This window comes from Triturus cristatus, chromosome 5_1, assembly GCF_964204655.1.
Source record: "Triturus cristatus chromosome 5_1, aTriCri1.1, whole genome shotgun sequence".
NCBI lineage: Eukaryota > Metazoa > Chordata > Amphibia > Caudata > Salamandridae > Triturus > Triturus cristatus.
The window spans coordinates 497,004,397-497,076,485 of NC_140587.1; positions in this window are offsets into that span (position 1 = coordinate 497,004,397).

The window sequence follows — 72,089 nt, forward strand, 5'->3', positions numbered from 1 at the left end:
AGGATCCTGAAAATATATTGAGATATTTCACAACTTTACTGTAAAAAATAGGGTCAATAGAAATTAGACATATTGAAGGGGATCAAAAGTAGAAGAGGTTGTTAATCCCCTGCTGAACAGAAAATGATGAGGCCAGTAAGAAGTATGGAATCCCTAGGGTTTAGCTGGTGTACTTTTTTCCATAATTATAAAGTCATCTGAAGGGTTAGCAGCAATATTATCTACAGCCATTTTAATCTAGTATTATACCTAATTCAAGGAAAAGGATATTTACTAACTGTTAGACCTGACATTCTTTGGAATGGTTTTTCCCTGTCTTTTTTCCTCGGCCTCCTGTATTTTGTGCTGCGTACTGGATTTAGTTTTTGCTGGTCTAGGTGCTTTGGGCACTTTGTCACTGCTGGGCAGTGCTCAAAGTGCAAGTGCTCCCTCTGTAAATTGTGAATATGAATTGGTGTTTTCATGATTGGCTTGTTTGGCTTACTACTAAGTCCCTAGCACAGTGCACTGTGTATGCCCAGGCCCTGTAATTCAAAAGCTGCTAGTGGGCCTTCAGCACTGATTCTGTCACCCACACAAGCAGCTTTTCCAAGGGGTCGCAGACCTGCCACTGCAGTGTTTGCACATACTCTCTAATGCCATGTCGATCTGGCACGTGCACCCACTTGCAAGGCCCTAACCTTCCCTTTTTTTACATGTCAGTCACCCCTAAGGTGGGCTAAAGGTACCAATGTGGGCAGGGTGCAGAGTATGTGAACGGTATGACATGTATTGATGTGTGTGAGATATCCTGAGAGTGAAATACAGTGTATTTAATTTTTCACTATTGAAAGGCTATCTGTCCCATAGGATAGAATGGGAGTTTATTTTTAACATGTTGTAAGTATAACTTCCCATATTAACCAGAGATCAGGGTCAGAGCTTTTAAAGGACCCAGCACCAGACGTCACCAGTAAGTCAGCCTATTATATTGATATTGAACCTCGGTGCAGTAAGATCTGGGATGTGACCCACATGCATCCCAAATTGGTGGTTGGAAACCACCGTTAGCAAACTACACACTGACCCCGCACCCGATAAATGTATTACTACTCTATAGCCAGTATAATGTAACTTATTATAATAGAAACATAACAAGATAACACATTCATTAAGCTTCCCAAAAATGCATGTATCTATGAATGACGTAAGTCTTGATTGTAGCTTTTTTATTCATTCTTTATTGTGAATCAGTTATCTTCTTTTAAAATCATCATACAATTGCTTTGTATAACTTCCCATTGGGACACGATAGAAAGAAAGAGTTTAGTATGCCTGAACTCAGAACATAAAAATGCATCTTTTAGTAAAGATGATTTGTATATTGTGTGTTCACTTTTAGAAGTGGAGAAGTGTGGCTCACTGGTTAGAGTAGGCAGACCTGGAAGCAGAGGTCAGCCCGGGACCAGGGTTCAATTCCCGGCTCAGCTGGGTCTTGAGTCCATAAATTGTCCATGGACTCGATAATTCTCGCTCCAGTGCATACTCGATTCATGGGTTCACACTCTGCGACTCTGGGCAATAGCTTGCTTAATCTCCACAATGGCCCCTCGCGGCGGGATGCCTGGCTTTCACCTTGTGGATGCCCTGCTGGGTTATCTCACAGGGGAATACCAGGACGGGTTCCCTAAGCAAGCGCTTAGAGACCGGTTGGTGATTTGCGCTATATAAATATCTGCACATTTACATTTACATTTACATTTAGTAAGTGGGGGCTTTCTAGCTTATGAAAAGTTAGAACAGAAGTTGCGCACTCAAAATTTCTCCAGGTCAATATTTTAAGCAAAATTACTTGGTGCAAACAAATTAATCCCCCTGAGTAGGGAATTCAAATTGTAGATAATGATAGCACGTTCCTGAATAGGAAAATGTCTTTCGTTTTGCACTCAATCTCAGAGATATGATCTCTTTTGTGAAATTAAACTCGGGTAAATCGGAATTTATTCAAGTGTAACTTGAGTTTATTAACCGTTGTTCAAAGTTAATGAAGTCAAAGAATTGTATTCATTCTTTATCAATGCATCATATATCCAACTGCCCAATGCATTTCGGGCTTTTTTTAAGCCCTTCTTCAGCGGCAGTACTCTGAAAGGATAAGGTATAGGGTTCAGTATATATATACATTTTATAAACACTCAATGGAAAAGAACAATTTTTATCCAAACAATTATACAGTAGATTTTGATTGTAACAAACATGGTCATGTTGAAACAGTATTAAAAGTAATACGTTCGTAATGAGTAAAAAAACACAATACCAGTGTTGGTAATTACCAAAATGGAGGTACACTACACATCAAAGTGATGTGAAAATATCCACTTGTTTTACATGTTAAAACAACATACTGTGATGTGCATTTACCAAGGTCATAGGAAATAGTGAAGCCGAAATGGACCAAGAAAGTTTGGGTGGTAGTGTAAGTAAAAAAATTAAATGAAAAAATGAAAATGCCATATAGGACAAAGTAATGTGGTGTGTTTTTGCCAAAATTGTAGGAAAAAGTAAAAACGAAATGAAAAGAAAAATCTAGATGGTGGTGTGGGTAACAAAAATACATACAGCGTGGGGCCTTTTAAAAGAATACAATCACTATCTGACAAGTAACGGAAGATCAAACTTACAGTTGGTATGGTGATGTATAGGTTCTCCTGAACCCGGGAGAATCAAATTGGAAATGCTCCGGTCAGTGTAATGGATGGTAATCATGTGATATATAGACATGTGATAAGGAAAAGTGCGGGAAAACGAGAACTACAAAGAAAACAGACTTGTAGTTCCAAGAGGTAATCATGTGATATGTAATGAAGAAAAATGCGGGAAAAGGAGAACTACAAAGAAAACAGACTTGTAGTTCCAAAAGGTCAATAAAGTTTAGTGAAACTACCCGTGCAAACAAAATATAAAATAATAAACAATATGTAAAATAATAAACAAAAGTGAGTGCAGTTAAATCTGTAAAGGAATTAGGCCAAAAGTAAAAAGAAAAATGGAATAGACAGCGTGTGACACCGAAGAAACACATGTAATTCGAGTGATTCGAACCAAAAGCGATAGTTAAAAAAATGTAAGATATTATCAAATCCTGGAGCTTGTAAGGAAGCGTCAATGTAATAGTGCAATAGTACATGTGTATAAGATGAAATTAGTAAGTTAAATAAAATAAAATAACTGTAAGGTTCAACATGAACTGTAAAGTTACACAAGGTACTAGGGTATCACAAGTCGGGTGGAAAGTTCAAATCTCCAATTTAAGGTGAATAAAGGAGACCTTAATTACAGAAAACAGCCCAGATCATAACGCTCGTTAAGACCTTTCGGATGTATGGAATTCAGCTTGTGGATCCAAAATGTTTCTCTTTGTAATAGATATTTACTATTGTCACGACCCCTCAGCTGGGGAATCTGTTCAAGAACCAAAAATCGCAGTTGACAGATGTTATGCTGATGCTGGTGAAAATGAGTTGCGATTGGTGATTTCGCCTGTTTGGTACGTATATTGCTTTTGTGTTCATTGATCCGTATACGGATTTTTCTCTCAGTTTTGCCCACATAAACCAAACCACATGGACATTTCAACATGTAAATGAGATTCTGACTATTACATGTGGCTGTAACCTTGAGTTTGATCGTGTTGCCTTGTGAAGGATATTGGATGTTGGTACCTTTGATGATAGAGTTACAGTTACCACAGTTAAGACATGGTAAAGTACCTTTGAAGGAGCTGGTAGTGAGTTCATCAGCTTTAGACAATATTTGTTTGATATTGCGTGATCTTTGGTAAGCAAATCTAGGTGATATTTCAAAAATGTTATTGAAATCCATTTCCATGCTTAACATAGGCCAATACCTGAGGATGGTTTTTTTTATGTTGAAACTTTGTGTGGAAAATTTTGACACAAATGTCATTCGTTGATCAGAAGTTTTTGGTGGTTTGGGTGAAAGAAGCATCTGTCGGGTAGATTTGTTAGACTTCAATATGGCGCTGTCAAGAACTTTGGTAGGATATTTTCGTTGTTCAAATTTGGAAATGCAAGCGGATTTGCTTGATTCAAACAATTCATTGGTACTTGAGATTCTTTTCAATCGTAGTAGTTGTGAGTAGGGCAAATGATTCTTGAGAGATGGTTGGTGGAAACTGTGAAAGTGCAGGAGATTTTCCTATTCAGGAACGTGCTATCATTATCTACAATTTGAATTCCCTACTCAGGGGGATTAATTCGTTTGCACCAAGTAATTTTGCTTAAAATATTGACCTGGAGAAATTTTGAGTGCGCAACTTCTGTTCTAACTTTTCATATGCGTCCCCTTTCCTGAGTGACACGGAAAGCGCACCAACATATAAATGGATGAAGAAGATAATACCTCTGAACGAAGAACACAAACGTTCACGTATACAAATGAAGAAACTCAACGCATTTATGCACTCTTTGAGGATACCACAGGGTCCAGTCACAGTACAACAACTGTTCAATCTAACATCAGACAGTTACTATATACCTCCAAACGAGCTATCAACCAAAAGCTCCATGCGAGCACATTAATACGTTACCACAAGGTACAAAGGATCCCAAGAGGGTTAAGAATAGCCCTTAAATCGACTCTATGTAAAAATAATCCACGGTTTACAGAAAAATGGGAAGCAATACTCAATAAGTGTTCACTGGATCTAATATTATTAATAGTAGAAGAGTTATCCAAACTTCTTGTAGACCTTCAGAAAGAAATTGATGAACTTCGTGAAGAAATTTCTAGTAAAATCTCTGACATTGATTGGAATGCAACACTTGCAGATCTTAACAAACAACTTGACGAATATACTAAAGAGATTAATGAAAGGAAAACACGAAAATTCAAACGTGACAGTACGGATTATAAATTAGGAGAGGTCTACACATGGGCAGAAGCCTATGCTTACAAAAGACAACAACGTCAACACACAGGACAAAGATCGGATATAGACACTACATCTTCCGATGACTCATCTAGTAGAGATAAGACAACCAGAGCACCCCAAACTTCACAACCAAATCTTAGATCAACAGAGACAGGAGACCCACAGCATACAGCCAGTGAAGGCCCAACAACTAGCAGTTCGGGACAATCTCATTTTTTAGAGGCAGGCACAAGGCCACCCGGAGATCCAGGAGGAAAAACATCAACAAAATCAGTGGCCAAGAGCACGCGCAGTCAGAAAACCTCGTGATAAACATCTCTTCTTATAATCTTACACAACTCCAGATTGCTACACTTCAAAAAGGAACCTCCTTTGTTCCCACCTACCATTCCAATCAATTAGAAACTGATATAAGTTTCTTTAAATTCATGCGTCTACTGAGACTTAAACACTACTTTCGAAACATCCTTAACATTCCAGATGTACCACGGAAGAACACCCTAATGGGACTTCGCAATAGGAGCACCTTCACAGCACCCATGAGTCATAAAGTATTGGATGCCTACGAAACAATCGTTAATAAAGAACTCAAAAAAATTGGCTACCATAACAAAAAGGCATACTCTAACATAACCAAAAAGGAACAACAAGCCTTAAAAGAATTAGCAAACAAACCAGAAATTACCATACGTCAAGCCGACAAAGGTGGAGCACTGGTCATTATGGATACCATCTTTTACACTAAAAATGTTAATGATCACGTCAACAATTCAGATACATACATGCCCACCCCAACGGATCCAACCAATGATTTCATGATTGTGCTAAAAACCATCGTTAATACAGCTTTAGAACAGGGTGTCATCAACGACGAAGACAAAACATATCTGATCAAAAGCAACCCATCTACACCCTATATCTATATGCTCCCCAAAATGCACAAAAACGCCACAAGACCGCCATTCAGACCCATTGTGTCTACAGTGAACTCACTACATGAACCCGTAGGGAAATACTTGGATAAACATCTACAAGCTTCTGTTCAGTCGATGACTACCTACATTAAGGACACTACTGATTTTCTCAATATCCTGGAGTCCATTCAAAATTTGATAACCATGGAAACCGTCCTATGTACCATTGATGTAAACTCACTTTACACTTCCATACCCCATGATAAAGGCATTGAGGCAATCGAGTCATTTCTGATGACCACAGACAAACCAGAGAATCTCAAAGTATTTCTGATGGAACTCATGCATTTCACCCTTTATCACAGTTACTTCGAATGGGCAGGAACATTTTACATTCAATGCTCCGGAACTTCCATGGGCAATTGTGCCGCCCCAACATACGCGAACCTCTTTATGCACCGTTTTGAAATAGACAACATACTTTGCAAACACGAGTGGACCCAACATCTTACCCTTTATAAAAGATACATTGATGACATCTTTATCTTATGGAATGGCTCAATTGATCATCTGGAATCATTAATCGAATCACTTAATACAGTTGACCAACGAATTCAATTCACTCATTGTATAAACAAAGAATCGATAACATTCCTGGATACCAAGGTAACATTATACCAAGGAAACCTCACCACTGAGGTTTACACTAAACCTACTGACCGCAATAATCTCCTGCACTTTCACAGTTTCCACCAACCATCTCTCAAGAATCATTTGCCCTACTCACAACTACTACGATTGAAAAGAATCTCAAGTACCAATGAATTGTTTGAATCAAGCAAATCCGCTTGCATTTCCAAATTTGAACAACGAAAATATCCTACCAAAGTTCTTGACAGCGCCATATTGAAGTCTAACAAATCTACCCGACAGATGCTTCTTTCACCCAAACCACCAAAAACTTCTGATCAACGAATGACATTTGTGTCAAAATTTTCCACACAAAGTTTCAACATAAAAAAAACCATCCTCAGGTATTGGCCTATGTTAAGCATGGAAATGGATTTCAATAACATTTTTGAAATATCACCTAGATTTGCTTACCAAAGATCACGCAATATCAAACAAATATTGTCTAAAGCTGATGAACTCACTACCAGCTCCTTCAAAGGTACTTTACCATGTCTTAACTGTGGTAACTGTAACTCTATCATCAAAGGTACCAACATCCAACATCCTTCACAAGGCAACACGATCAAACTCAAGGTTACAGCCACATGTAATAGTCAGAATCTCATTTACATGTTGAAATGTCCATGTGGTTTGGTTTATGTGGGCAAAACTGAGAGAAAAATCCGTATACGGATCAATGAACACAAAAGCAATATACGTACCAAACAGGCGAAATCACCAATCGCAACTCATTTTCACCAGCATCAGCATAACATCTGTCAACTGCGATTTTTGGTTCTTGAACAGATTCCCCAGCTGAGGGGTCGTGACAATAGTAAATATCTATTACAAAGAGAAACATTTTGGATCCACAAGCTGAATTCCATACATCCGAAAGGTCTTAACGAGCGTTATGATCTGGGCTGTTTTCTGTAATTAAGGTCTCCTTTATTCACCTTAAATTGGAGATTTGAACTTTCCACCCGACTTGTGATACCCTAGTACCTTGTGTAACTTTACAGTTCATGTTGAACCTTACAGTTATTTTATTTTATTTAACTTACTAATTTCATCTTATACACATGTACTATTGCACTATTACATTGACGCTTCCTTACAAGCTCCAGGATTTGATAATATCTTACATTTTTTTAACTATCGCTTTTGGTTCGAATCACTCGAATTACATGTGTTTCTTCGGTGTCACACGCTGTCTATTCCATTTTTCTTTTTACTTTTGGCCTAATTCCTTTACAGATTTAACTGCACTCACTTTTGTTTATTATTTTACATATTGTTTATTATTTTATATTTTGTTTGCACGGGTAGTTTCACTAAACTTTATTGACCTTTTGGAACTACAAGTCTGTTTTCTTTGTAGTTCTCCTTTTCCCGCATTTTTCTTCATTACATATCACATGATTACCTCTTGGAACTACAAGTCTGTTTTCTTTGTAGTTCTCGTTTTCCCGCACTTTTCCTTATCACATGTCTATATATCACATGATTACCATCCATTACACTGACCGGAGCATTTCCAATTTGATTCTCCCGGGTTCAGGAGAACCTATACATCACCATACCAACTGTAAGTTTGATCTTCCGTTACTTGTCAGATAGTGATTGTATTCTTTTAAAAGGCCCCACGCTGTATGTATTTTTGTTACCCACACCACCATCTAGATTTTTCTTTTCATTTCGTTTTTACTTTTTCCTAAAATTTTGGCAAAAACACACCACATTACTTTGTCCTATATGGCATTTTCATTTTTTCATTTAATTTTTTTACTTACACTACCACCCAAACTTTCTTGGTCCATTTCGGCTTCACTATTTCCTATGACCTTGGTAAATGCACATCACAGTATGTTGTTTTAACATGTAAAACAAGTGGATATTTTCACATCACTTTGATGTGTAGTGTACCTCCATTTTGGTAATTACCAACACTGGTATTGTGTTTTTTTACTCATTACGAACGTATTACTTTTAATACTGTTTCAACATGACCATGTTTGTTACAATCAAAATCTACTGTATAATTGTTTGGATAAAAATTGTTCTTTTCCATTGAGTGTTGATAAAATGTATATATATACTGAACCCTATACCTTATCCTTTCAGAGTACCGCCCCTGAAGAAGGGCTTAAAAAAAGCCCGAAATGCATTGGGCAGTTGGATATATGATGCATTGATAAAGAATGAATACAATTCTTTGACTTCATTAACTTTGAACAACGGTTAATAAACTCAAGTTACACTTGAATAAATTCCGATTTACCCGAGTTTAATTTCACAAAAGAGATCATATCTCTGAGATTGAGTGCAAAACGAAAGACATTTTCCTATTCAGGAACGGGCTTTCTAGCTTAGCCACCCTGTGTGCCTCTGCTGGTTTGTGGATGGACTGTCTGGCTTTGGAGTGACTGGGGCTGGAGATGTCCATCCACTGAAGATAAATGCAAAAACAACAGTTAATGGACAGAATGCAGAACAATGTCATACATTCACCCCAGTACAGAGATCTGGGCCTAAATCCATTGTTTTTTTGCTCACCATGCCATTCCAGTTTGAACCCAGCCATATGCAAATCAGTCTTTACCCTGTACCTCATGGAAACAGTCCAGCCCGAACTGCCAAGCCAGGTCCTCCCTGGACTTGAAACAAGCATCCTAGGACCGGTTTCGGGGTTTCACCCCTCTTCAGCCAGGATAGCTTGATTCCAGTGGCATGGAGAGCACGGGACTCACGTCTGAGCATACCCGTCCCACTTGGGGTGACAAATGCAAAAACAACAGTTGATGGACAGAATGCAGAACAATGTCATACATTCACCCCAGTACAGAGATCTGGGCCTAAATCCATCATATTTTTGCTCACCATGCCATTCCAGTTTGAACCCAGCTTTATGCAAATCAGTCTTGACCCTGTGCCTCATGGGAACAGTCCTGCCCGAACTGCCAAGCCAGGTCCTCCCTGGACTGGAAACAAGCATCCTAGAACCGATTTTGGGGTTTCACTCTTCCCATGAGGCACAGGGTCAAGACTGATTTGCATATAGCCAGGTCCAAACTGGGGTGGCATGGTGAGCAAAAGAATGATGGATTTAACCCAGATCTCTTGACTGGGGGTGAATGTCTTGATTTGTTCTGCATTCTGTCCATCAATTGTGTGTCTTTTGCTTTCTCGCCCTAAGTGTGTCAGGTATGCTCAGACGTGAGTCCTGGGCTCACTGTGCCACTGGAATCAAGCTATCCTGGCAGAAGAGGGGTGAAATCCCTAAACCGGTCCTAGGATGCGTGTTTCCGGTCCAGGGAGGACCTGGCTTGGCAGTTCGGGCTGAACTGTTCCCATGAGGCACAGGGTCAAGACTGATTTGCATATACCCAGGTCTAAACTGGGGTGGCATGGTGAGCAAAAGAATGATGGATTTAACCCAGATCTCTTGACTGGGGGTGAATGTCTTGATTTGTTCTGCATTCTGTCCATCAATTGTGTGTCTTTTGCTTTCTCACCCTAAGTGCGCCAGGTATGCTCAGACGTGAGTCCTGGGCTCACTGTGCCACTGGAATCAAGCTATCCTGGCTGAAGAGGGGTGAAACCCTGAAACCGGTCCTAGGATGCTTGTTTCCGGTCCAGGGAGGACCTGACTTGGCAGTTCGGGCTGAACTGTTCCCATGAGGCACAGGGTCAAGACTGATTTGCATATAGCCAGGTCTAAACTGTGGTGGCATGGTGAGCAAAAGAATGATGGATTTAACCTAGATCTCTTGACTGGGGGTGAATGTTTTGATTTGTTCTGCATTCCGTCCATCAATTGTGTGTCTTTTGCATCCACTGAAAACAGCCACTGGGGGAGTTGAGGTGTGTCCTGCCTTTCCTCGAAACGTCAGTGCTGGATTGAATCGACCTGGCTGCATCTAGAGTTGGGGAGGCGATATCCTTGCACCTGAATGGGTCTGGTCTGCCTTACACAATGCTGTCTCCACCTCCTGCCAGGAAGCTGGACCAGAGAAGACAGAACTGGTTTTGACTGAGTACACAGCCTCTCTGCCATAGTAGAACAAAGAGAACTTGAGTTTAAATATTGGGATCCAAACCCTAGAACTTTAGAATACTTCTGGATTGAAGAGGAACATATGCCAAGGTGAATAGCTGGGAAAGCTAAAGGAGAAGCACTGCCCCTTTGCTATGTGCTGTCTGGGGTTGGCCTGCATTGGCTGTTTCTGCCAAGGACAGAACAAAATCTTTGCTGTGTATCCTGCTCGAAGAAGAGCTACAAGGGCTTGAAGTAGAGCTTGCCTCCTGTTTTGAAATCTCAGGAAAACAAAGACTGAACCACCCGCTCCACTGAACTACCTTGTTGGGAGTTCCGACCTGCCAAGAGGTGCCTGTTCCTGTGTTACGCCTCTGGAGGCTGTTCCTACTGCTGGGAGCTGGGAAAAGTGAAGCAACTAAAGAAGCAGGACGCATCCACACCCGTTTCCAATGCAACACCACAGTGCGGAAAGAATTCCCAAGCATCGCCATCGTGCCGCTGAAGAAATCGACACAACGCCTGCCAGCAGCTGGAGAAATCGCAGCACATAAGTCTTGTGCACCGATCTCTAAGTCTAAGTTTACCACACCGATTCTGACGCATCACATCCCCTGGAGCAAGGAACCGATGTGCGTAAGGAACTGACCCATTACCTTCCCTGCGGCTGTTTTTGTTTATGATTTTGACCTATCCAAGGTACTTTGTGTTGAAAGTGTCGCATCTATGGTTTGCTATGGACAGAACTGTTTCTTCTTTTTAAAATTCATATCTTGAGAACTGTATGTTGGATTTTTGTTGTTTTGGTCTTGTTTGGTTTAGATAAAGATTACTTATTTTTCTAAACTAGTGTGGTGTCACACTGCCTCTGAGATAAGCCTGTCTGCTTGTGCCAAAATATGAAGGGCTTATTTTAACAGTGTATCCTCCCTTACCCTGACTAGGAACTTGGATAAATGTGCAAACCATTGCCAAATAGAGACCCCCATTTCTAACACTAACTTTTATTTACAAAAAGGTTCACATTTGTCCCATGTGAACCTTTGTCTAAATACAATCGTGCACACTACAGGTAAGATATTTGGTAAATATTTTATAAGCAGGACTTACCATATGAATCTCACTAAAACGCTGATTAACTTCATTTCAGCCAAAATGTTGAACTATGGACAGTGTCTTAGCCATGAAATGATAATTGAAATTGCATCTGGAGAAACAACTACTCTATTTGTTGTATATTGAATTTAGCACAGTGTTCAGAATGGTTAACAAAAATGTATAGGAAAACATAAACGCTGGGGTATTCCATAAACTCTTCTGCACTTGATTATTGAACATTGTACCAATATATGGGTTCAAGTTATGCTGTGGACAATGAATTAATGTGAACAAAAATTAAAACACACACCTGCTTGCATCCAGGTTGTGTTTTAGGCCCTTTATCCTTTTCTCTCTATATAGTTTTAAGAGTTCAGTTATCTCCCAATATTGGATGATTGCACCTTAATTTTATCAATGTATGCATATGATATCACACTAATAGACCAGCACCAATAGGTCTGCAACATAAAACTTCTCCTCTAGGGAATTTCGCTAATGAACCTGGCCTTAACGTTATACTAAGTTCAAGTTTATTAGTTCAAGTTTATTTATTTTGCTTAGTTACTTAAAACCATTGCAACATCATAAAACTACCAATAAAAATCATTATTATTCACCAATAAAACCAATGGTACAGATGGTAAAATGCAGTACAGTGCTTACGTAACTAGTGTAAAAATGTCTGATAGGTGCCTTCAATATACACCAATGGTATATGACAGTAAAATCAAGACTCCAGAAAGTGTGCAGTGCTGTAAAGATGTAATTGGTGTAGAATTAGCTGATAAGACCATCAGTGTACATCATTAGTATATGCCAAAGGAGACCAGGAGTTCACATAGTAAAGTACAGTGAAGTGATATGTGACTGGAGCAGATTCCTAGTAGGTGTAAAACAGAATAGGAATTTTCTCCCATCAGGAGCACTCTTTTTTGAATTGTAGCAGTGTGATTATAAAATGACAGCGTCTAGTTTAAGAGCCAGTTTCTTCTTCATCCGCCTATTGCTAGAATTGCTAATGCAAGCTTGATGCTTTACTCATTTTTTGTTCCGCCAGCATGAGAAATGTGTCCACTCTGCAGTTCAGTTGTGTGACCCCGGATTAAAGCATGCCAGCACTGCTTGCCTCCTAGTGAGAGTTCCTATCTGCTTGAAGGGGGCCTTTAGCAAGTGTATTCTCTCTTGCTGCAGTGCCTTACATGTACAAAATATCTCCTGGGCCTGTGTCCCACAGGCTACAAGTGTTTTGGGTCAGTGCCCTCTGCCATGGTGGAAGATTCTAGGCACATGGGAGAATGCCCAGTAGGTGCTTTAAAGTTTTTATTTTTAATGATTTTGGGTAGCCCTGATTAAAATATTTTTGGGGTTTTATAGGAGTTTAGGGTCATCCAGGCATGGGCTCTGGCCGAGAACAGCACCTTGTCTTCCAACAGTGAAAGTTGTTTTACCAACTTCCAGACCAATTTTATAAAGGTTGTGTGTTGGAGCTGTGTGATCCAGAGGTCAGTGAGCTTGGCCGTTTCAAGAGAGTCTTGTAGGTAGTATTTCGCGGGAGAAGTTTCCCTATGCTGAAGTTCCTGCCATAGAAGTTGGTTTACAGAATTTGAGGCAGAGGACCGGGTCTTCTTCCAGCAGATAATGTAAGTTCCGTGCCTAGCTAGAGATTGTTTTAGTAAGCCGAACTCCAGCCTTATTTGGTCTGGAGAAGTGTAGTTCGGGTGGCTGAACATGGTTCTGTATGCGTTAACTAGAGTACTGTCCATGAGTTTGGCATCTCTTCCCCGCAATGCTGCGCTGTCATAGGTTATTGTGGGGAGTAGTTTGGCCTGTACTACCTTCAGGGGTGGACTCAGCGAAATCCCAATCAATTTTGATGTACGGTTTTTCAATGATATTGCTATAACCAACCCTCCCCTTCTAATTCCTTCTTTCTGGCATGCGAAGGATTAATTCTAATAAAAATAAAGGTGTGTTAGTAAGCATCCAGCAACAAAAACAGTTTTTAAAATGGAAAAATAATGGTCTAAATATTGGTTTAGTTCCATACCAGGTTTTTTTTTTTGGCTTTAGTCTTTTTTAGAGTCTGCATATCCAGAACCAAATTGCAAACACGATGCTAGACCTGATGTAAATCTCCTTTTTTGGAGACCATTGGAAAAGAAGGAAGACTACAAGATTTCTGTTACAAATAATTGGGCTCCCTCTGTTATATTATATGGAATAGAATATCTGACACTGAATAGCACTAAGAATTTGATAGCAATTAAATAGAAACTCTGGCTAAGTTACCTATCACCGGAACCAAATATGTCCACCAAAGCAATTATAATGGATTTGGGAGTTGTTCGGTTGTATTCTGAATTATATCTAAGAATCCAAGTTCAAGCACAATTGTTTGATGCTGAGACCACAACTGTCTATTTGTTAGCTGCTAAATGTTTGAAAATCTCCATATTTGAAATTGAATAATTTCACTCTATATTTTCATTTAAATTTAGGCTATTGATACTATAGCTCGCAATCAGATTGAATTTTATATGAAGGCTACTAGGTAATCAGAAGTTAGAATTTAGATGGAATGGTCCAGGTTGCATAACTGGGGATGACAAAAAAGGTAGACATCTGAATATAAATCTGTTGCTTGCTCTCATGTGGTTGCTTTTAACTGAATGTGATGCCTGGCGTTGGTTTGTCTAACTTGCACTTTCAACTCATCTACTTCAAAATAGGCCTGGGTACAAGGTCCACTGTATGTCACAAAGCTTGGTAAGTCTTTAAATTAATGTTGAATGGTAAGCAGCGGTAAGGGCATAATGATGAACTGGAGCATCAGCGATTTCTAACCATCGAAGAGTGTTTGTCTTTCCTGTTCTGTTCAAGAATCATGGTTTTTCCATTTTCTGGTTAAACTATAAATAGAGCTCCCGGTTTTCCGTTTTAACTGATTTTTACATATAAATACAGACAGAAAACTATTTTTCCTTTGTCTGTATTTATATGTAAAAACTGCAAAATACTAGAAAATGTTGCCGAGCTGCCGTGCTCGAATCCAGAGTTATGTTGCCACACCCCTTCCTGCTGCTGGAAATTCCTTCTAATCCTTACAACCAGGGTCTTTTAGTGACCTACTATCGTGCCCCTGAACCAATCCTGGTCAGATTGAAGAGTCACTGAGTGGACTTTGAGCGGCACTGAGTCGCTGCCCGAGGCTTGCACCCCCATATCAAACAACCCTACATGGCTGAACATTTTATAACAAGGATTTGTGACCTTCTGATCTTCATACGAACACCTTATCAACAGAAGGTCCTGGATAAAATCATTTTATTTAATAAAAAAAGGAAACGTGTCACTCTGACAGGGTTTTTACTCAGCTTTCCAGTCTTGGATTTAGAGTGTGAAAGGCAACAGAAATCACCCACTTTTCAGGACAAGCGCAGACTGGTGGCGACACACACACAGACAAACATACACTCAGATGCACACATACTCACACACACCTCTGCTGAAGATCTGATTATGGGCCACAATGGTGCAAATAATAAATAATTACATAGCACATGGATTCCACCCATATGCCCTATAGTGCTACTCGGGAACCAAACCGATTTTCAGCCAACTCCTTCCAACTGGACATTGGAACAATAAAAGGAAGTTAAAACGGCAAACTACAGTTTTTTGTGTAGTGCTTGCTGCCAGATTCTTAAGGATTCATAGCACTCCGAATGGGATAATGTGCCGAGCTTTGGAAGGGTTAAAAACCGAGTCAGCACAGAGATTGAACGTGGTACCTGTATCTTGCACAATGGTTAATACCATGCGCGCAATGCCCTTTGGGCTCAAAGCCCCCCCTCCCCCCTCCCCGTTGTGTGTGTCAGAGACAGCTTCCCAGGCACACACACAGCTGCACCCGAGTACTTCACTGGTCTTTTGAAAGACCATTTACTTATTAACGAGGCGTTATTGTTCTTTCACCCCTTCTTAGAGCCCCTGCTTCTTCACTCTGCTGATTGCTGGAAGAATTAGCCACCCCCCCAGAAAATTTTATTAGGCCCCCCTCCCCCAAAATTTCACTCTAGTTGTGCCTCTGATTATGACCAGCACTGGGTGACCATATTTCCAGACAGATGCCTCCGTGTGGCCACAGTCAGCATTTGTTGCTGCCTCGGCTCTTCGGAGAATTCACCATCTCCAGGGCTCTGCCTCTCAAGTGAGCTCTGTGCAAGCCCTCCGCCATTTCAACTCGAAAGGTACATGTATTTCCCCTATGTAAAAATTTAATATCTGAGACTCCAAAATAACCAGGGCACACCACCACCCACTCATCGGGGCCCGGCAGATCGGCACTTCCTCTCCAGTACTACCCTATTACGGTAACTAGTCCCCAAAATTCGCACTCCTACATCAGTGCTGTCCGGGCTCTCACCTGCCCCTTCTCCACCTAGGGGCACCAACATCATGCCGTAGCCTCCCCCAACGCCCCTGACCCCTCCTGTCCCAGACCCCATACAGTTGCCCAGCTCTGCCCACTGATGCCTTTAGCCCACCCACCCCCCAGACAGATGTGTTGTCTCTGCCTCGAGTGTCCATCACAATCTCCCACTCCCACCTGGCGCCCTTGGTTGCTCACCCACCCTTTCTGTGTTACCTCCCTGCATGCTCATGACATAATGGTGTGTAATCCCACAGCCTGCAGATCCCAGCAGCTTGAGCTCAAGGCAGGCGCCCTGGATTCCACACATCTCAACCAACCTCCACCACAGGGCTTTAAAAGGAAATACAGAAGCGCTAGCACATGTTTGCTCCTGATAAGTGCTTGTACTCTATCCTAAAGTGTTTTATAGCAGAACTGAGAATCACAGGTACTCTCCTTTTCAAATTACTCAGTACCGGGCCATTGAAAGAGCTGCTAAAGCCACAATAAATCACTAGTTTAAGTGAGCGCATGTGTGCATTGTGAATTTAAATAAATGTGGAAAAATACTAGCTATTGCGTCGTCTTTTGCTTGTGGCAAAAATAAATGTGGATAAATACAGACGGAAATGGCAAAAAAATAAATACCATAAAACCGGGAGCCCTAATTATAATGTACAGAATGACATTGACAGCCAGTTACCTATCCCATTTTTTGCGCTGAAACTGCTGATCCAACTGGCCCTCTTGTCAAAATAGCATGCATAACCTTTTCTAGTTTATTGAGAATTTACTTCTTTTGACAGTTTTGAACAGAAATCTGCCTGTTTAAACAAGAAGGGTATTTTTTGTTGTTCTAGTTGGTTTCGGTATTGGGACAAAGTCAAATTTACTGTAGATCATCATAAAAACCCAAGGTATATCCATATAATTAGAAAATATTGCCATATTCTGCATCAGTTGCAAAGAATGCCTTCGGGATATGCTGAAGTCGGGTATAAGGACGTGCTTATAGTACACAAGTAATGCCATACATAAAACAGGAAGACATTGGAAGGCTCTATCATTTATAGGACACTATAATTTTCTTTATAACACCTTTTTATTGGTTTAAGACATATACAACAGTATTAGTGTAAACATGTGAATAGTGCTGCATAACTATCAGTGGCACCCCCTTTAACAAGTAAGCATGACATGAATTCACATTGAATGTATTAACCCTGTGAATTAGGGCCATCTGGCTAGGCCATCCACCCCCTGAGACCTTATGATGTTTCTCAGGATAGCCATGGGATTTGTAGTTTGAGTTTTTTTGCCGCAGCACAGTAGTACATCCCATGTGTCCAGTCACTGGTGGTGCCTGTGCAGATCTCCAATATTGTGTTCCTCTTAGCAGTAAGGAAGCCCATTGCAACAAGTAGTCTTGTGTCCCTATTTGTCTATCAACCCCAATAAAATCAGTTTTGGTTCTGATACCACTATCCTACACACTACTTGTGATGGTATGCGTACATTTCTCCAGTAGCAGTGTAGAACTGGGCAATTCAATGTTGTGTGGAAGAGGGTACCCAGGGATTGTTGGCATTGTAGGCACCATGGGTCTAAGCCTCTCTTCATCTTATTTAGCCTTGTTGGGATATAGTATATGCGGTGCAAGTATTAGAATTGGATTAGTGGCAGTTTCTGGCCCCTACCCAGCAGTCCTCTTCTAAGAATCCCATATCACATTCCCACCTTTACCGCAATGTCGCCATCAGGTATGGGGTGTTATTCAGTAGGGTATGATATACAAATTGAGATGACTTTCCTGCCCATATGTGATTCTGTGATATGGGTCTCCAGGGGTGTGTATTGGGGAAAGTTTGGGTGGGATCAAGGGAGGTTTCAAATGCATGACGCAATTGTAAAGAACGATAAAATTGTGACCTGTGCATTATATACGTGTCTGTGGTTGTTGGAACGTCCCCATTCAGTTGCCCTCCCATACATCACCTAATTTGGATATGCCAAAGTTATCTAATGCTCGGAAACCCTCCTGTGTAGATATGTTAAACCCAGCTCCTGGACCACAGTGGTGTTTCTGCTGTTGGCACTCCATGCCACTTGGTCCACTGCAATTGCTGATGCCAGCAGATTAGTGATGTTTGAGTTGTAGGTGGAAGGGTTGTGGGTGTGGGTGTGCCGGAACCGTAAAGAGAATTTAGTGTGCTGTTGCATTTGAGAGCACAATGTTCGGCAGCTATTGAGGGTCATTTTGTCCTCCAAACAACCTCTCATTTATTGGTAGAAAGTGGCTAGCCCAGTAGTATAGCCTTATATCTGCAATACCCAGACCCCCATAATAGTGTTTGAGTACCCATTTAATGTAAGAGATACGCTTCAGGCCACCATTTCTGATTATGGAGGGTGGAAGATGGCAGGAGGATTGTTTTATGGGTATTCTGTAATGTGTAAAGAAGTCGAGGAAGAGCTATCATTTTAGACAGTGCTCCTCTGTCATCTGTGTTTAGCGGAAGATTCCCCCAATCGTCCATGTGATATTTAGGCCCCAGGCCCATTGTTGAGTAAGTGCATTTTGCATTCCCAGATATTTCAAGTATTAGGTCATCCATTGTGAAAGCGGGGTGGCCTTTATGTCCTCTTGTGCACCAGCTAGGGGGATGTAGGTAGATTTGGGGCCAGTTCACAGTGAGGTCGGATGTATCTTTGTAAATCTGCAACATAGATAAGATTTGGGGTACAGAGGTCTCAGGGTCGCTGATGTAAATTAGGAGGTCATTGGCATATAACAACACTCTGTGCTATCGACCCTCAGGCAATCGGAATCCACTGAGTTGCACATCTCCCCAAATCCATTCCACCAATGGCTCAATAATGAGGGCAAATAGGAGAGGTGAAAGGGGAAAGCCCTGTCTTGTTCCATTTTCAATATTAATGATGGGGAGAGTTCCTGTTGATAAGACCCTCGTCCATGGCTTGGAATAAAGTAGTTTGACTTAGTGACAAAAGAGGTGGCCAAAGTTCATGCATTCCGGTAGGCAGAACATAAATTGCCAATGGACTGAATCAAAGGCCTTTTCTAAATTAATTGATATAAGGGCTTTGCACCCTATGGCATTGCTAGTTAAGGCTAGTGCATTGTTCAGGCTTTGAAGACAGTGCTGGGTGCTATGCCCTGGCATGAAGCTGTTTTGGTCCGGATGTATTATGGATGTAATTGTCTTTATCAATCAGTTCGTCTGCACTTTGGCAAGGATCTTGGTCTCCATGTTGATAGTGGAGATAGGTCTACATGATTCACACACACCGGTGGTTTCTGTGGTTTCAGGATTACTAAGATTGTGGCTCTCCTTAGAGTGTGTGGGAGAGCCCCTGATCTCAAAGCATCGTTATACATATCAAGCAACAGTGGGATCAGCCGTGATGTGTGCCTCTTAAACATTTCCAATGGGAAACCATTTTGTCCAGGTGTTTTCCCTGTAGGAAGCCCTTTGATAGCTTCCAGTATTACTTTGGCAGTAAGTGATTCTTCTAGGTCTTGCCTATTTGCCTCTGTGAGTTTGGGGATAATTAAGTCTTTAATGATTGTGTTACCTTGTTCCGCCCTAGATGTAGGGCATTTCGCGTAGAGGCCTTTGTAATAATTCACATATTCTCGGGCTATGAGATGACGGGTGGTAACTGTTAAGCCCATGTTCGTAATCAGGCTGGGGACTAGCCAGAGGTCTTGGTCCCTGTTAAATGTCCAGTGTAAGAGTTTTCCTGCCTTGTCCCCTGATTAACACAGCTTGTATCGCATAGTGAGGTGTGCTAGAGTTGCAGTATCCAGTGGTTTCTCACTTGATCATTGGGGATTTCTGCGAGGTCTCCCTCCACCGTGCGTATTTAATATTCTAAGTCAGCAATGTCTCTGTGTTCACAAACTTTGGTCGGGGCTTGGTGGGATATTATTTGTCCCCTCAGAATCATCTTTAGGTCCTCCCAAAGTATGGTGGACGAAACTACCATGTCTTTATTCATAGTGAAATAGTCAGGTAGTTGCTGTCGGAGGAAGTCATTGAATGCAGTGTCTAAGAGCCACCATCAAGACAGCCACCATTGACCCAGCTTCCACTGTCTGGGTAATCTGAGTGTAAGGGTATTGGGGGCATGGCTGTTCAGTGAACATTGCAGGATATGGGAATCAACCAACCCAGCTGTCTCTGCTGAGGGCAGAAGAAAGTAATGTATTCAGGAAGAGGATCTGTGTGAGTGGGAATAGAAAGTGTATTCTTTAGTTTGTGTATGGAGCAAATGACAGGCATCCATCAAAGCCAGTGATGTGGCCCATACTGCCAGGTCGATTGTTTTTAATGCCAAGGGGATGCTATAGTAAAGATGGGGGTCCATTACCGAATTAAAGATGCTACCCAATAATGATGGGCCCGGGGAGGATTATAATAGTGCTGATGTGAGTGCCTGCAGTGTGTTCATCACAACTGTGGTGGGGCATAGCTGGATGCTTTCATCCAATGTGTGGCGTCTATCTCACCTTCAATAATGACAAAGCGGCCTAAGAAATTGCCGTAAGATTTAGTGACTTGCATGGGAAAGTGTTTGTGAAGGAGAATAGCCACCCCACTGAGCATAGTGGCGTAGTTGGCATGATACACCCTGGTATAATCTCCTTGTTGTAGGAAGGGACAATTATTACTAAGTCGATGAGTTTCCTGTAATAGCACCACAGGTGGATCATGTCGTTTAAGGTACTGAAACACTGCACCCCTCTTAATTTTATTGTTAAGATCGTTAACTTTCCATGAGAATGCAGTAATCAGTTTTAGTGTTTCTGTCAATGGGGTTTGGCACAGAATGTGATTGTAGAGGGGCCGAAAAAGCAGTGCAGCATGTAGTAGAAGTGAAAACTAAGCCTAATGAAACACAAATAACAATTCAAATATTTTAACATCCCCAGCTCCCAGCAACAACACCTCACACCCCATACTTCCACCCCAGAAGCATCTGTCCCAGTTGCTCATTAAATAACTTGGTGGTAGGTCATAACTGGACCCCTCGCCTAACCGAGTTGGACCATGAATAAAATAATATAGTGGTGCTTAAAATACATTATAAGTAGAATTTGACTTAATTATTAGGCATTATGAAGATTCTGATGTAACCTGGATTCAGGTGGTGAGGACGAGGGTGGCATGCATTACAACGGATCAAGGGCATCAATGAGATGATATTCTTGGGAGTTTGATGGCATTCATGGCTTGCAATCCCATCTCATTGATCTTGTATGGCCCCTCGGGTTGTCGCCCTATGGAGTCCTCTCTCTGCAAGTGACTCACCTCCCATGATGATGGCAGATTTCTTTCAAGGGGCTGTTGTTCCATTGCCCAAGTTCAGGCTACTTCTGGTGTCTCGAAGAAGAGAGATTTGGATTTATAAATGATGTTAAACTTCACTGGGAAGACAGCATATATTGAACTCCCTGGGCCCTGATGTGTTGTCTGACCTTAATGTGCGACCTCTGTCGTTGTTAGACCAAGTGCATGCGTTCCGGGAAAATTCGAATCTGGCTCTCCTGGAATCAGAGGTCCCCTGCCTCGTACGTCTCCCTGACTATCATGTCCCTGTTCCTGTAGTTCAGGAATTTATCAATCTTCGGATGTACCCTTTCCATAACAAAATAAGCTGACAGCAAAGGTGTGGGCATCCAGGTAGCAATCCAGGTTTCCCAAACGTGTTCAAGTGTGTGGCCCTCCACTCCTTCATGATGGAACCCACTCAAACAAAGCTTGCACCTGCAGGCCTTGCCTTCAGCATCCTCTACACATGCCTCCAGGAGTTTAGACTGAAGGAGTGTCACTAGACCCTTGTTTTAAGTTCTTTCAATGTATCCTCAAATTTAGACATTCAACCCTCCTCCTCATTTGCCCTGTCTGCCATCCCGTGCAGGTCCTGAACTGGGAAAGTTGCCTCAGCCTCGCAAATTGTGGATTCAAGCATCATGCAATAAGCTTGGATGTCTTGCACCATTGCTCCTTCGCCCATCTGGGTAGGGCTAAGGAGAGGGGCGGGGAAAGTAGGGCGGATAACTGGTGTAGGGTCCATGTGACAAAACATCTCCCAGGATTTCAACAGCAGTTTGATATGTTATTTTAACTCCCTGGACTGGGGGCATAAAATGAGATTTATGTCTGATGTTCAGAATTTAAAAAAAAATAATGAGAGTTAAAAGTAACTATATTTAATGCTTCTAAGCATTTAGATATTGACAATGTTTCTGGTTTCAGCAGTATGACTGGCCTACTTTAAAAGAATTATGAAGCTTCTATGAGGGTTAGTAGGTTTAGATTCAGTATTTTTAGGTTTGTTTCAAGGATATCAGAGGTGTGCTTCTTTTCCCCCACTGTTAACTTTTGTTTTAGAACTCCTGACACCATTATAGAAGGTGAGTGTATTAAGTGTATGACGTAATACAAAAAAAATATCATCGTATTTGCTGTTCACACTGTTATGTCGTATGTTGTTAAGTTATTTTATGTTATGTTAAAGAAAACGCACACAATAGGTGTCTTGGCACAGAGAAGTGCAACAAATTAATAGAAAACAGATCACATGAAAATAATTGCTTGAATTCATTTTTCTGAATAGAATGTGTGAACATGTATTTTTTTTTTTATTCTAAAAGAAGATTATTCTGCACGCCAAGGGTCATTATGGAAAAGGCAGAAACTGCCATAAGTAATTTTTTTGAAAGAGGGCTGATTAGGTAAATTGTCACAGGAAGAATGAAGGCCGCAAGAGGGAATTTACTTGCTGAGTTTAGATTTAAAAAAATCTGGGCATCACTGTACAGGCATGTGTGGACTAAACATGGAGGGCCTGATTCACAAAGGTAAACCTAGACCAAAAGTTTAGACCTGAAGTCTAAGTTTAGACCTAATGTCTAACTTTACTACGACTAAAGTTAGACTTTTGGTCTAGGTTTGGACCAAAAGTCTAACTTAGAACAAAAGCCTAACTTTACAACTACTAACGTTAGACTTGTCTAACTTTAGTAGTAGTAAAGTTAGACTTTTGGTCTAAACTTGGACCAAAGTCTAACTTTAGTAGTACTAAATTAACAGTGACATGCATCAAAATGAAAAATTGCGAGTCCTTATTTGCGATTTTTAAGGAATCGCAAATAAAGACTCGCAAAACACGATGCACCAAAAAAATGCGAGAAAATTGCGATTCGCTAAAAATCGCTAATTAAATTGCGATTTCGGCATTTGCGAACTCGCTATTAGCGATTTTGCAATTAGCGAAATCGCAAATACCGAAGTCGCTTTTTGATGCATCCTGATGACATCACAACCAGGAAGTGAGCAGCTCCAGCCTCATTTCCAGTGCACAGTCTCAGGGAGAGGAGGGAGCTGGCTCTGGGAGCTGAACAGGAGTGTGACAGAGACAGTAGAACAACTTTTTCAAACAAATGGAAGCCTCACAAACAGCAGAGGAGAGCCAAACAGGCAGGAAACGCAAAATTAAATTTGCAGAAAAAGAAATTGACACCCTCATTGAGGGAGTAGTCCACAGCCATGATAAGCTGTTTGGAAAGGCATCATTAAAAGTGGCAGAGCAGGAGAAAAGGAAAATCTGGCTCCGGATCCAAAACAGGGTCAATGCTATTGGGGTGACACACCGCACCATTGAAGAACTGAAAAAACGATGGTACGACTTGCGCAGTCGGGCTAAGGTGCGCATTGCTGACCGGCTCAAGGAGGCAAAGAAGACAGGAGGGGGAACACCAACAGACACTAGGAACACTCCCATGGAGGACTTGGTTGAATCCACCATCCAGCCAGAAGCTGTTGTTGGTGTGACCCAGCTGGACACGTCCGGAGCAGCAAACACATCTGAAGGTAAGATGAATGTATGTTACAATTTTTTTAAAATGTAAAGGTAGAACATGACCACAGTACAGCCCAAGTGCAGACTTTGAACATCCACTACACAATGTATTCAGTAGGTGAGGGGCATTATGGGAGATGTAGTCAGGTCAAGCAGTTACAATGTCAAATCTCAGAGTAACAACCCAAAAAAGTTTAATAGACTATAAATTCATAAACAAAGGCAAAAATGTATTACTGTGAAATTTTTATCACAGACATTAAATAATGCAGTTTTGCACTGTTTCACCTCACAGATGCTCAACGTGTAGAAGCTGTGGATAGCGATTCCCCAGACATGCAGGACACCAGCGTAGGTGAACAGATGGACACACCCGTGGTGCAAATAAATCCCTCACGTCCAACAAAGTCACGCAGGGCTACTGTTCCATCCCTAGTCACCATGGAGTGTGATGATGAGGCTGATGCAACACCAGGTGGCAGCCATGGCCAGACAACTTCCATCCCACAACCACAACCACAGGTCCCCAGAACCAATCACAGAGTCCGGCGTAGGAGAGGAAGAGTACTCAGGACACAGCAGGAGGAGCAACCAAGTGATGTCTGGGGTGGTCTTGAGGGACAGATGCTCCGTATGCAGCGCCTGCAGACAAAAAACACACGTTTAGTACAATTACAAATTGGCAAGATGGCTAGCAACATAGCAGTACTGTCTGAAAGTGTGCAGCAACTGAGCAAGGTGATGCATGAGGGAAATGTATCCCAGAAGAGACAGCATCGTCAACTAATGCTGCACCTGAAAATGTTTGCAAAATCAAACAATAGGTTGGCCACGACAACTGCACTGCTGGCACGTAGGTCTGTGACCATACAAACTGAAATGTGCCATTGGAGCGGGGATGTGGCTAAAGCACTGGACCAGGTGACCAATGCAGTTGAATTGCTTAATGCCTCCACAATTGCGGCAAACATGTCCACGCCGGAAGGGGGTAGTGAGGGTGGCTCAAGCCTAAGTAGTTTGGCAATTCCAGTCCGCACTGCAGGAAGACGCAACACACGCAGCAGTACCCCCGCCGCTTCCAACATTACGGATGACAATGCTGGGTCTGACAGGCGTCTGGGTGTTCGTGGGAAAAAGCAAACCACTTATGTCCATTGCACTGGTCAGATTACAAGTGTGCTTGAACACTCATGACATTTTTATTTAATTAAAGAATACTTTGATAGCAATATTCAGTTTCTGTGTCATCATTACTCACCTTAGAAATAATTGTGTGTGATGTCAAATCTTCTCCTACGCCCTTCTGCTGCGCTTGCCCCTTGTGCTGCATGGTGATGTGGCACTTGCTGGTTCCCATCCTCCGATTCGCTGTCAGACACCTCGATTTCCATTCCTCCCTTTGTTGCTATATTGTGCAGCATGGCACTATCTTGCAGCATTGTTCAGGGTTGTACTTCAGTGCTCCACCGGTCTTATGTAGACATCTGAATCGGCTCTTCAGCAGCCCAAATGTGCGCTCTATGATGTTCCTTGTCGAAATATGCGCTGCATTGTACCTCTGTTGATTGGCAGTTGTGGGATTGAGGTAAGGCGTCATGAGGTAATTACGCAAGGCGTATGCGCTGTCACCTACATGTAATGGAGCAAAGAGTCAGTGGCAGCTTGACATTGACATACGTACAATGACAGTGATAAACTATTACACATATTTACCAAGCAGATGTCCCTCTCCAAATTCTCCCCTGACAAGACGGGTGTGTATGCCACTTTGCCTGAAGATATAAGAGTCATGTTCACTCCCTGGAAATTGCGCAACAATGTCAGTGATTATGTTTTTGGCATTGCAAACAACCTGAATATTGAGGGAATGGTAACATTTCCTATTTCTATATAAATATTCCTGTGTTGCAGGGGGACATATTGCCACGTGGGTGCAATCAATACAACCCAAAACATGTGGGAAACGAGATATCTGGTAGAACTCCTGTTTGGTTTTTGCAAGGTCAAGCGCGGTGGTAGGGAACTTGATGTGAGACCCGATCACGGCCATCATGGCATCAAGGAATGCTTTCAATATTCTTGAAAGTGCGCTTTGTGACACACCTCCCGCTACAGCAATGACCCCCTGAAAACTGCCTGACGCCAGGAGGTGTAGGCATCATAGGACCTGCACATGCGTTGGGATGGCATTGGTCCTACGTGTCTGTCGTTGAATAATGGGGTCCAATTCATTGATTAGGTCATGGATCATTGCTGCATTGAGCCTATACTTATCGTATATCTCATCCTCTTGCTGGCCTAGCAAAATTATGCAGACTCTGAAGATGCGCTCATTTATTCGCCTCCGTCTCTGTGCGGCAGCCTGCAGCCTCATCCTCCTCGCCATCAGGGAAATCCCTGCCATTGTGAACAGTGCTGGCTCATTCTGGCTGAGTTTAAATGGGTTTCAGTTGTTTTTCACCTGTCTCTGATTTGCACTCATGATTACCACCTGGTTGTGATCCTTCTTATTTAGCTATCGCAAAATTGCGATTTTCATGGGAATCGCTATTTGCGATTTTTCATGCATCCATTTAGCGATTCTTTGTTTGCGATTCCCTATTTGGGAGATGCTAATACCGATTCGCTATTTGAATCGCAGAATGTTTTGCGATTCCTTATATTTGCGAAAAGTTGGTTTTTCGCAAATATACAGTTGATGCATTTCTACACTGTCTTTTGCAATCGCAAACGGCCAATTTTTGCGATTCGCACCGTTTGCGATCGCAAAAAGGTTTGATGCATGTGCCTGTTAGACTTTTGGTCTAAGTTAGATTTTTGGTCTAAACTTAGATCAAATGTCAAACTTTACTAATAGTAAAGTTAGACTTTTGGTCTAAACTTAGACTTCGGGTCTACACTTAGACTTTTGGTCAAAATTTACATTTGTGAATCAGGTCGGGAGTATTGAAAGAAATTCTACTTTAGATAGACAACTAATGAAGTTTAACTAATGCAGATCTTGTAGAAGTGAAACAAGAGGAGAGTGACACGTCTGGGGACTTGTCTTTGTATTGATTGGAGTCCATGGAGAAGATGCCTTGAAATCACAAAATAGAGGGAGTTGAAGTAATCTATTGAGAGCTAAAGATTGCTGCATCTACAGATTTCCTGATTTCAATGGACTGTAACATCAATATCTGACAAGGTTTGTGCATCAAAACGGATGGAACAACAACAGAGATCTGGTTCTCCATTGTGAGCTTACTATCCAGTATTATTACAGGATGCTTCAGGTATGAGGAGTAGGAAAAGGACCAATGGTATCTGTCCATACTGAACATGCCGATAGTTGAGGATTTTTTGTTCGGGCTGTGAGAATCTCAATTCGTTTGGTGTTCATTTTTAGCCAATTTTGAATCATTGAACTTTCTACAGTGCACAAACACTGATTGGCAGAGACTAATTGACGAGACTGAGGTTCCAAACTGAAATACTAACTGAATGATTTCCGCATATGTATAGAACCTACAACAAAAAGAGCTAATCAGTTTCAGGGCTGGAAACATGAAAGTATTAACTATGAATAGAGAGAGGGTGGAACTATACTGCACCAGGAAGCATGTAAATATTAGCGGATGGAATCTTACAGCACCCCAGTTTTAATAGAGAGAGGATCAGATGAAAAAGTGTTGAGTGAGACTCAGGATGATATGATTTATAGTGTCAAAAGCTGCAGACAAGCCCATCAGAATGAGAACAGAGGTAGAGTTGCATTCATCAGCTTTCCTTAGGCCATCCAGGAGCAACACAAGAGCAGACTTGATGCTTTTGTTCAGAATCCTACCTGGGCATAATTGAGGAGATTATTGGTGTCCAAGAAAGCTGACAGTTGATGATAAACTATACTTTGCACGTGTTTCACAACTGTGGGTAATAAATGAATTGGGCGAAAAGTAGAAGGCGCATCAGGGTCAAGATTAGTTTTTTTTAATGATTTGTCTGACAACACATTATTTTAGTTTAATGCAAACTAGAGATTGACAATTCGACTGATGACATCATAAATAGCCACCATTTCCTGGTGAATGATATGAAGAGGGATGGGGGGACGGCAGTCAGTGGGAACAACTGATTTGAATTTGTAAAATATAAAGAGGATATGCCATCTGCATCTAATTGGCAGAAACAGTTGACCTACCTTTCAGACAAAAACTCATCACTGAACTGATTGTTTGCTGCCAGAAACTTCGTTTGATTAGAAAGACGAATTATGTTGATATGTTGTAGACAAAATATTGTGCCAGAGTATGGGAGAAATGTTGGTAATTATTTTGAATGTTTCTTTTTGTTTATTTATGGCGCTCTCAATTTGGTTCTTATAATAATTTAATCTTGTAGTTTGGAAGGCATTTAAGTAAATATCTGTTTTATACTGGTGTTTATTCTCTATTGAATAATGGATGCACCATCTATGTTCTGCCTGGAGAACTTTTAATTTGACTTTAAGCAGTGACTGCGTAAACCAAGGGAAAATGATTTCTTAAGGTTTCTGATTACTTTCCGTTAGAAGAGCTAGTTTATCGGGTGGCCCTGTAGAGTAGTTGGTACAGCCGGAAGCGTGACAGTCGAGAATAGGAGCTGTACTAGAGTCCACTTTATGCAAACCTCTGTACTTGGCGAGCCTTTTACTGATTATTGGAATATTTTGCCCATTGTTAAATATTTTTTTTTTAATGACGGTCTTTTCTCGGAATGTATGTGAGTGGGAGCATTCGTTGACTGTTCCAAACCTCAATCCGTTATATTTGTTAGAAAAATCCATAGTATTAGTGTCATCTTTGACTTCAGAATAAAGGCGCAGGTCGCCGAACATTACACTGTGTTAATTATTACAAGTATAGGATGAGATTAAAGGAAAAAAATACAAATGGAACTAGTACAAGAGCTGGGAGTGTGTGCAGGGTTTTAGATGAGCATTCTAAAAATAGACAATTGTATCAAAATAAAAGCAATGTCATGAAAATCTCAGCTTCAGCTAAGGATAAAAATTGAACATTCAAGGTTTTATAGTTTTTATTTCTCAAAGACGATTCCGATACTGCTACTACTTTTTCAGCCAGGTATGTGTATATTAGGCCTGGGCTAAAATTTCGTTCCATTCGCGGAAATTGCGATAATTTGACATTTTCGCGTTCCGCGGAGAGCGCGAAAATGTCAAAATCTCCGCTTTCCGCAGCTTGGCGATAATTTGTTTCTTGCTCGTGCTGTAAAATAATACATTCTTGCGCGCGCGCGATCGCCTTACCTGAATCCCTGCGTTCGCCGACAAGTTTTCTTGATCCGGTCGCGTTCTCCATGAGATGTTGTATTGTTTTTAGCCATTTGCGCTGTCTCGCGACAGTTCGCGTCATGCGTCGCGCGATCACGTCTTTCTTCTCGCGATCATGCACCGCGAGACAGCTCAAAACAAGATGGCCGCGACCGCGAGCAACCAGATGGGTAAGTTGGCGACCCGCAACCATGCAGAAAATCTCGCGAACATGCGGGAAAAAAACTTCCGCATCTTCACGATATTTCCGCTTGTTTGCGATAATTTTAAACATTTTCACGATAATTTGCGAAAGTGGATTTCGCAAATTCCGCCCACCCCTAGTGTATATGTATATATTTTTTTTTTCACTGAAAAATTCATAGGTTAAATGGACGTTACAGTCAGCTCAGATTTCACTTGTACAATTCATTGAATTCAGCAGTTATAGTTACTTGAGCTAACTATAACTTACGACTCTGCAATACACTGCTTATGACCTCACATATTACATCACTCATGACATGGTCAGTGATCTCACTGATGCCATCTCAAATGACATCACTGATAAAAAAAAGTTGTTTTGCCCTGATGTGGTGCCTCTTGGACCCCCTCAAGAGGCCTAGGGGATCAGGGTACTCAAGCTGAGTTCCAAGATGGCTACCAGCACTTCCTGGTTTGAAGTGTTGGCAGCCAATCAGATCCCAGCAAAAGGAACAAGCATTGATTAATACACAGTAAGGGACCTTATTTTGAGTTTGGCGCTCCGATGGACTGCCAAACCCATGGTGGAGGTGCGGCTACTGCTGCACTGGTGGTCCGACAGCTCTATTACAAGTTGGGTGGTTGGACCACCATGGGATCGCTGCTGCCGCCAGCGATCTGCTATCCCTGGTGGTCTTGCAGTGGTCTAAGCCCCCTAATATGCTGGTGGTGCTGCTGCGGCGCTGCCAAGCATATTAGGAATTTCCTCACTTGCACAGTTTTCATGGTAGTGAGCCTGCCATGAAAAGTGTGGCTGTGAGGAAACATAGAGGCCCTTACATGGCCCCCTGTTGCCTCTGCACCAGGGGAAAAATAGAGGGGGGTAGATAGTGTGCTCCCCTGTATGAATGTACCCCCAGTTCCTGCCGGGCATGGACTTGACAGTCCATGCCCTGCAGGAATGTGCAATGGCGTTCACAAGGCAGTGCCTTGCTAAGGCTCACCGGAATCCGGTGGGCGGTCTCATTATGGCTTTGGCAGTATGGCAGTGGGGTGCTGATATGGCGGCCCGCTGCCAAACTACCAAAGTCATAATAGAGCTCTTAATGCTTTCACGAGATGCACAGTTTATGCATGTTGTGTTTATTTTCCTAAAGAAAGTAGAGAAAATCTGCTGTTTGATTAACAATTTGTGACATGTGAGGTGAAATCATTTTAGCATGTTGGCAGTAGATATTCAGAGAAAATGTTTAGTCAACAAATATTGGACAGGCATGAATTTGAAGTTTGAAGGCAGGATTTACCCAAAATCACAAGGGGCTGGGGTAAATAACAGTCATGCAAAGAAAAATTGCACAATGGGCTGCATTAAGGAATACATGTAATCACTTTTTCTTAAATAATTTTTGTATCAGTCCAAAGATCTAAAGAATAGAGATTCAATAATATTCGTTATGTGGACATAGTAGACCAAGGACAGAATGATCATGAAAGCATGCCTGTTTAGTAGAATTTTGATAAAACCATTGGTTACCAAAGGTTTAAAAACCTGGTTATGCCTATGTTGGAGTCAGGCAATTAGAAAGCATTTTTCTTGTGATTTAATAAAACCACATTATTCATGGTGTATGCTATTGCCAAATCGATTTTAAAGACTGATGACCTGTTGTCATTCCTTTATACATAATTGGGAGTCATTATTCTTTTAATGAACTTGGACACATATATGCTTATATTTATGTATATCTGGATACACAAAATGCTGATATTAATGTATCACGTTAATGACAAAACATCTTGACTGGATATAATCAGACAATTACTGATTTTTGTAAATGGATGATATTATTTTCATATTATTATTGACAAGATATTTTTATTGAATATAAATAATAAGTAGAAATTAGATTTAATCTGCTACTTTGATTGTCATGATATATGTTTCAAAACTATGTGACCAAGTGTGCACACCAGTGTACCGTTTGGTTCTTTCTTTTTTCTTCTCTTTCCCTCTTTTGCTTACATTGCTTAGTGATTGAATAATGTGTTGTATTGACCATGTTCAATAAGTATTAGTAATTATGTTTGATATGGGAATGGGTTTTGGACTCATGCATGATTAGAGATCTATGTAATAAACGGTTGATGATATAGTGTTGATAATAAAATTGAATTTTTAATAAAAAATGTTGTATTTATTGAGTTTTATATAGCGTAAACATGACCCTTTCGGGTATCAGAATGCTGTGCAACATGGTGACAAACAGATAAGCAAATACAAGTGACCCTTTCAGGAACAAAGCACTGTACATCAGGCAAGGTAGACATATAAAATGATCCTTTTGGGAACCAAAGTGCTGTACAACAGGAGAAGCAAACATAGTAATGTACAAATACAGGAGAACAGCCAAAGTGAGTATAAGTGTAAGCATATAAGCATATACAAGTGAGTCTAATGAGGCACAAAGTGCTAGACATCAGGGAGCGCTAGAATGAGTTCTGACAGACCTAGAGACTTGATTCAGAATGGTCATTATAGGATATGCAGAGTGTCAACGAAAAAAGTAACTAGGGACATGAAATATGGCTGATAACCTAGTCAATGGGCAGGAGGAGGAAAAGTTGGATCGTCTTTGGAGAAGGTATCTGATCATTAGTAGTTGTTTTACTCTTCATTTGAATATGGCTGTTGAGTGGTTGGATCTGGTCCCAGGCAGAAGTCAGTTCCAAATTTTGGAGGCCATTCCTGAGAAGGAGTGCTTGTAGGTTTTCTTTTTTTTTAATTTGTAGGGGTTCAATAAAAGAGAGCCTATGCTTTTTAAAATTCTATTATCGCCTGCTAGGGCAAGTTTCTTGGCAAGGTAAGTTGGCATGTTGTGGTGATGAGTTTTGTGAGTGAAGCAGGTAATTTTTAGATGCATCTTTGCCTCATACGGTAGCCAGTTCAGTGCCTTGAGATCCGAGGTGTGGTGATCACTTATTTTGAGCATGAGATGAGTCAAGCTGCCAGGTTAAAAAAGTTGCCTTCAGAGGTGCAAGTTTTGATTTTGATGGACCCAAGAGGGTGAAACTACATTAATCTAGTTTGGAGATCACAAGTGTTTGTACTGCAGTCTTTACATCTGCAGTCGGAATGTAAGATTTTAATTTCCTTAGTACCTGCAGTTGGTAGTTGGCACCTCTGGTGGTGGCACTGATGTGATCCTGCATACAGAGATGATTGTCCAGGATTATTCCTAGCAATTTAGCTGAGATTATGATGCATGGGGAGCAGTTCAAGGCTGTAAGATTGGCAAGCCATTCTTTAATGTTCAGAGTGTGGTTGGGTGGAGAGATTAAGAGGAATTAAGTTTTAAGGGTTTTGAGTTTGAGGTGGTTACATGTTAGCCAATGTTTTGTTGAAGATGGTGATGTCATCTGGAGAGCCGATTTTTAGGTAGCATTGCATTTCCTTGGCGTACATGTGATACGAGATGTTAAAGAGTTGGAGTATTTCAGTCAGGGGTTCCATGAGCAAGTTGTACTGGGTGGAGAAGAGTGAGGAGCCTTGGGGGACACCAACAGTGAGTGGGTCTGGATGGATAGTTCATGGTTGAACATAACTCTTTGAGTTCTGTTGTGTAAGAATGAGGAGAACCATTGTAACTCGGAATCGGATAGACCCATCCTACTTATCTAATGTCTTAATTTTTTGAGAATTACAAGAAACCACTGATATCAACTCAATTGCAAATGCACGATCCCTCGGGTAGATTGCGAGAGCCGAACAGGAAGTACAGCAAACCCCGAGTTCACCCATTGTGTTTTTGACTCCAGCAAGCATCTCGCAAGATTGTAAAAATACTTTTGCTTTATATATTTAATACAACAAATCATAATCACTTTTACTGATATAATCAACTTCTGTAATTGTCTACAATTACAGGAAAGCATTTTTAATGTAATCACAAATGAACAATCTCGCGAGAGGGTCACAAGAACCTCCCGGGAAGTACATTTCCCTCGGAGTCCATGCAGGGATCGTGCGTTCGACTCCCATGAGCATCTCACAAGAGTCACCACCTTTTAAAAAATATATTACAACCATATTTTAATGATTCTCCTTGTACGTATTAACATTAAATAATAACTGAACACATGAAAAATAACTCTTAACAGTAGACTAAAACAATATATAGAACTCTAGTGAGTAATCGTAGACTTAATAAATAGATTTATATAATGATATGTAATACTATATAATATTTAAATAGCAGATAACTCTTTATGACTTTAATGTAACACATACAAAGGCTATGAAAAGTATGCTATTACAATATTTATGGACTTGCTTTCTTGGAAAATCTCTCAATATGAGATTTAGAGCTGAGGAGATAGACATTCTCAACACAAATATAGTTGTATTACTCTGTTTTATACTCAAATATCATTTTAGAGAAACATTTTGCGAAGTGCACACCCTTTCCTGTTAAGTTACAGTAAGAAAGCAAATCTCTTTGAGAATAATTACCCATTAGCAGGATGCATACAACACTATCTAGATAAGTAATATGGTATTTACCCAGCACTATGTAAACTATAAAACAAACTAGCACACTCATTGGCTGATGTACTTAGTGATGTCATCAGTGAAATCACCAACGATGTCATCAATGATGTCATAAATAATGTCATAGAACATGTTATGTTATGTTATGTTATGTTAAACTTTTATTTCTATAGCGCACGGCTACTCCGTGGAGTGTCCTGGCGCTTTATCGAGGCAGCTCAGTAAAACCGAAAACATAAAAACAGACAAAAGAAAAAGACAGAGACACCCTAAAGGTTAAAAAGCCACGTCTTGAGGCTCTTCCTAAACAGAAGGAGAGAAGAAGAGGACCGTAGGTCCAAAGGCAAAGAGTTCCACAACTGAGGGGCCCTCAGACTAAAAGAGCGACTCCCAGTGCGGGCCTTCCTCACCCGAGGGACCACCGCGAGAAACAAAGATTCCGACCGCAGAGATCTAACTGGGCGATAGAAAGACAGTCTCTGCTGTAGATACTTTGCTCCGGCGCCAAAAAGCGCTTTATGCGCCAGGGTCAGTGCTTTAAACATAATCCGCTTCCGGATAGGTAACCAATGAAGCGATCGCACCAGACCCGAAGCTCTCGCTCGCCTATGAAGGCCAAAGATGGCCCGGGCCGCGGAGTTCTGCACAACCTGCAGCCCCTGAACCAGATATTCCGGAAGACCTACGTAAAGGACGTTCGCATAGTCCAATCTCAAGCCTATCAAGGCTTGCACAGTGATCTTTCTGTGCTCTTCTGTGAGTAAAGGCAGGAACTTCCGGAGCATCTTAAGCATACCGAAGCAGGTACCCACCAGGCTAGAAATATGTGAGCTCAGTGACAAATTATTATCAACCTTCACTCCCAGATTCTTAGCCACGAGCGATGCCTGGACAGGGAAATCCATACCTAATGGCCACCAGGCCTGCCAATCAGGGTCCAGAGAGCAGCCGAAGAACAACACCTCCGATTTACTGGAGTTTGCCCTAAGGCCGTTCCGCTGGAACCAGCCAAAGACCAACTCCAAGCAACCCCGGATGTTCTCTCCATCGAAAGCCTGGTCTTTCCCACACGTGAAGAGCAGTTGAGTGTCATCAGCGTAGGATACGATCCGGGCCCCAGAGGACTCCACCAGTGCCGCCAAAGGTGTCATAAAGATGTTAAACAGAGTCGGGCTCAACACAGAACCCTGTGGAACACCGACTCCCAATGGCGACATCTCGGCGGAGCTCGGAGAGGCCCAGACCGTTTGTCGGCGGCCCTCGAGAAAAGATGTAAACCAATTGAACACCGTCCCCCTCAGACCGATGTCATAAAGTCTGGAGAGGAGCACCTCATGGGGGACGGTGTCAAAGGCCGCCGACAAATCCAGCATGACGAGCATGACCCTTCCTCCAGAATCCAGTGTCTCCCTGATGATCTCCGACACTTCCAGCAGTGCCGTCTCCGTACTTAAATTAGGACGGAAACCGGACTGCGATGGATGGAACAAATCATTGGATTTGAGAAAGCTAGAGAGAACGCCATGTACATGCTTCTCTGTGATCTTAGCCAAGGCCGGCAGAAGGGAAATCGGCCTATAATTGGCCAAGACCTCAGAGTCCAACCCAGGCTTTTTGAGGAGGGGATCACCAAAGCTCTTTTCCATGGCACCGGAACCCTCCCCTCCCTCAAGGATAGATTCACCAAAGGGTTGACTAGTGGGTTAACCACGGCCGCCATCTTGGCCAAAAATTTGGCAGGACAAGAATCCAATGGTGAGCCCGATTTAAGGTTGGCCAGCAGAGCAAAAGAAGCATCGGCCGAGACAGGAGGAAACTCAGCAAGAACCGCACCCTGCGCGGACGGGAAGGACAGTCCGGCCATCGGACTGGAACACACCTCCACAGACCTCACTGGGAAAGAGTCCTGGATAGATTTTATCTTATCCGTGAAAAATTTGGCCAGATCACAGACCCAGCGCTTCGATGGAACACTGTGGGCCACGTTGGATCTAGGCGCCGTAAACTCCCTCACCACAGTAAAGATCTCTTTACAGGAGTTGGAGGCAGTCTCAATCCTCCTGGCCAGATACTCCTTTTTCTCCCGGAGAATATCCTGATGATAGGATTTAATCATTGTCCTATAAGCCAATCTAGCTTCCGGGTCATAGCGAAGGCGCCATGCCCTCTCGGCCACCTTACACTGCGCACGAGTAGCACACAATGCCTTCGTGAACCATGGGGCTGAGACCCTCTTAGCCTTATCCCGAGGGGCCATTGCGGGGGCCAGATCGTTCAGTCTCTCCAGCAGCCATCCCTGCAAGGACTCCACATCCTGCTCTAAATCCCCTGAAAGAGGGCAGGGATGGTCTATAGCAGCCTGAGCCAGCAGCTCGGGTGTAACTCTGTGCAGAGCCCTTTGAACAGTGCCATGCTGTCTGGGGGCGCTACTGAATGATTTTTCGCCACCCAATACATCGTATCTGGCCAACCTATGGTCGGTCCAGAGCACCGGAAGGAGCTCAACATCAACAAGAGGAACCGAAGAGAAAACCTGATCTAATGTATGTTCCTTGTCGTGTGTGGAACCAACCAAAAACGGGACAAGACCGAGAGGAGCCGTAATGTCGAGCAGTTTTTTTACATCCGGATCATCGTCATTGTCCATATGAAAATTAAAATCTCCTGCCAGAAGACAATGCTCCGTACTTAATGCCATACCAGATACGGCCCCCTGAAGATCATCAAAAAAAGAGCCCACTGGTCCAGGAGATCTATATACCAGCAACCCTTTCAGAGCTTGATGAGGGGTTAATCTGATAGTGAAGGCAAGGGATTCGGCTCCTGCAATGGTGTTCAAAGAAGCGATAGAACAGGTAGCTGACTTTTTCACTACTACCGCCACCCCTCCTCCCCTGCCTTTCACTCTATCCTGACGAAAGATTGTATAATCAGGAGGAACTGCCGCCATAATGTCCGGATTGGACGTCTCCCCCAACCAAGTTTCTGTCAGCAGGAGACAAATTGGATTCTCTCTAACAAGGAGATCAAAGATCTCCAAGGCGTGCTTCCCTACTGATCTCGTGTTCAGCATTAAGCAGAGATGTTTAACACAGACCTCATCTCTCCGTAAAGAAGCGGCCGGGGCATATCCTGGCGACCAGCCACAGGCAGGACACAACCGTTTACCTCTGTAACGGCCCGGGAACACGGAGCGGCAAGCACAAGAGAAGCTTTGCAACGCACGTAGTTCCCTAGCAGTATAACAAACCATTTTACCCAGAAAACGGACTTACAGCCAGGCACTCTCGCCACTCCACCGCCTCCGGAACGCTGACGGACGCAGATGGGCAGGACTCTGGCAAGACTCAGGCAAAAGCGAAGGCAACCCCGCTGCACGATCCCGCTGCGCTAGAAGGAACGGTTTAAATAGGTCCTCCAGGTGAGGTCCTACCTGTCCCAGAAGGACGCTACAAGATGGCGCTACCAGAGCGCCACTGCCCAACCCAAAATGGCGCCCAAAATCGGAGCGCTGCTGATTCAAACTACCAGGGAGCCCGGACCCGCTAAAAGAGCGGTGATTATCCAATATTATGTGCAGGTAAGGGGGGAGTCCTATCAACCAGCAACCAGCAAGGAAAGAGAGCGCAGTAAATAAAAACACTAGAAAAGGCTAAAAAGCGCTAGCAAACCGCGCAAGCGTGCTTTAGAGAGCCGCCCCTCCGGGCAAATGCATCCAACGAGGACAAGCACACGCAAGAGCCGCCTTAAATAGGTCCTCCAGGTGAGGTCCTACCTGTCCCAGAAGGACGCTACAAGATGGCGCTACCAGAGCGCCACTGCCCAACCCAAAATGGCGCCCAAAATCGGAGCGCTGCTGATTCAAACTACCAGGGAGCCCGGACCCGCTAAAAGAGCGGTGATTCTCCAATATTATGTGCAGGTAAGAGGGGAGTCCTATCAACCAGCAACCAGCAAGGAAAGAGAGCGCAGTAAATAAAAACACTAGAAAAGGCTAAAAAGCGCTAGCAAACCGCGCGAGCGTGCTTTAGAGAGCCGCCCCTCCGGGCAAATGCCATGAGTGTTGTCATGTGTAAGGTCATAATCAATGCATGGCGGTGGCGCAAGTTGTATCGAATAATCCTCAATTGGTTTTAAAGAAAATAAAACCAGAATAGGACATGACATATAAATACAAACAGTAAATACACATGCGTATAATAACTTGAATATGAACTCATTATCAGTCAGTGACCAGTCACAGTCGCAGTTCATGGGCCATAAGTAGCACTAACTATAATTGAAAAATACAAAATAAAGTAGGCTTAAAAAGAATCAATCAGGGAAATTCAAGTACAACAATATGCAAATGCGTAGTGAAAGATAAAACTCAGTGCAAGAACGACTTGTTAATCAGGTAGCCAAACACAACTACAATCATGATCAAAATTAAAATATTTTTTTGCTATGGTTAGAGTATATTCCAGGAGAGGATTCAATCATCATTGATCAAAGTGCATGTGCAATAAGAATATAATTGATACTAATTCCATCTGATACATAAATCTGTGGGTATTTTTTATTAAAAACTGTAAATAATAAAAAATGTCACATTTATTACATCTCTCCTACGACTGTTGTTATTCCTAAGGATATGTGTCTTAATTACCATGGCTAGCAAAGATATCTAAACAACACAAGTGCAAAATAAACCTCAGTGCAAATAGTGCTAAATTAATAATCAAGACCCATTCTAGCCATAATTCATATATCAAATTCAAACATTAATTTACTGCAATTAGAATAGAAGCTAGACAAGGTATGCCAGTGTTGTTCAAGTGCTTGTGCAATAAAAGTTAGAATCAATCCTATTCACACCTGATCAGTACTCATAGAAAGATAAACTAGGCAAAGAGAGTGTTCAGTGAGCATTGTTCAAAGTGCTTGTGCAATTAAGAGTGTGATCAATCCTGTTTATACCTAATACAATACCCATAAAATATTTAAAAACAGTAAACAGTAGAATAACACATTTAGTGCATCCCTCAAAGATGCTAGTCTTGCTTTAAAATTGTACATCTCTATCGCCATGCATAAAGTAAATATCTAGACAACGCAAATACAAGCTATTCTGTGTTATCTCTTTTTAATATTCTGATGGCATCTGTTAGATGTGCTACAGAGGAAGTACGACACATAGGGATGATCCAGGTTTTCCCCAATTTGGTATAAGAGGGCCAAAAAAACACAAAGTGCTCCTCTGACTCAGTGTTTGCCTCACATAAAGGGCAGGGAGATGGAACTTGATATTCCCTTAGCCTGGGCCGAGTTTGCGTAGTGGCGCTATGCGGAACTCGGCAAAGTGGTAGAAAAACTCTGCCGTGCTACGCCGAGTTCCACAAGAGGGCGGAGTTGCTGGTTCCACCTGTTTGCGTGACTTTTCTGCCATACGGCAATGTGGATTGTGTGTTCGGGGGGAAATATCACTCAAACTGCACCATGCGGACCGCATGGGCGCAGCCTTCTTGTTTTCTTCTTTCTGTTATGGTGCTGGGTCCTACTTCTCAATCCTGCCTTAATCTTTTCAATCCTTCTTTCTAAAAACTTTTCTACTGACCTTTTTTATTTATTAGCTTTCCCTGTGTCTTCTTAAGTGTATATTTTGTGTTGTTTTGTACTTTTTGTGTGTGTTTTAGTGCGTTTTGTACTGTTTTTCTAGATTGCTTGCTTTCAATTTATTTTTACATCCTTTCTTCTTCTCCTCTCTTCCTTTTTTACTTTCTACATTTTCTTTTTCGCCCCTGCCTCCCCCAGCATCATGGCAGAGAGGGCGACCCAGGCAAAGAGGAGCCACTTTCCTTGCAGAAGGTTTTTTGAGAAAGGGGGGTTAGGTCCTACTGGGGTCAGGTGGGACCTTGTAAACATTTTTTGAAAAAAGGGTCCTGACTTGTTATTTAGCAATGCTGTTTCAATTAATAAACAGACTAAGACCTTTATCTTTTTCGAATGATCTAAGTTATTTAATTACTGTATTATGAAACGTATGTTTGACAAATTACTAAATGCCTGTAAAAAGACACACTACAACTTAATCCATATTCAAAAAGGTACAAAACATATACTGTGTCAAAACAAATGTGAACAACATGTATAAAACATTACAATATAGACAGAATGCCAGTCAAATATTATAACCAACAGCAACAACCATTTTGGCATTTTATATGACATCACATTTGTGTGCATAATCTAGGGGTTGTTGCACTCCTGGGTAAACATTTACAGATCCAATATGCATTTCGATTTCAACATCATGCTACCCTTGGACTACTTTTATTTTAATGACCCAGCAGGAAGGAAAAGCCTTGCAGAAGGTGGCACCCGAAGGGGTGCAGCCCCGGGCCTTGTTTTTAGAGGTGGAGGGGGTGACACTTGATTTTTTCTGCAGTGCCACCCCCTCTCCACCCTGACAGCAGGAGGCAGGCCTAGATATGGGTTCGGGCTTCATGAGCACCAGCAGCACTGGGCAAAGATGCGCCGGGCAGTGTATTGCTGCTCTGGGGTCCAGTGCACCCATAAACAACTCACACACCGGTGGTCTGATATCCTGGAACGAGATCAGGACCTGCTGGACCTGCGAGACCTTCTAGACCTGCTAGATGTTGAGGTCGCAGGGCTTGGTGAGTAGCTAATTATAATTAGTATGGTGTCTTCTATGTTACTGCAAATATTATTTTTTCCAAATAGCAAGAATGCTGCTGCTACCATGCAGGTAAGTTATATAAAAAAATATTATATTATGTGATCGTTATTTTAGAGAGGTGCTTGGCGCTACCTAATAGTACTTGTTTGCAACTTTGCGCTCGCTTGGGCTGATTATGTAAGAGAACTTAAGTTAGGTAATACAGACTAGAGAGACTGTGCTGTAGTCCAGCAGCTGCCGGCCGCAAGTCAACCACTGCTGCCAACCCCTGTTCACGTAAAACCTTTCAGCGCTGCATGCTCCTATGGATGGCATGCCTAGAGGTCAAGATAGAGGAGCGCTTCCACCATCTTGAGCGAAAGATCCGGCTCCTAGCCCACCGCTGTATAATAGACCTCTCTTGCCCTATTTTTTTTTTGTGGATTGTATTTATTAGTATTTTCTTAGTCACATTACAGAAACAGTACAAGTATCCAGGGCACATGATTTCTTTCAGTGGTACATCAGCAATATATGTCAGTATTGGCACTATACAGGCAAACAATGATTGGATATGCTTGGGGGTAATAGGAGCGCCTCCACCTCTGCCCACCCAGCACCCCACCCTAAGGGATCACTGTGTGGACGACCCTTCGGTCGATCAGTCTGCAATGGATCTCAAGTCCCACCGGGTCAACATAAAAGTCGAAATTACAGGTGCCTTAAAGCAAATTACATTCGGAAAAAAGGAAGAACACCCAACGCCCCTGGCAGGCCATTGCAATGCACCAACAGAACGGCAATTATTGCTAATCCCAGAATACGATTCAAAAGGGCCCCATGATATATTAAATAGAGGGAACATCTTGCAGTTAACATCAAACATTCCGGCATTAAAATACTTAACATCAGTGAATCTACTGGCAGTAGAATTCATAGGAATGGAACATCAAAAGAGTGAGGAGCAAACACTAACCACCTGGCTGACTGAAGAAGACGCGCAGCACATCATGGATTCTAAGGTGCAATTTGAAGCTTGGGGAATTAAATTGCTAAAACCTGCGACCCCCCGTTGTCCCGGCCCCCTAAACAACCGTAGTAAAGGAAAAGCTCAAAAGCAAAATGATAACATACCAAACATTCAAACATTACTCAAAGGGGCAATTGGCGGCAACCTCTCTACAACACAGAAAGAGGGGCCACAAAATGACCGGGCAAACAGAATGGACAGGACTAAGGAGAACTGTGGATGGTTGCCAGGAGTACTAACTTCGAAAACAAGCCTCTGACCAACGGAAAATAAATTATCAACTCAAGACACAAGCAACATACAGGTGCTCTCGTGGAACATCGCGGGGGCAAAAAAATGGTTGGAGAATGGAGAACTTCCTAAAAATTGAAAAAGTACGATATAATAGCCTTGCAGGAAACCTGGGCTCTAGAAGCTCTCCCACTGGCAAATTACATCCACTATACAGTTCCAGCAACCAAAACCAAAACCTTCGGTTGACCTAAAGGGGGCTTGGCAGTCCATATCTCTTCGGAGTTAAAGATCGAAAGTGAACAAATGGATTCAGAAGGACCAAATATTCAATTGATCAAACTGACATTAGGGCCTGCTAATAGATTAAAAATCGTCCTCTTGATAAATACATACACACATCCTTCGGCCAGAAAAAAATTGGCCCATAATAAACAATTAGTCGGAATCATTACTAACATCCGGAGTACCTTTCCTTTGTGGGACTTGATACTCACAGGGGACTTCAATTCAAACCTAATTTTTACTCCGGACGAGGACAAATCTACATCAGCTGACAACATATATTGGTCCGTCCCACATCAATTCCAGCCAATGAAGCCAAAAGTGGACCGCATAGGACAAGGGGTGGTTAATGCCTTAGAGTTTCTTGGGTTAAGAGTATTGAACGGTAGAACTCCAGATGACTTCCCCCCTAAGTTTACATTCCATGGGGGGAAGACAAGGTCAAGACTGGACTACACAGCAATCACAGTATCGCTGATACCATCCCTATCGCACTTCTCGATAGAGTTCACAACCAGGAGTGACCATTCATATCAGCTGATACATTTTAGGTCAAAAATTACCAAATATCAGGTAAACACAACTATTGATGGCAACATACACACAGTGGACCTATAACGTCTAAAATGGTCAAACGATACAATGGAAACATTACAGTTAAAAATAAAAAATGTGTTAATTATTCGCAAAATTGGAGCCCAGGACAAAGTACAAGCATGGGAAAGCTTCACAGCTGAGCTAAAAACATTAATGCCGTCAGGACAAAAGCAGCCCAACGCCCGGGAAAAAACAACAACGTTAGGTTTTCGAACCCTGAAATGTAAACTTAAAAAATGCATAAGGATGCTAAAAAGAACAACTCCTGACACAGCAGCATGGCACAGTGTGAGACAGCTCAGCTGAGACAGCTCAGGAAATGTTATAAAAAAGACCTCTGGGAAGAAAAAAGAAAGAGCAATGACAAATTCTGGGCCGAACTCCTTTGTAGTTCAAAGAAATCCAACTCAAAACAGTTTTGAACCATCATAAACAACCTGAATCGACTGGTTACAGTGTTATCCTCAAATATACAAGAATTTGAGTGGGTGGAATTTCTATCCAGGAGGTTTTGGGAAGCTCCCTTGGGAAATACCTGTGATCAAGGGGCAGCTCAAGTAAAGCCCACTGGGTTATTGGAAAGCACTAGCCCAGTTGACGTCGCAACTTCAAAACAGAAGGAGCAATTGAACGTAGTCATAAATCTAATGGAGGAAAATGTCTCCCTGATCCCAGCCATAAGTTACTTGTCCCCTTCGATTGAAGGAGTTAGACGTATAATTAAGAAAAGCAGAAACGACGGTGCACCAGGCCCCAACGGTATCACCCAAGCAATTTTTAAATATGATATTCCGTTTTGGGGCAAACACCTTTTTAACTTATATCAAGAAATAGAGAAACTAAACATCATACCAGTAAACTGGTAAGGTTCGATTTTGACACCTTTATTTAAAGGAGGAGACAGAGCAAATCCAGCGCACTACAGATTGATAGCCCTGCTGGACGTAGAGGCCAAATATTATGCCTCCCTGGTACTAGAAGAGTTTAAGGCATGGTCTGATGACCTTAACCTAATTCCGGAAAACCAGACGGGCTTTAGACAAGGCCTTGGTACGACGACGAACATTTTAGGTCTCTCACTAATTACAAACAAGTGTAAGCAGAGGAAACTGCAACTTTACCTCTGCTTTATAGACCTAAAAGCTGCCTTCGACAGTGTTGATCGCCATCTCCTGTGGAAAAAGCTGCTGGGGTATCCCTGAGAGGCTTTTAAAAGGCATCCTGTTATTCTATTCAAACACCTGGCTAAGGATTAAGATAGGTGATGTCGCAGTGCCTTAAAGGGAGGGGCACTGCGACAGTCCCGGGTGCGCAGCTTATGGTGATGGCGTATCGGAGCAGGAGGCTGAACGGGTCAACACCAAGGGCCTCAGATTCTGAAAGTACGCACCGCATGGATAGACTCATCAGGAAACCACAGACGGAAGAATCAGCTCGGCGGCGCTCAGCAGACTGCACTGTTCAGGACATTACAACAGACTCAGAAGAGGATCACCCATTACTGCAAAACATTAATCTCCTTGAGAATCTGGATCTGTTGCTACGTGGCTGCGGGGCCCTCCCAGAGAGCGGTGCCGGGCCCCCTGCCGCCCTTATCAGGGGGCGTTCTTCCAACCAGTTCCATGCCTCTTCTGGAGTATTGAAAAACGGTGTCTTGGCTTGATAAATCACTTTAAGTTTAGCAGGGAAGAGGAGCATGTACGTAATTTGTAACTGTCGTAGCTTATCTTTCACCGAGTCAAACATTTTGCATTGCTTCTGCACCTCTCGTGAGTAGTCCAGAAACACCATGATCTTGGTATTGTTCATCCCGATTTCCTCCTTTTGCCTGAGTTCACGGAGGATGAGGTCTCTGTCCTAGTAGTCAAGAAATCTCGCGATCAGTGGACGCGGCGGGGCGCCCGGGGGCGGCCGGTTCCCTGGTGTCCTGTGAGCTCTTTCGATTATAAAGCATGTTGAGAAACATGCTACAGGGAGTGAGTCCAGCATCCATTTATGCAAGTAGGCACCCGCGCCCGACCCCTGAATTGCCTCCGCAAATCCGATATAGCGGAGATTATTTCTTCGGGCACGATTTTCAGCATCGTCGACCCTCCAGAGTACGTCTTTCATGGCCGCAGTTAAGGCCATGACCTCATCCCAGAGAGAGTGTGTGGTATCTTCCACTTCCGATATGCGGTGTTCGGCTTGTGTGACTTTTTTAGATACATTTTGCAGATCTTGGCAGAGCAAGTTAACATCTATTTTACTTTCATCGATTTTACCTTCTGACGCCTCTCTGGAAGACTGAATTGCCTGAAGGATGACGTTGTTGTCTGGTGCGTCCGCTGCGATGGAGACAGGGGGGTCTGTCATGGGAAAGGGTTTGGCAAATTTATCCATCTTTCCCTGCCTCTGTGGTTTAGGGTCCTTATCCCGCGCCATCTGGGACCACCACCCGTGCATTCAGCAAGTCAGCAGAGGCCAGGAGGACCGCGATGTCACCCATCTTCGCGGGTGGTGCACTTCGACAGGCATTCCGCTGCGTGGCCATTCCAGCAGCGGGTTTCCTCAAGAGCTTTCCCCCCTGGGTGATGACATCCCCACCTTCCAGCAGCCTTCTAGGAGATGAATTTTCGCGCATCAGGGTTCCAGCCACTGCCTTCGGCGTCAAGAGTGTCCAACTGTTGTTGGTCTGCCGCAACGCAGACACACCGCTGTGATAAATGTCTTTTACACACTTCGATCTTCAATTTTGTCACCAGCACGGCATAGCCCCCTTTCAGACCCACAGGGTGGCATAGAACCCCCGTGTCCTCTGACAGGCTTGCCTGCAGCACATAGAGAGGGACCGGGCCCGTACGACCCTCCATCCACCCCCCCGGGCGCCCCGCGCAGTCCCCGGAGACACCGCACTCAGCCCCCGTCCTCGAGTGGGGTCTCCCTGTAGCATAATCCTCCGCAATATCTGTCTCAAGGGCTCCCTCTCGCCACACCACAGGCCTTACAATGTCGTACAGTTTTGCTCACCAGGTGCCATCGCACTGTACCGCCTTTACAACAGTGTGGGGTTCAGGAGGCAGGTTGGAAGTGGAGGGGCATGCCACCATCAGCTTGGCAAGTCTCCATGGTTGGCACAGTCGCATTTACCCACACCACTGCGGGCTCACCTTACTGCCTGCTGTTGTCAGGGAGTGTCCCCGAAATGATCGTCTGCCTTGACGGGCTAGGCAGTGTCTCTGGCCCTTCCACTGGCAGCCCCCAGGTGCAGCACCGGGTCAGTTCATCCTCCAGGACCATGCGCACCCCCGTACAACCAGTCTCGTGGATTCAAGAGTGCACATCGAGTGCGGGGTCCTCAGCGGTCGTCCGTCCCAAAGCCAGCCAAACTGTGTCTACTTCCGTTCCTAGCACCAGTCCATGCATGCGGTTATATGCCGCAGCGGCGGGACAGACAGCACCCCCATCAGAGCCTATCCCCGCTGCCACTTCATGTGGGTATACAACTGGCAGGCGACGGCGTGGTTCTCTGCGCAAATCCCCCATCTCGATCTCCGGGCTCTTCTTTTTTGCGACGTGCTGCCTCCGAGTTGGACACTAGCATACCACAGTATAGTTCCTGCACCTTGCTCCCTACTTGCGGCTCGACCATTCACTTCATGCCGTTCAGGGCCCTCCGCCCGGAGCCGAGCCATCTCCCAGACCCTGGGGGGTCGGAATGTCCGGCGGCACATGATCGGCAGTCCCAAGAGACTCAGCGGCTCAGCCCACCACAGTCGCCTCTGCCTCCGCCGCTCACATGGATCACTGTGCGCTGCTGTGACTCTCTTGCCTTGCTCTCCGCGGCTCCCCGCCAATATCCGTGTAAGTACTGGTTAGCGACCTCAGCAGCCCAGCGCCTCTCGTCGCTTTCGGTGTCAAGCAGGCAAGAGGGGGCCACCCTCTGTGCAGAGCCCTCCGGCGTCACTAAGTCCTCCCCGTTCTCACGTCGTGGAAGGCTCTGGCCCGGTGTCTCACAGCCGGGGTATATAGCTGTGCTCAGGCCTAAGCCCCCGTCAGTACCGCCATTTTGTCTCCAGGGCCACCACACCTGGATCTCTCGTACTTGCAGACAAATCACAGCCAGTTCCCTCCAACTGGAATCTCCTCTGTGATTGCCTTCTGCTCGCGCACTCGATTCCCGTTACTGCAGGTCAGAATGTCAAGGTTGAGCCGAGGATATTGTCAGAATCATTGGCAGGCTCACGGAGCTCCCGTCGAACACAACTAGTCTGCCATGCTGCTGGCCACGCCCCTCTCTCTTGCCCTATTTTTTATCTTTTTTTGGGTGGGTGGGACTTGTTGGGGAGAGGATGGAAATGTGGAAGTTGGGAAAACTTGGGTGTTCTTTTTTTATGGACATTTGGATTTTTTATGGACAATTGGACTTTTTACTTGACATTGGTTGGGGTTAGGGTCAGGTGTTGTGGGTTTCTTTCAATCTAGTTTATTTGTTAAGGGAATACAATTATAGTTTTACATATGATGTAAATCTTTTTTGGGGGGTTACTCTTTTACTTCTCACTGTTTCCTTTGCTGCCAGGCCGCAGCCATTTTCTGAAGTCTGCTGATAGTGTAACACACCAACAGATAGATGTGGTACCTTCACTTGTCCTACTACTCTACTTTCAGTCTCTCCTTCTAATCTATGCAGTCTGCAACTAAAACCCCTATGGTCTCAGAAGGGCTGTGGATGTGTGAATTAATTTTATATAGATTATTGTATCTTGAATGAATTACCCCATACTTCTTCTCTCTTACCTGTGATTAGGCAAAGTGATAGCTGCATGCTGATGGTTTCCCAAGGTGCCACATGGTTATAGTAGTAGACAGTAGGCGCATGGTAGCGGACTAGTCCAGAACTAGAAGCACCAGATTCTGCAGTAAGGTTCCACTCCCTCCTAGCCTAACCCAAACTGTAGAGTGAGGAAAATTAATTGCAGGGAACTAAATAATTACATTTACAATCTGCGTTAATGCCGTTTGATATGCAAGCGTTTGCAAAACAAATGAGGCAGCCACCTGTGGGAGACTAGATAGACTGAGTAAAGTACGACTAGCAGTACACAAGAAGAAGAATGCCAAATGAGAAAACATGGTAAGCAATGCTAAAGTAAAATAAAAAATAATCAAAGTGGTGGGGTAGTACAAGTTACAAACTGAAATCGACTCAAGGCTTCTCCCAGGAATGGGGTGAAAAGGTAGAAGAGGATGTAGTCCACATATAAAACAACAAAAAATATGCACTGGGTGGGGGAGCATAAGGGGCAAAAACTTTAAAAAATAGTCCAAGTTGCTCAAAATTGAGGAGGTGAGGATCCAAGGAGCGTCAGAAAACCTGTGGCCCATGCCAAAAGAGTCTAATGCTAGTTAATATTCTCTCATGGAATGTGAATGGCCTTGGAATCAAGAGTCGCAGACAGGAAATTATGGAATATCTTAAAACAATAGACAGCAAAATAATAATACTACAGGAAGCAGACCTTTTAAAGGAAGAATGGGTTGACATAATTAAAAAACTAAAATGGGTGGATACTTATGTGTATATGAATCAAGACTGTTGTATTAAGGGGTTGGCTATTCTCTTCAAGAAATCGCTCAGAGTAAGGATAGAAGCAATAGACACGGACACATCAGGGAGATGGGCAATAGCGAAAGTTAGAATACATAATATACTTTATATCATAGTGTGCTATTATGGCCCCAAAGTAGATGATCCTGCACCACTACAGAAGGTAAACTCATAGCTACTAGACGTCTTGGCTCCTATAATCATGGGTGGAGATTTCAATATAATTATAGACCTTAGAGAGGACAGACTTCCCATCAGAAAGACAGTTAATCTACCCAGAATGAGGTAATGGATAAAACTCTGTACCAAGGACTTGGAGTTAGCCGATGTCTGGAAGGAGAAGGGAGACAAGGCCCATTGTTTACACATTCAAAAATATAAAACATGGGCACGCCTCCAGAATAGACTTTTTTCTGATAGATAGGGGTTTGATTAAGAGTACACAGAAGGTGGATCACCTGCCGGCACATCTGTCGGACCACTCCGCAGTTCTGCTACAAATTCAGTTGAAAAATGCCCCGATATCCCCAAGATGGACAGCAGATCGTACCACACTTATGGATTCACAGAACATAGAGACACTCCTAAAGGAGACGGGACAATTCTTCCTATTAAGGGGCCGATTCCGATCCTGTAAAAAGGCTGTACGAATCGTTGTAAGGAGCGTATACCCCGTACGTCTCGTACCCGGTAAACTTTCCGTACAACCTAGGAAGTATGATTCGTACTGAAAGCCTACTTCCATACGGGTCAAAAAAACCTACGATTCTGATCCGGAACAGCTTGTACGCCACGTCCGGACGTATTCAGGCAGCTATTTCCGGCCCAGCAAGTACGATTCGTCCCTACGTCACTCCGTACGAGACCTTCTTTACGAAGTCAAACACAGCAGGAAAAGCAGAGTCCGATGCGAACCGCTACGCAACGGAGCCCCGGTACACGATGTACATGCCATGAACCCCGTCGTATGTGTCATCCTGGTCCTCTTGGCCTACGACCTGGTGCACCGCACTCGACGCACACGCCGCAGAAGGTGAGAACAACACCCAGGGGCCAAGGTGGGGGTGAGGGGCAGGAAACAAACCCCATACTCAAAGCCAAACCTATAATATGGAGGCCATACATTACCACCAGGGTCTGGTCACTTGGGGGGGCGTGGCGTGGCCAGAAACCCCTGCGTACCGCAACAACAGAAGTGGATGTGTACGGTGCGTTGCACACGTACACCTACGGCACCATTAGAACAGTGATACGGACCGTACACACTCAATGAATGCGTGGGTACGGTGCATACCATACTTACCCCTATGGCACAGTAGAAAAGTGATACGGACCGTACACACGCAATGAATGCGTGGGTACGGTGCGTACCACACGTACCCCTACGGCACAGAAGAACTGTGATATGGACCGTACACACGCAATGGATGCGTGGGTACGGGGAGTACCACACGTACACCTATGGCACAGTAGAACAGTGATACAGACCGTACACACGCAATGAATGTGTGGGTACGGTGCGTTTCACACGTACCCCTACGGCACCATTAGAACAGTGATATGGACCGTACACACGCTATTAATGCGTGGGTACAGTGCGTACCACGCGTACTCCTACGGCACAGTAGAACTGTGATATGGACCGTAAACACGCAATCAATGCGTGGGTACGGTGCGTTTCACATGTACCCCTACGGCACCATTAGAACAGTGATACTGACCGTACACACGCAATGAATGCGTGGGTACGGTGCGTACCACTCGTACCCATATGGCACAGTAGAACAGTGATACGGACCATATACACACAATGAATGCGTGGGTATGGTGCGTGTCACACGTAACCCATTACGGCACCAGTACATTTGGGTCCAGGCCAGCAGTGTACTGCTCCAAGGGGGTGCATGGGTGGGTGCAGAGGACTCCCAGCAGTGGCCTGCAATATGAGGGGTGGGTGCATATGACTCCCAGCAGTGGCCTGCAATATGAGGGGTGGGTGCATATGACTCCTAGCAGTGGACAGAGATATGAGGGGTGGGTGCATATGACTCCTAGCAGTGGACAGAGATATAAGAGCGGTGGGTGCATATGACTCCCAGCAGTGGACAGATATATGAGGGGTGGGTGCATATGACTACCAGCAGTGTCCAGAAATATGAGGGGTGGGTGCATATGACTACCAGCAGTGGCCTGCAATATGAGGGGTGGGTGCATATGACTCTTAGCAGTGTCCAGACATATGAGGGGTGGGTGCATATGACTCCTAGCAGTGGACAGAGATATGAGGGGTGGGTGCATATGACTCCCAGCAGTGGACAGAGATATGAGGGGTGGGTGCATATGACTACCAGCAGTGTCCAGAAATATGAGGGGTGGGTGCATATGACTCCTAGCAGTGGCCTGCAATATGAGGGGTGGGTGCATATGACTCCTAGCTGTGGACAGAGATATGAGGGGTGGGTGCATATGACTCCTAGCAGTGGCCTGCAATATGAGGGGTGGGTGCATATGATTCCTAGCAGTGGACAGAGATAGGAGGGGTGGGTGCAATTGACTCTTAGCAGTGGACAGAGATATGAGGGGTGGATGCATAAGAATCCCAGCAGTGGACAGAGATATGAGGGGTGGGTGCATATGACTACCAGCAGTGGCCTGCAATATGAGGGGTGGGTGCATATGACTCCCAGCAGTGGCCTGCAATATGAGGGGTGGGTGCATATGACTCCAAGCAGTGGACAGAGATATAAGGGGTGGGTGCATATGACTCCCAGCAGTGTCCAGACCTATGAGGGGTGGGTGCAGAGGACTCCCAGCAGTGGACAGAGATATGGGGGGTGTACATCATCAGCAGATGACCACACCTACATGGTGGTATGGACGCATCCCTAACTTTGGACTATGATTTTAGTGCTATTACAACACATCACTGACAGCAGGGACCCACTCCCAGGATGATGGATGTCTGTCACACACTGCATGACACACCACATGTGGGTGTGAGGACATATAACACATGCATACCCACCCATGGCAGATGCAGCACAATACACACCCTGATTTCATGTCAAGACTGTATTGTCACGTAACTGCATTCAAAACTAAGATAGCCAAAGTGAACACACACTGTCACGCACATCCCAGGAGTGTTAGGAATGTACAGGTGCTGGTCCAGCCACCAAGATGTTGTCTCTCCTGGAAGGAAAAGAGTTCAATTCCACCAGATACAATGCCCACAATTGTGAGTCAGGTGCGCAAATACCTTGCATAACAAGTACCATTTGTGTGGTAGGCTGTGATTACACACATGCATAGTGCTGAAAAGGGCCAATTTGTCCCTGAAGGCATTCCTACATACTCAAAACACAAGTACAGTGACTAGCAAGGATGGCACAGATGATTCAGCAGGAGACATCGGTGAGCAGGCATGGCCATTGTTGAAGGGATCTATCACCAACAAAGGAAATGTGGACACAGGTCAGCACAACAATTGAGCAACTGTTTGCAGGGAAGATGGCAGGTGCCACAGAGGAAGGAACACTCCTTGGGATAATCTCTCCAAACTAAATTAACACACCGTACCAATGATTCTTTGCAGAGACATTGTGATGGCACACAGATACCATGGTCCACCTCATGACCATCATACAAAAATATTTCTCTGAACCCTAACACATTACCATAACACCAACTCCCGGAGCCTCATCACCAACATCAAGTACCTGAAATGCAATAGTGTTGAAAGTAAAAGAAAAGGCTTTATTCAGCACCAACAATAAATGAATTTAAAAGATACTATGTACAAAGGCCAATGGCCAGTCCATTTCTCAAGTCCAAGGGTGGACGTAGGGGACCGCGTCCACCCCTTCCTTGCCTGCACTAAGGAACCTCAGGGTTCGTCGACTGGGGGGGCATCATCTGTGGCAGGACCAGGCACCGCAGGGACATGAGGGGGAGGGGTAGGTGTGGTGGGTGCAGGGGTGGACATCTCCACCACAGGGGGTGGGGCAGCGCCAAAGGTGGAGGTGAGCACGGCACTGCACACTGCTGCTAGGGCCTCCTTCCTAACCCCTGCACCTGAAGATACACCAGGCCAACGGAGGGTGTGGTGGGCGACGGATGGGGTGCAGAGCTCTTGGGGGAGAGGGTGGACATGGTGGGGGACTCAACTCCTGTGCCCCGGGAATTCCTCGCCCGCTTGTGGGGTGGTGGCTCAGTGGGGGCAAGAACCAGCTCATCCATATAGGACTCCTTAGGTGAGAGTTTGGCTGGGGAGCTAAGGGGAGTGGTTTTGGAGGAATAGGGTTGTGAGGACTGCGGACTGCGACTGTGGCTGCGTGTATGTCATCTGCCCCCAGCCCCTGTGGGTGTGCCTACATCCCCCTGAGTGTGCGTGCCAGGAGGTGTGCGCTGTGCCTTACTTGGGGGTGTGCTGGATGTGTCTGGTGGGGTGCGTGCCCGTGACTGTCTGGGTGTGCATTGGGCAGGCATGGGAGAGGGCAGTGTGGATGGGTCTGGGGTAGGGGGGGACGGAGCGCTGCAGGAGAGAAACTGCTGCCATCAGGGAAGAGTCCATGGACCGCAGAAACCTGCGTTGGTCAGACATTGTTGCTGACATGCCCTCCATGAACGACACCATCTGTGTGAGCAGTTTAGTGTGTCCATGGAGGACAGTCAGCACCGATGCCTGCCCAACCTGCAACTGCCGCAGTATGTCCACAGACTCTTCATTGAGGGCAGCAGGGGTGACAGGGGCAGGGGGTGCGGTGCCTGGGCCGAAGGAGACATGGTAGGACTCTGCACGGACAGAAGGGACGGGAGCAACTAGGAGGGTGGAGATGGTAATGGAGGAGGTGGGGACAGATGTGGGGATGCTGCCAGTTGGTGTTGCAGCCTCCGCCTCCTCAGGGAGGTCAGCCTCGGACCCGTCGGCGTCGTAGCTGCTCCCGCCTCCAGACAGATCCTCCGACTGACTCCCCTCGCCCCCCGTGCCACTGGCTCCTTCTGACTCCACAGCACTGGTGGCACTGTTGCTGGGTCCCTCCTCCAGGTCCATGCAGGTGTCTCCCTCGGTTGCGGATGATGATGCTGTGGGCAAGGAGAAGAAACCGAAATGCATCAGTCACCTGTATACATCTGACACCTGAGCACAAGAACAATTGGTTACAGTGCATATCAGGCAATGCATCATGAGTAACAGCTAGATAACTCCGCACATATGTAAGCCCTGTACTGCCCAGTTGGTAGACCCACTATGCCACTTGGACACCAGGAAAAAAAGAACACAAAAGGAAACAACTTGAATGAGAAATACACTGAGAAGCTAGTGTCTGTGAACCGGTGAGCACAACAATACAATGAAGTCATGACACCTCTTGTTTAACCTGTAAGAAACAGTAGTGGTGCACCCAATGTAAACTGACACACCTCAATACGCAAGGTGACACCACACTCAGAGACCTGTAAGTACTTTGGAACACAAAACGAAAAAATTTTGCTACCTTGGGACTCACAATACTTTACACAATCTACATGTTTTGAATGTGCCATTTCGCCATTTCGTGAAAAGAACACTCATGTGCCTGCATGAAATATGTTGCACAAGGCAGTGCACACACAAGTACATTTACACTGTCATTGAAGAAGCTGGCACCTTTTCTAAGAAGCCACTGTTATAAATTAATGGTGTTGCAGAAAGTACATATACATGGGCCCACGGAGGTCTTGATGTCTTGAGACTCGTCAGTTTGTATCACCAACAACAAAGGAGTCTCACAAAATCAAGAGCACTGTGGGAACATGTATATGGAGAATCTGCAACACCATTTAATTCTAACAGTGGGTTCTTAGAAAATGTGCCAGTGTGTTCCATGAAAGTGTAAATGTCGTTTGGTGTGCACTTCCTTGGGCGACTTTTTTCATGCAGGCACATCAGTGTTCTTAAGACAAATCATCAAATTTCCACTTTTAAAACATGAAGAACTGTTGACAAGTGCTGTGAGTGCCAAGGTACAATTTTTTAAGAGTAACAACTTGAATTATGTCAGTTGTCACCTGATTACACAGTTGGCCACACATATGACCTACTGCCTGTCATCTTGAGGGGCACACATGTCCACACCCAGGACAATGCATAAGCTAATGGGCCTGCAATTGGGTAGAAAAAAAGCCTAGCTGTACTGTGGGGACACCCTCATGGCTAGACAGAATGTACACACAGATGTCAGCACACAAAGTCCAAACAGCGTTGCATCTGATCCACACACAGGGGCTAAAAATTTATGAGCAGGAATCATGTTTTTTTAAAACTGACACAGGCTGCAAAGCAGGTAAATTAAGCACTGGCCAGCATCACATGGGCACTGCACGGTGATTCTTTGTACAGCCAAGTCTCACACACATGTCAGACCTGGCAATGAAAAATCAGGGTTGCACATGTATGCCTCTCCTGCACACCCCACCCCATGCCTGAGTCAATGTGATTGATACAGATCAAGAAGTGACACCTCTTATTCAGGGTTACAATAACTGTGCTAGAAAAATAGCTTCATTTACACAACATCACCTCGTGGGGCTGGCAACACATATTTGTGACAAACAACCATCAACAGATTGTTGTGAATAGCCACACAGGCACTGCCCAGTGTGAGTATGCACAAGCAAAATGGTGCATCCCTGTCCAGTGGACACATGTAGCACACATTTGTAAAATACTAACTAGGCCAGGGGACAATGCCACAGAGGCAGACCTATGCTGAACACACAGAGAATGTGCACAGTGTTGGATGACACACATGATTAGGAGGCCAGGGTGTTTTAGGGGACTGTAGTGGAAACACTGCTCCGTGGTCCTGAAATGAGCTGACTGTACCATGTTCAACCATCATGGCAATATACATATCTACCACTCATGCACATCATGTCTGAGGCCACAACAGTGGTCATGCATGCTGCAAGGGTGTTCAGTTGAAAGCTCACACTCCTATGTTGAGAATCATCATCAGTGCCAACTAATATGGACCCCAACATAGTGAACAGGTCATGGCACAGGCAAGGGACCAACACAAGTCACAGACCACCCTCCCACATGATGCTGAAAGCAATGTGCACTTAGATTTAGTGGCACCCTAGATGACCATGTGCAAATGTGATTACACACAGACCAGGGGACACATGTCAAGGAGGGGAAGGGATGAAAAAGAGCACCAGGTGACATTGGGGAACAGAAAATGCACTGCACATATTAACTCTGGGAGTGTATCCAGGCTACAGAGCACATCCAAAAGCCGGTGACACATAACACGACAAACAGCCATGTACCTACCCCCTCCTTGCTGCAGTCTCTCCTGTAACTGCCTATCGAGCTCAGGGAATTCCACCGCCAGGACACCTTTCATGTGGGGGGTCAGGCGTCGGCGGCCGCCGTGAGGGCGAGGACTGTTGAGCCCCAGCTGGACCCAGGCGACCTGCCGGGTTCAGCACCGGATGTCTTGCTATCTCTTGCGGACCTGTGGCAGCTGCCAACTATGCTCCCCCTCAAATCTCATGGCCCTGACGATTTCTTTCCAGATCACGCCCTTCACGTAGGCAGTTACCTGTCAGGATGACAAAGTGACACAGCATCACTACACCTGCTCCATGTCCCAGAGACACACATTTGAACATCATTGAAATGTTGAACAGGGCATAGGATGCAGACAGGAATGACATCATGCACAATAAGAAATTGGCCTGTGTGCAAGCCCCAATGCACTACATGGCATTGAAAGTCAACAGGTTGGCATGAGGGGTGCGACACACTCACTGATCATGCCACACACTGTGCAGCACATGCAACAGCAGGCTGAAGACCAGCACGTGGCAAGCAGTCACATGTCCCACTCCACTGACGCACCATCAGCATACTAGACAGACACACCCAAGCACAGATCACACGCCTGTCATTGACAACAGCGGATACAACCCTCACTCTGCACATGTGCCACTTGCCAGTGGGGTGTCACAGGTGTCATGCTAGCTCTGCAAGTCAGACACACAGCACGGCTTACTTGTCACATCAGATGGGTTGATCTGTTGCCTCCTCCATGCAGCTGTGGTGCAACACTTCACATAGACACTCACCCACATGACAAGGAACATTCACACACATCACTGTCCATGAGGTCGTACACATCATTTGGACACTCTCACCACAGGGCCACTCAACTCATACACATCTGTGGGTACAGTCACCTGTCACACAGGGGGGACCACTGAATCACCTCAGGACAATAGGAAAAAAAACCACCAAGGATTTGCCATGCTTAAAGTGTAATGCACTATGCAGTGAAAGTCACAGTAAGCACAATGCAAGTGAGGAGTGCACACTGGAACTACATCATGCTCTGCATGAGAGACATCAGCATGTCCCCCCCCCCCTGGGACCCACTCTAAACAACATTGCATGTCTGTCCCACCTGGACACAATATTGACAGTCACACAACAGGTGCATAGGCAAAGTTAGTGGCCTCAGAACTCACCTGCTCCCCTGGTCTCCCATACAGCTTGGTGTACTGTGGGAGGAGGACGTCCAGCAAGGCTTCATTCTTCTCCTGGGTGAATGGCTGGGCCCTCTCCACAGTACGTGACATGGTCCAGAGGAAGCAGAGACACCAGCAGTGTGGTCGACTGGAAAGTTGTGCAGGCAAGTGCCCTCTTATGGGTTCTAGCTGCCTTATATCTGTATTGCTGAGGGGCATTCATTTAGAGGAGTACATAGTGATTGGTCAGACTCATTCGCATCCTACGTTTACTCCAATCCCTTTAAACATACACCAATGACTTTAAACATACACCAATGACAGCATTCGCATCGTTCAAATTCTGAGCATCATGTCAAGTCAACAATCACTTTGCAACATTGTATTTTGTGGCCAACTGACTGTTCCAGGACACATTATCGACACTTTTCAACTGAAAACTCTGTCTCCATGACAACCAGCATGCATTTAGGGCCTAATACTTGTCCCTTATGTGTCCCCTATGTAATTTTGGAATCCACACACAGGTACGGTGCGTTTCACACGTACCCCTACAGCACAAGTACAATGGTGAAACGAAGCGTACACACGCGATGATAGCGGTTGTATGGTGCGTTTCACATGTACCCCTACGGCACAAGTACAATGGTGAAACGAAGGCTACACACGCGATGATAGCGGGTGTACGGTGCGTTAGACACGTATGGGTAAGCACTAGTTCATACGTACGGTACGCACTAGTGTTACAGTGCGTTAGACACCTACTGGTACGCACTAGTTCACAGGTACGGGTACGCACTAGTAGTACAGTGCGTTAGACACCTACGGGTACGCACTAGTTCACACGTACGGGTACGCACTAGTGTTACAGTGCGTTAGACACCTACGGGTGCGCACTAGTTCACACGTACGGGTACGCACTAGTAGTACAGTGCGTTAGACACCTACGGGTACGCACTAGTTCACAGGTACGGGTACGCACTAGTAGTACAGTGCGTTAGACACCTACGGGTATGCACTAGTTCACACGTACGGGTATGCACTAGTGTTACACTGCGATAGAAACCTACGGGTATGCACTAGTTCACACGTACGGGTACGCACTAGTCAATCAATCAATCAATAAGCTTTATTCGGCAATTAAGTCATAAAAGCACATTTACAATAATTACATAGAATGATAGTTAATAAATTACCTAAAAAAGAGTTAAAATACAATTAAATTTAGACAACCGTCAAGCTAACAAAATTTGTTTAAAACAGAACAAAAAAGAGGGAACATTCTTTGTAGGGTCAGCCCAAGGAGACTTGTATTACATGGAAATGAGCAAGGTTGAGTTTTACGGACACATGGCTTATCTACTTATATGTGATATTTACATCGGATACAGTTCAATAATGTCATTAGATTTTAGGTGGGGAGGGTTACAGCGTTCCTCAAGGTTTTTGACCTTATGCCCCAGGCCCACCCTAGAAATTTGGCCACAGCTATACAGATCGGGGGTGCAGGGTCTGTACTTAGGATGCGAAGAGCTATAGCATACCTTCTGATACCCAGGAGTTTACAAATTGGCTTTATCCATCTTTCCCGGGGTGCTACATACATTGGGCAGAAGAATAATACATGTCCTATAGTCTCGCATTCTTCCAGACAATTATAGCACCTATCATTCTTACTTCCTTTGCCCCCCCATCTAGAAGTAAATTCTGCAACGGGTAAAGTACCCACCCGTAGCTGGAAATATAGCTTGCGATCTATAGTTTTTTCGATAATATCCCAATACTCCTCTAAAAGAGGGTAGGTTTTTAGATCGAAAAAACAGCACAATAACTGGGAAGAAAGACCTTGGGAAATTTCCAGCTTGTAAGCCCATTCCCAATATAATGTTTTCAGATTTTCTTTAGATGGGAAAATAGCATTTGCGGGATCTTTCCAAAGTTCAGTCAAGCCTAAACTACCCAGGAGGAGTTTGATCCCGTGTAACCACTTTATTTTTTGGGATCTGTCAGATTCAATTAAGTCCACAAAGCCACTCCTGTAATGGACAAGTTCATCTGTACACCAAAGTCGACGCCAATATAGTATTGGACGGAGCTTCGCCAGGTGTTCAAGTGGCTTTTTGCCAAGGTGCAGGAGTAGAGGTCGCATCGGTGTACTTGAAGGTAGGTTTGTAACCTTGCGTAAAAACGCATTTTCTAGTGTCTTCAATCTATTCAGATTGTCAAGGCCCCAAAGCTCGGCACCATACAGGCAAGAGCTCAGGACCTTTGTCCCATAAATTTCTAAAACTGGAGAAATTGGCTTAGTAAACGAAGATTTAAATCTCGACATAAGGGCACCTGATTTTTGTTTATGTTGCAACATAACACGGTCTAGTTGACAACCCCACCGCATATCTTTCTGTAATGTTATACCTAGATATGTGAATGAGGTGACCTCCTCCAAAGGTAGCTTATTCATAAAAAAATTTCCTTTGAAGGATTTGTGGGCATTAAAAGACATGAACTTCGTTTTTCCTGTATTAATTTCCAGACCCCTTTCTGTACAAAATTCTTCAAAACACCCAAGGGCCTTTTGTAAACCGCTAGGGGTCTTTGAGATAATTAACGTGTCATCCGCGAACATGAGGATAGGAATGCGCACTCCTGCCAAAGCCGGCGCGTCAGTGGGGGTAAGCGAGAGGCGGCCGACCACCCCGTTGACAAAGAGCGAGAACAGGGTCGGTGCCAAAACGCAACCCTGCCGCACGCCCCTGCCAACCGGGAAATCCTCGGTCACCTCCCCCACCCCCCCCCACCGCACCCGAGCGATATTTCCCTCATGCAGGCGGATAATCACGGTAAGAAGCTCAGGAGCAATGCCCATTTCCCTCAATACCTGCCAGAGCTTTATACGTGGGACCAAATCAAAAGCAGCTTTGAGATCCACGAACACCGCATAAAGGGCTCCGTGCCCCAAGACCACAGTCTTCCAATATAAGTTGACAAAACGAAAAACTTGGTCAATTGTGCTTGTTCGGGATCGGAACCCTGCCTGCATTGGGTTTAAGATATCCTGGTCGTCCATCCAAGTTTGAATTACATTTAGAAACATACGGCCTATGATCTTTTGGATCGAATCTATCAAGCTAATTGGTCTATAGTTACTTGCAATTGTTTTGTCCCCTTTTTTGAATACTGGGACAATTTCAGCTTCCTTCCACGAGGGGGGAATATCTGCTCCCTGTGCAATTGCGTTGGCAAGTAACATAATGTAGCTGGACCAAAGGCTTCTACCATTGATAAACGCATCCGCAGGGATTCCGTCTATGCCAGGAGCTTTTCCCCCAACCACTTTGTCTAGGGCTCTGTCAACATCTTTCAATGAGAATATTGCCTTGTCATAATACACATGGGCAAACGTCTCACTAGGGGTGTTTTCACAGGGTGCAGCATATTGGGGTTTAAAGTAGTCGACCCATGCATTCTGGGCCACGTTGTTCTGTGGTTGCTCAGCTAGGCCACCCCTGTCCCACTTAAATATGTCCCAGAAGTCCTTGCTGTTCTTGGACCTACATGCATCAAGAAGATCCTTCCATTTTTCATTGTCCCACAATTTCTTTGCCTCCTTCATTGTCTTCCCATAGTTTGACCTAGCAGATCTTACAAGTAGTGTATCTTTCTGCTTAAGTGCATTACCTAGTCCAACCCGGGCCTTCCTGCAATCGGAATTATACCATCCCTCTTTTCTTTTGTATTTACAGTTAATTTGGGGAATGGATTTAAAAAAGTCTTTTTTTAGGCCCAGGAAAAGCCTGTTATGAACTTCCACCACTAACTGACAAGGACTTTGATACTTAATTGCACTACCCAACGCTTCAAGTGCAGCAGTTACCTCATCGTTTATTATTTGCACAGTCATTGGGTCTGCTACGATCCGATCCCATTTTAAATGGCGCATATTGTTAGACAGAAGGTGGTCGGGCTCATAAGAAATTTGTTGCAGTATAGAATTACCCATTAAGGACCTATTAAATGATGAAACCAATGGGTGATGGTCGCTCTCATGATGATTGACTACCTTCATGTCTCTAAAAAAGTGCGACATGAATAAGCAAATAATCTATCCTGCTTGCCCTGCGACCATTATCGAAAGTATTTGCCCCGAATTTATCAGAAATACTTCTGCCATTGGCAGCTCTCATGTGATTTCCTAGACATAGACCGTTTAATTGGATGGCCGCCTCCGTCCATCTTTTTACGGGTGAAATCTCTAGAGGCGGAATACCCCAGCTGACGTCTTCATCGACAGTGAGCTGAGGCATTTCATGGTCCAGGGGCTCAAAATATGTATTAAAATCACCGACTACAATAGGTAGAATATTCGGGGGCAAGGAGTCAATTTCTTCTTCCAGTAACTTTACAACTGGAGACTTTTTTCCCCCCGGCTGACCTCGTGCGTAGACATTGAAAATTTCTATCGTATTCCCTGATTTCAGGGTGATCTTAACAGATAAAATGTCATCACTAGTTCTAGGTCCTTGAATAGCTCGACATCCCAGATCTTGTTTTAGCCATATAGTAAGCCCGCCAAACGGGCGACCTCTCACGTTTTTTGATGCAGGTACGTGATAATTTAAAAACCCATTACATAACAAGGGATCTATTGCCCACGTCTCTTGAAGGAGACATTTGTCAAATTTAGATATAAAACCAAGCCAGTCAGGGTCTACCATTTTTGGCCCTAGTCATGCAATATTCCAGGATATAATGGACAGTACGCCACTCTCGCTGTTCCCTCCTAAGATAAGGCTTGAGCTCCCTGGTAGAAGATAGGTACTTTCACTCTCTAGGCGACCTAGATTGTCCTTAGTGGTACTACATACGATGGTTTCAGTACCAAACTCTTCTTCCACGTCTAAGTCTAAGACACAGCTTATAAGAGATGTCTCTCCGGCCCCAATAATCGATTGCTTTTCCTCATCTATCTGGCACTGGTCAAATGTTGTTTTCTCGGCAATTTCTTTACTAAAATCACATGTCCCAATTGGGATAGTACAAACAACCCGTTTTCCTACGCACTAGTAGTACAGTGCGTTAGACACCTACGGGTACGCACTAGTTCACACGTACGGGTACGCACTAGTAGTACAGTGCGTTAGACACCTATGGGTATGCATTTCACACGCTTACAATAGTAATACAGGCGCACACATGCCAGGAATGGAGGGCTACGAGTCGCACAAGGATGTCCATCAAGTACTTGTCATTGCATACTGTTATGTGCAGGCCCTAGGTGTGTTAGCCAGTGATATTGCATAGGTCATCTCATCTAGTTGCACAATTGATGTGTGATGACCTGTGGATACATGTCATGTGTGATGGGGCACTATGTGGCACACATCACCTTGCCACTTGCCACATGTGTGTCTGTAGTCCAACTGTGTCATGCACAGCAGCAGTGGGATGGCACAGTCATCACCACCCGCACCTGTCTCCTGATGCCAGGGACAGGGACACTCAATCAACTGACATGTCACGATCTGCGTGCCCCTTTGTGACTATGTCAGGTGTGTGTCATGTGTTCCCATGAGCTTGATGTCAGTGTTCCGTCAACTACATCTGCTGTTGGTGCATCCAACATGGGTCTGTGTGGAGATGGGCATGGGACACATCTACGCACACCATGCCACATGTGGATTCCCACCGCTGTAGGGTCTGTGTGCATCGGATATCATATTTCCCCAGTCATACATGTCTGCGTTGTCTCAATGGCTGTGGCTTTCTCTTGTCACGTGTACCCCTTCATCGCAATGCGTTTGATATGTACATTTGGCATTCCTTGTGATCTGTGCGTGTGCCTTGCAGTCAGCTGTGTGGATGAGATGACATGCTTCCTATGCAGCTATGTGGTTGTGTGTCACTCCGGTGATGTCTGTGGCTCTTCACTCAGACTGGCCACCAACTCATTTCAGGGCATGTCATGTAGACTTGACAGTCAACAAGTGTATCTGGCTTTCTGTAGGAGTGCCAGCAAGCTGGCATATGTGTCCTGGATGTATTGCAAACACCCAACTCCATAGTTACCTGATGTGTATTAGCAGTGTAGTATGTGCTATGTTCATTGACATTGATATTGGCAGACTCTCAATCTTCATTCTTACAAACAATGTCTTGCAGGGCACCGCCTGTCCCAAGACCAATGCCAGACTTGGGTGCCATGAGGAAACGTGCCTGCATCCGACGTTACAGACTCACTCAACAGTTGATTGAGGACTTGACTGACAGGCTGGCACCACACCTCCAACCGCAACACAGGTATCCTACTGCGCTGACCCCAAAGATAAAGGGGATGGCAGCCCTAAATTTTTTTGCCACAGGTACGTTTCAATTCACCATAGCTGATGTTGGTGGCATGTCACAGACAATGTTCAGCTGTGTCCTGCGTGATGTTGCAGCAGCCATGTTGGAGCACCTTTGTGGAAATATGGATTTTTATGATCAGTTATGTCCCCTATCTTGGACCCCAACGGTTTCATGTATAAATCACAAGTACATGTATGTTCCCTCCAGTTCCAGTTATGAAGACGCAAACACATGTGCGTCCACCGTCAACATGTCCTCTTTCAGATCCGCCATGAATGGGCCGGATATTCTATTCCTAAATATGAAAGGCCACCGGTTTTATATGGTTCATTTATCCCATTTTACAGTCCAGGCGAGTAGGCCCGAATTCTGTCATCAAGCCTTTTCCTGCCTTCTGCCTCTGAAAGCTCCAGTCTGAGCCTGCATCTGTGACCATGAACTTTGTCTTACTCCCTGCGCGGCCAACGGTGCCTGATCCAGCCCGTCGCCTGCCAAAAACTGTATTTCACCTTCGAGGTTATCTCCTTCGCTCCTCATCCGATGCATTCCTGTCTAGTAGTTTAGGTAAACATCCTTCCAGCTTCCGTGCAAAGGGGCCAGGCCTCGCTGTCTTTATGCAAGTAATTCATAGCCCTGTTACCATGGAATATTCCTACCCCCTCGCATCTAGTGTAGACACTTAGACGCTTGTACACGCACTAACAGTCAGTATAGTCAGTCTAGAATAAGATTCTATCCTAAAAGACCTCTCTTTTTGGATAACACAGTTCTTTAAACATAGGATATTAGATATGATTTGGGATTAGGTTGACATAACCCCAGACTTTTGTCTCCACATGTAGAGCTAAATGTCAAGTCCCTCTCTCCCCCTAGTTGCACGTCAAATCACACGTCATGCTGCTGCGCGCATCTCTGCCAAGTATTTTTGCTGACATTGCGAAATTCTTTCATGGAACCACCCATTTATGACATCATACTTAATGACGTTCTTTAGTTACGCCTAGTTACACCCATTTTAGTTACGCATGTATGTTTTATCTCTGTTATCAACTGTTACGCCTCCTGCATCTGTTTCACTGTAATGCCTCTTCTATAAAAATGATTACCTGTCAATAATGTATTGTTCCTTCCTTCCTGAACTTTCGTGGTGATGGAATAGAAGGCCCATAATTCGAATTATGTTCCTTTGTATAGGAATAAAGCCCATTCCGAACCTCTAATACCACGGATTCTGCCTCTTATTTTACTGAGCTATTCTTGTTAATTTTCCGCATCAAATTAAGTTCCGGTAATTAAATTATTTACCACATATATGGCGCCCGAACAGGGACACTTTCTCATCTCACGCGCCGGAGGTGCGTTGCAGGCCCGGTCTCCTGCCACAGCTGGACGGACAACAACGCGTACCCACAGGATTTCCTGTATCTCCCTCCTGCCGAGCGGGGGTAACTGAGGCTGCGATCAACACCCAGACGAGGCGGTGAGAAGTGCGAAGTATCCCGACCAGAGCCTAGCTGAGAGAGCAAGATCCGAGGTATACAGAGGCCCACCAGTTCCGAAGTTCCGAAGTATCGAGTCGAGTCCAGTCTGGTCCGAGTCCAGTTCAGTTCAGTTCCGAGGCCTTCCGTTCCGAGCTACCCGGTGAGTACCATTGCCGGGGAGGCGTTCTGACGTGCACATAGGTTGTGCCGGTCAAGACGGGTTTGGGTACACAAATCCGGTCTGCACTGTTTCAGCAGTGTATCTGTACTGTTTAGCAGTATATCAAGTATGTCTAGTATACAATTCAGAATTACCTAGTTAGCGCCGAGTATTATGCTTAGTGACTAGTTCCTTAAATGGCCATCATTGTTGTTCATTAAATGTTAAATGTTTTTAAATACGTTCTGCATATTGTGGTATGAATGACTGTTCATTATTGTGTTTTGTTGTATTAAACGTGTTCAGAATTAGGTATCAGATCAGTTCTCAATATGCCGCTCTTTTCGAGATTAAGACAGATCAAAACTAGAAAAGGGGTACTCGAAGAAGCTGTTCCCATTCCTCCTAGGGACACTCCAGGGTACTTCATGTATCATAAACATGGCCTAGACGCCATATTATTTCTTGATTTATGGGTAGACTACACCAAGGAATTACCAGAAAGTCAGAGGTGGCCCGCAGCCGGGACCTGGGATGCAGATTGCATCATGAAAGTAGAGGAAGAATTATGGAAAAAGAAAGCTAGACAGTCACAGAAAGATGCCATTGAATTATGGCGTAAAGAATCATATAGACGTACAGAAAAAACACTCAGACAGGAAGAGAAAAGTAAGGAGAATTCAAATAAAGTCCGAGAAAATCTATTAATTGAAGAAGGTACCCGAGTAAAATCAGAACAAGTAGACAGACAAAGGAATGCCCTTATGAATGGTATGTATCCTCTTCTGGCCGAAGGGTTACCTAAGGCTACTCCGGAGATACCAAAAGACTTGCCACCCCCATTGTTTCCGATAAAAGCACATCCCAAAGGGCATCCCAGAACAGCAGAGGATGTTTTCCTTTCTTCTTATTTAGACGACGCAGCTCCCGAGTATGCTAATACTGCACCACATAGACCGCCTGCCGAGGGGGTTCAACGCCAAGACCCTCCGTCTGTACCTCCGCAACAACAAACTCCGACACAAGTTCCGGCAAGCACATCTGTTTCTACAGCTGTACCCACACCTATGGTTGCTATATCACGTTCAACGAATCCTTTCACATCCAGCACCCCAGGCGGTGCTACAGGAGGTACAGCAAACATTTTTTTCACGCCACCCAGAGTAAATAAACTTTCCTTTCAAGAATTAGCCCACCAACGTACGCCCAAAGTAGTAACTCCCGACATGCTTAAGGAACTTCTAATAGATTGTAGATATGACCCTGTGCCCGGCAAAGAGGACGAAATGCTGCTGGCATCATTACATATCCGACGAGCTGCAATATATTTAGGGAGGCTACCAGGAATGACTACACATTTAGAAAATATATATCACTTTGTCCAGTCAGGGCGAGATTCTGAGCGTATTAATAGAGCCATGGAGTACCAGAAAGTGGAAATACAGGGGGAACTGTTACGTTTCCTCATAAATTGTGTGATCAGAAATCAAGACCGACCAGGGGTAAATCCGGAAGAAATGCAAATTCTTACCACATGGAGTCGGAATATATCAGAGGGGAGACATGATAAACGATTAAGTATAATAGCTATGTGCCGAAAGATCCGCAAAGAAGTAGAACGAATACACGAAGAAAGATTAGCAGTGGACCAGCTTGAACAAAACGAGGAGGAGGAAGAATTAGAACTGCCCACAGGACAGTTAGAAACAATGGCCTATGTAGGTAGAGGAAGATCTTGCAATAATACTAGATGCTTTACTGATCAGATACGTCCAATACGTCCAGATAATAACAGAAATTTCCAAAACCCTATAATAAATATAAGGTCCCCCGAACATTCGTTCCAAGCCGCTGACAAATTACTCCGAGAACGAAGGGGTTATCATATACTCGATTCTATGGACGAACAAGAATTAGCCAGGTCAGCCGTTCACTGGGTTGATAGTCCCGGAAAATATAGTGATGATACACTAGCGCACACGTTTTTGAACCTCACCCCAGATGAACAGCGTTTAGCTGGTATCTATATGATTCAACAACTCCTTATATTATATAAAAGCCAACACTCCGATCCTGGTCCCTTACCTGATATATTGACTGAATTGCTCACGAATAAATGGAGAGGTTCAGGTACTGAGTTAATTAGAGAGATACTAGAATACAGAAAGCAGTACATTCTTTTTGTATGCCCCGAACATGTCTCACTGCCCATCAAGGAAAGAACGACGTATTATATGGATAGACAGAATCCCTTACGCGAAGTGCACCCGATAAAAGGTGATGACAATCAGTTTAAACGTGTGTTTGTATACACACCCATATCTAAAATGGAACTATTAGAAATGAAGAAAGTGGTACCCAGTCATGACAAAGACCCAGCGGGTTTCCACCGTGAAATTAAAGACATGTTGCTCATGGGAGAGTATACCTATCCCGACATTATGAAAATATTGAAGGTATTAATGCCTGCGGGCATTTACGAAAAACTCAAGGAAAAGGATTGGGAGGTGGGAGACCAGAAGATAGATTGGACAGCATTAGAAAACGAAGAAAAAGCTCGAGGTCCAGGTTCAGGGCTTGGGGACAAGACCAAAACACTACCAGGTTTACTAGTACAGGTACTGCCACGTTTATTAACTACGAAAAAGGAAGACTGGGGTGCAATATCAGCCTGTAAACAAAAGCAAGATGAGGACACTAGTGATTTCTATGCCCGATTCGAAAAATGTTTTGGTATAAATAGTGGAATAAAAGCAAGTAGCGAATCGTATCCACATCTGTTTGTGACAAAATTAGTTGAAAATTCCTTGCCCCAAGTTAAGAATAGAGTATTGAAATTCGAGAGTACCTGGCAAGGTAACACTCCGTCACAAATGTTACAAATGTTACAGTACCATCACAATAGAATTAGAGAGGAACAAGAACATGAACAAAGACGCATGAAAGACACGAAAATGAAAATGCTAGTTTCTCAGACAGTTCCAGCTGACGGTCATAAAAAGGGTATGACGCAGTCCAGTGTTTCAGCAGGTCCTGTAAAAGGGACATGCAACTATTGTAAACAGCCGGGTCATTATGTACACGATTGTCCAGTTTTAAAACATAATATCGCCATAGGTAATACAAAAGAAAGACCACGGCCACTTAGACAGGATCAGAACCAACAAGGAGCCCCGCAGCATGCACAGTCCATGCCGGCTCCGCAACAATCTTTGCCAGTTCCACCACCGCAGCCTATTGCTGCCACACAAACCACGACACAACAGATGTACCAGACCGCACAGTATGACTATCCTGATTATCAACGATACTCATGAAACAGCCTAGAGAGGGAAGTTGGCTTACCCCTTATCGAGGTCCCTGTAGATCAAGAAGGACCTTATGTACACAGTGAACTATTAGGCCAAGATAGAAAATTTTTACTTGATACGGGGGCAAGCCGAACAACCATAAAACGTAGTGAAGTTCCAGGGGCACCCCTCTCAGGCTCACAGAATATTTCCCTTGGTTTTTCAGGAAAACCTATCATTAACGAAGTATCACAGCCTCTTCCACTTACGATTGGTCCCTTGACACGAACTACAGATTTATTGCTTACTAAATCATGTCCAGAAAACCTGTTAGGTATAAAAACATTGAAAGCTCTAGGAGCTATAATATGTTGTTCTCCGGAAGGAGTAAGATTGTTTTTACGTGATTTCAAAGGGCACTATGTGTCCCGAGACATGGATCACCGACTGCAGACTTTACCCACACATTTATGGGCACAAGGCCCTACAGATGTTGGTTGCATGAACATTACACCATATCGAGTCACACTAAAGACAGGAGTGGTACTACCACGAATGCGACAATACAAGTTACCCCCAGATGCTGTAGTGGTTTTACTGCAAATCATTGACGAGCTTATTACCCAAGGAGTGGTTGTGGAAACCGACTCCAATGTATGTAATTCCCCGATAATTCCGATTCTTAAACGAACTGATCCAAAAGCCCCGCCAGTATATCGATTGGTTATTGATCTGCGCGAATTAAATAAATGTATTGTACCACAATACCCCGTAGTCCCAGACATTTCTTCATTACTGACAGCCATTGATTCCGAAGCAACCTTCTTTACTGTAATTGATCTCAAGAATGCCTTTTTCAGCGTCCCAATAGATCCGGAAAGCCAATACTTGTTCAGATTTAGTTTAAATGGACGAAGCTTTAAATTCACACGCGCACCTCAAGGATTCACAGAAAGCCCCAGCATCTATAGCCAAGCACTGAAACGAGAACTTGACAGTATACACATGCCAGTCAACACTGCCCTGCTTCAATATGTCGATGATCTGCTGATCACCGCTAGAAACGAACCTGAATGTGAAAAAGCTTCACTGACGGTTTTACAATTTTTGGCCGAAAAGGGGCACAAGGTGTCCCCTTCTAAGCTACAATTCTGTGTTCAGCGAGTTGTTTACCTTGGTCACTCGCTGTCCAAGGAGGGAAGGCAGCTTACACCCGATCGCATCCAGTTAATTGCTAACATGCCAATACCCAAGACACAAAAGGAGGTACGAGCTTTTATAGGCCTCACTTCATATTGTAGGCAGTGGATCCCTCAGTATGCATTTCTAGCAAAACCACTCATTCAGTTGACAACACAGGAGGCGGCCACATCGACTGTCCTCCCTTGGACTCAGGAACATACACACGCCTTTGAAAGCTTAAAGAAAGCTTTATGCCAAGCACCTGTCCTAGCAACACCATGTTACAGTAAACAGTTTACACTCTTCGTTACAGAACGCGAAGGTACTGCCTTGTCAGTACTCACACAGGAACAAGCAGGAGCACACAAACCATGTGCTTATTTTTCTAGTACATTAGATCCAGTAGCTCAGGCTCTTCCTGCGTGCCTGAAATCAGTGGCAGCGACAGCTTTAGCAATCAGACAAAGCGATGCCATAGTGTTAGGACATCAATTGACAGTACAAGTACCACACGCAGTAGAGGTTCTCTTGAACCGAACGCAAACACAACACTTGACTATAGCAAGACTCACCGGTTACGAATTAACATTGTTTCAGCCACACATAGAAATCAGACGTTGTAGTACATTAAATCCTGCCACACTGTTACCAGTAAACGGAACAGACCCACTAGCACATGATTGTATTGAAGTTATTACTATCACGACAAAACCTAGACAAGACTTGACAGACGTCCCATTGTCAGATCCAGACCTGACGTTGTATGTAGATGGTTCATGTATGAGAACAAGTACAGGAGAGTTAGTGGCCGCTTACGCAGTCACAACAGACACTGAAGTCATTGAAACAAATTGCATAAACACCTTGTCAGCTCAAGCAGCAGAGCTCATCGCTCTGACACAAGCCTGTATTCAAGCCACAAATAAGAAAGTCAACATATACACTGATTCACGTTATACATTCGGAGTTGTACATGACTTCGGCGTGCTGTGGCGAGAGAGAGGTTATTTAACTTCTCACGGTGCCCACATTCAGCACGGACCCCTCATTCATGCCTTATTAGATGCAATACATCTACCCACTGCAATATCAATTATGAAATGTAAAGCTCACACGAAAGTTACTGATATCATTTCCCAAGGCAATGATCTAGCTGACAGAACAGCTAAACAGACTGCTCAAACTCACACATCTGACATGACAAAGACAATAGTTCTGACACCGACACATTGCATGACGGTTAAGGATCCCGCTCTTGACGTAATTGACATACAGACACATGCTACACCAGACGAAATAAAGAAATGGACTGAATTAGGAGGGATCCAAACGGATCAAGGATGGATGACGAAGGAAAAATCTGTATGGTTCCTTCCTGATTCTATGGTTCAAGTTATCATTAATACAATACATAGTCCAGCACACCTAGGAGAAAAAGCTATGCTAGACAGCATTCAACACATTTGGTTCAACAAACATTTACGAGCAGCAGCTAAACAAAAAGTTCGTACCTGTATGATATGTTGTCAGTTTAACCCAGGTAAAAGCATTCCCGTAGAACAGGGTGGATTTCAGCCTCCTGATCACCCTTTTGAAGTCCTCCAGATGGATTATATCCAGATGGAACGATGTCGAGGATTCAAATATGTTCTTGTAGTTGTTTGTGCTCTTTCCCGTTGGACAGAAGCATACCCGGTTTCAGATTACACTGCCCCGACTACTGCCAAACAGTTAGTTCGAGAATTCTTCCCACGGTACGGTTTACCACGTGTTGTCTACTCAGATAACGGCCAGCCGTTCTCATCCGAACTAATGAAACACGTTTCACTTTTGTTAGGCTATCAATGGAGATTTCACTGTGTCCGACACCCCGAGGCAGCAGGTCTCGTGGAACGACATAATCAAACTCTGAAAATTAGATTGTCCAAAATATGTAGAGAGAAAGGTGTCGATTGGGTAGTAGCCTTACCAGTCGCACTCTTTTACATGAGAATGGTAGCGCACTCTCGAACAGGGCTATCCCCTTATGAGGTGATCTTCGGTAGACCACCAAATATGTGGGGGACGCCTATACCACGCAAAATAACTGATGTTGACTGTAATATGCTGACAGATTACCTGGCTTCCTTGATGTCTGCACTACAATCTTGTCGTTCACAGGTAGCCGCAGCCTTTCCCGACAACACCGAGGTGAAACCCCATGACGTAGTTCCCGGGGACCTGGTGTTAGTGAGGAATTTTGACCGGAAGACTCAGCTGGATCCTAGGTGGAAATCGCCTCAACTTGTACTACTCACCACGAGGACAGCCGTGAAGATCGAAGGTCGCAAAGGCTGGTTACATTCAAGTCACATCAAGAAATTTTATGGACTACCATCCGATATAGAGACTAAACCCTGTATTTCCTCAAAGACAGACTCAAAGCTCCCCTTGGTTGAGCAATCGAACTCGGAAATCTATAAACTAAAATTGAGGTCCAGTCAGTCAGACAATTTGATTGTTTAAGTCCTCTCCAAGGTGAATCGGTTGAATTTGTCTCTGACATGTATCCTCTGGACCGGAATAGAGAAAGAAATAATCAAATGCAGTTGAAAAAACATGCGTACTGTAAATCACTGCGTAGTCATTGCACTGTGACGTTATTAATTTTGTTTTTCTTATGTCTTTTAATAATCGCTGCAAGTATATTGTTGCACATATATTATCCTATTTCTAAA